Source organism: Pelmatolapia mariae, linkage group LG10_11 (assembly GCF_036321145.2).
Source record: "Pelmatolapia mariae isolate MD_Pm_ZW linkage group LG10_11, Pm_UMD_F_2, whole genome shotgun sequence".
NCBI lineage: Eukaryota > Metazoa > Chordata > Actinopteri > Cichliformes > Cichlidae > Pelmatolapia > Pelmatolapia mariae.
In genome coordinates, this window is record NC_086236.1 from 59570117 (window position 1) to 59623752 (window position 53636).

Consider the following 53636-nt stretch of genomic DNA (forward strand, 5'->3'; position numbering starts at 1 on the left):
AGCCATACCGTGCAGACGCATATGACCACAGTCACAAACAGACTTTCTTTCCAGTGTGTGAACTCACATCTGTTTCCTGACAACAATAATAGCTACAGATCAGGCGGGTAGAGGCCCAGCTTACAGGTGTCTACTGTTTGGCAGTCACGTGGAAACAACCTGATGATGACCGAGAAGTGTCACAAGTAAAGACTACAGCTTTTACAAGGTGAAAATGCCCTGACCACACACTTACTCGTGCATGCTACAACACTGCTGTGTTACTAGGTGTTTCAGCTTTGTCATTTAAGTTAATTAAAGGACGGTGATTTTCCACTATGGCTTGGCTTGCATGATTTAGCAGCAAAGTATAGGCCTATATTTGCCTTCACATCAGGTGTGATATGCCTCCTTCCCACACACATTAACACTGCACAAACATCCTGTGGTGTTTATGTGTGGCAGATTGATGCTATACTGACATCGTCTGAGGTTAGCAGTGGGGTAGACTCGCAATGCAAGCGTGAGGGCTGCTAACCATATTAAGGTTAGCCTCAAGCAGGGGGGTTGTGTGCATTTCCCCACTTAGTCATATAAACTGCCATTCACCTGCAAACCACACACATGCTTAAATCATAATATCTATGTATAAATTTTACGTACCGTGCTACAATCTCCATACAAATGAAAGCATAACTGATTTTGATTAAATCTTTGTAATAACTCAGTATTTTGGGGATGCAGCTAATAGCAACTTTCTGCAAAATGAATCTACATTTAGTATTTTAACTATAAAGTAAATTTAAATGAAAAAAAAGCACAAAATCCTTTCATTTATGATGCTGTGACCCACAATAGCTTCCAATTTAAAAAAAAAGATAATACAGTTTATAGTGTATAAATTAAAATGAATGAAAGTGGAAAATAATGATTTATTTCCTCTTCATTAAGGAAATATAATGTATAATTAAACAAGAACACATTGTTAAAGCACTATATATTTTATTAATTAACACTAGCATGCACTCTCTTTGCGATTGATAACTTTACCATCGCCTAAAATATAACAAAGAAAACTAAAAGTGGAAGAAAACGTTATTGAGGTTGTGCTGTTTTTGCAGCCTCATCGACCCACAAGCTATTACGAAGGTGAGCAGCGGCAGTCAGGGAGTGCAGAGATAAAAGTAGATAAATTCTGCATATTCACGAAACCGCACATACTTCCTATACAGTAACTGTACAGCCTCCTACACATCTATTTGGTTTCACACAAAGAAATGCGTGCAGTCTCACACAAACACACGCGCGCGCACACACACCTTTTACAGTGTTGATTTTTTTAAGAAAAGGAACTGCACAAACACAGCTAAGGAAACAGATATGAAATTTAATTATTATTTTATTACAAATGCTCAGAGAACAGCACAGCTGAGGCATGATCATGCAATCTTTGAATGATTAAATAAAGAATCAGTTTTTCATCTAAATGAAAATGACGAGATGATAAAAAATAAACTCAAAACAAATGAATCCTCGGGATAGCAGCACACTCAATAAATAATCTAATAAATAACACAAAGATTACATAAATGAAATACTTGAACATGCTGCCGCAGAAATCAGACGCACTTCTTTACCTTTTAAACTGCACGTGTCCATTAAAAGTCAATCACAAGTCTTTGTAAAACACTTTAGTGAGGGGGTAGCCCAGGAAGCCTCTCTCAGGAGTCTCTTGTTTCAGTTCCTTATCATCTTCATCACTAGTTTCCACCCCAAGCTGGCAATAACCCAGTTTCCTGAAGAAGGCTTCCCCCAACTTTGAGGGGTAGGGAACGTGTGCATACACTCTGTGTGCCCCTGTCTCCCTCTCTCTCTGCTCCAGGCTTTGGACAAGCAGCCGACCGAGGCCCTCCCTGCGGTACCAACAGCCTGTCACCAGCCTGCAGATCCTGCTGATGCCCGCTCGTGTCTCGCCCTCCCGGAAGATGCAGCCCAGGATATCTCCCTCACATTCTGCCAGCCAGACCTGCCCTGCTGCCTGCTCCCTCTCTGGAGTGATCTTTTCTGTTGTCGCCTCTTTGTCCTTGTCTTTGGATCCAGCTCGGCGCTTTGGCTGAACAGAAGTAATATTTAGCGACTAGTCTTAAATAAAAACTGCTCAAAAAAAGTGAATTTTCAGCAAGTCAACAGACTAACCTTTTTTGTAAATGGTGTCTTGCCACTGATCCGGCAGTAGGGATTCTGCAGGGTGTCATCCTGTGCCTCTCTGTAGCTGCTACCCACATAGTCCCAGTAGGGCCGGCTGCTGCCCAGGACCCCGGTTGACCGCGGCATGGTGATTTTGAGAAAGACAATTAACAGGAAGACAGGAATAGCAAGGGCCAGGATGAAAGAGTGGACAAGGCAACGCAGAATTGAGGAAAACACAGCCAGGATGAAAAGGCAGAGTGGGCGAGTGAGGATGTGGAGGATGAGACGATTTTCTGTGCCCTCGCAGCCCTCCTGCAAAGAAATTCATGCACTTTTTTTTAAAGAAAGGGCACAAACCTCAAAAGGATGTGACTTAATACCCAACACGATGAAGCCCAAAGCATGTCTAAATACAAACCTTGATAAGGGCTTTCACAATTTCGATGTCCTCCTCCTTCATCCTCCTCATCACCACCTGGTCAAGCTCCAGCCTCACCATATTTAGGTTTTTTGCTCAAACAGCTGGCCTGCTCCAATGCTGTTTTATGTTGCAAACTTCAGCATCCACACCGCCTGCACATGGAGCCTTGAAGAGGAGTGAATGGATAGGAGGATGTAATTCTGGGGGCTAGCATTAGTGAAAAGCTCGTGGATGATTTTGTTGGACAATGAAATACTGGTTAGTGTTTTTTTAAACACATAGTATGACAAACGTGACGTAGTTAAAATAGGTCAATACATTTCAAAACTATGAAATACTACGAAATGCACTAGACTTCGCTTCCACTGAGCCAGTAGTTGCATTGTAACAGCACACTCACGCTGGCTCCAAGCAACAAAGGCAGATGGAGATTATGGGGGATTTGCAGCCTGCAGCACCGTTTTTCAGTACTGTATAATTCACATACATCAAGCTTTCGTCTTTACATTTAACAGAGATCATCAAAGGTACACTCGAAAGCGAAAAGACCTGGTTCAAATCCTTATATGGTTATTACGAAGTGCTGCGGTCTCCTGACACATTTAACCCCCCGCTCCGCTTACCTTCTGCACAGAGTACCTCAGATCAAGCTGAAAGGTGGGAAACGCGCTCTGGGCGTTTCTGTTGGTTTTTAGCCCGTGTACGTTTGGCACGTTTCACTGAATGACCATCATATGTTTTCTTGCAGAAAGAAGGGAATTATGAATACAAGCTTACTCTATTTTATGCCCGTTATACGCTTTCAATGTGGCTGCCTACGCCATTTGCGTACGTAAAACTTACACTGCGCAACTGTTACGTGAATAGCGAACGCAACGTGACAGCGCTGCGTACGTCTGGTGGCCGGGCAGTGACGTCAACCAAGTTCCAGTCTGGATGGAGTTACAATGGCAAAGTCGCTGCTGTATGCCACTTTATTAGGTACACCTGTTTAACTGCTTCTTAATGCAAGTATTAAACCAGTCAATCCCATGGCACCAATTCAATGCATTTAGGTCTGTAGGCATGGCCAAAACTACAGCCAGGCTGGTTTAAGCATTTGGGAAAACTGCTGATCTACTGAGATTTTCTCTCACACGCACTTAGGGTTTACAGAGAATGGTTTGAAAAAGAGAAAGTATCCAGTGAGCGGCACTTGAATGAAAATGCCTTGTTGATGCCAGATATCAGAGAAGAATAATCAGACCTCTTGAAGCTGACAGGAAGGCAAAAGTCAAATAAACCACTCGTCATGACTAAGGCATGCAGCATGTCTGAATGAACAAGTCAAACCTCAAAGCAGATGGTATACAGCAGCAGAAGACCACACCAGGTGCCACTCCTGTCAGCGAAGAACAGGAAACCAAGGCTACAGTTCACACAGACTCACCAAAACCGGACAATAGATGATTGGAAAAAAGTTGTGTGGTCCGATGAGTCTTGATTTCTGCTAGAACATTCAGATGGTATGATCAGAGGTTGGCGTAAATAATATGATCTTGTGGAACCCTCCTGCCTTGTATGTACAGTTCAGTCTAGAGGTGGTGGTGTAATGGTGTGGGGTATATTTCATTGGTATACTTAGTTCTTTAGTAACAAATAAATGGTAAATGATCTGGTTCTTATTAACTCCGAGCACTCAAAGCATTTTACAGCTTTGAGTGCTCCATTTGTACCCATTCACACAGCGTGTTAGTATCTACCTGATTATTATTGTTGACCATGTCCATCTACTAAAGACCGATCTTTGTTGTGCGGGAAAATACAACAAAGCTCAAATTGTGTCAAACTGTTTTATTCATCAGTGTTATGGATGAGCCTCAGGGATCCAGTCCAATCCCAGTAAAGTCACTTTGCCCCCTCAGCTGAATTCTCCTGATACACTCCAACTATAAGTTACATTGATTCATACTGTTTTGTGATGAAAGACCAAACGTTATTACAGTGCAACCTCAGTTTAATTATTCAGTTCAAAGTAGTTTAGTGTAGCCTGGTGTGGATGAGCAGATGATTTAATGCAAGTCACACTTTGGGAAGTACCTCTCATGTCCCACTAACACCATAAGCAGGTCATTCATCACCTTGTGCTAGTTTTAAAGCATGACACTACTTGAAAATATGGATATTGTTTGTTCACAATCAACTGCCCATTTCTGCAGCTGGAGCATAGCATTTTTAAAAGCAAAAATTTGAAATAGCAAAGTGACTTGAGCCAAATGACCCTCATCAAAGTTGATTCCCCATCCAGTTTATGTGGTCTGCTGCTGACCCTGACAGTGAGTTCAGTGTACTCAAATGGCCTCCACAGTCACAAGATCTCAATCCAACAGAGCACCTTTGTGGTGGAACAGGAGGTTTACATCATGCATCTGACAAATCTGCAGATGCTATCTGTGATGCATTTTTGTGATGCAAATTCCCTGGAGAATGTTTCCAGCACCTTGTTGAATCTGTGCCACAAAGATTTAAGGCTGTGCTGAAGTCAAAAGAGGGTCTAACTCATTACGCGCAAGGTATAGCTAAGAAATGGTCGGGTGAGTGTATAATCAAAGGCTATTTGTGGTGCTGTGATGTGGGCTTTTAATATTACTTAAAAAAGTGTTGCTCTTATTAAATATATGCCTTTAGTGGTGGCATGCAGTCCATGAACTGAAATGAATTTGAAACCTGACCAGTCATCCCGCCTTGTGGCTTGTATGTACCTCAGAAATGCACGTGCTTAACTCTGGATGTATCCCTGAACTGAAACTAAAGAGCAGGTGAAATACGACTAAACAATATTAACACACTCTTTGTTCCACATTTTGTTTGTTGGGATGTGGACACCCTACCTACAAGTAGTAAAAAGAATTAAAAATCCAAATGATAAAAGGTATTAACAGATTTATTAATTATTAGTTACTATTAACATTGTGAAGAAAGTAGGCAATATACAACATTTATTCACAAAAAACATATTTACTTAATAAAACTGCCAACGACAGTATCATTTAAACTAATCTTTAGGAATATTCTGAGGTCCATGTACAGCCTATTTAAATGTATAACATTTGGCATGGCATTACAACACAGTACTCATCTAACTGCATGTCCTCGCTCACTTGCATGAGAACTCAACTGACTATAAAGTGCTAACAAACAGCCCACAAAAAGTGAGGCATTTACTCATACATACGCTTTATTTGTCTCTAACATGCACACCGTTCTCAGTTAGAGAACTGCACCTCTTTAGGTTTAGAGCTAGGTCCATTCAGTGCGTCCTCCTCTGAGCTGACTGCAGAGTTCACTTCCTTTGTAGACTTTTCCTTGGCCTCTGCTGTTACACCTTCATATTTCACCTCGCTACTTTGTGGGATCTCCCCGTCCCCTTCTCTCTCCATTCCCCCTTCTCTTAAGCTACTGGTGCTGACTTCAATTATTACAATTTCATCTCCACTTTCCAGCTGAAAGATACTTTCCATTCCTCCTCCACCCTCAGTAACTGTGCCACTTCCAGTACTGCAACCTCGGCCCTCCTCTCCAATCATTCCTCCTTCACCTTCTATCAGGGCTATCATCTGCATGCCTTCCTCAGTTTCCTGTTCCAGCTTGGTCTCACCCCCCAGCTCAAACACCACCTCCTGCCCATCAAGGGGTACTAAGCCTTGGGTAGATGTACACGAAAGCTGCAGGCTGTTGTCCTGCCCTTGGCTGAAGGTAGCACTGGTTGAACCACTATCCTGTGTGTCAGTGTGGAAATGAAGGACATACGACTCCCCCTGGCTGCCATCCCCTCCTGATTGTCTCCCATCCTGCTTTTCTCCACTCCATTCTTGCAGGAGTGACATCATCCCTCCCTTATCTACCCCTTTTTCCTCTTCACCTGGCACATCTGTCTTGAACTGCAGCACGAGTGACTTTCTCTCTCCACCCATTCCTTCATCGATTGCCTCCCCAGATGCATTCCCTTCAAACTGCAGCACGTATGACTCCCCGGCCTCCCCGATATTCATCCCCTCCTTTGCCTGTTCTTCATTATCAAAACACAACACAAACTCTTTCCCTGACAAAGTTTCCCCTGTCCTCATTTGCTCCACAGTGGAATGAGGTTTCCTTTCTGCAGGGACAGGAGCAGAATCTGATGCTGCAGCTACTGTGGTGGCTGGTGTAACCATGGTAACAGTCGGCGAGGGTCCTGAGGTATCCGCTATGGGGGCTACAGTGGCAGGGGATGACAGAGTCGGGGTAATGGTGTGAGATGTTGTGGGTAGAGAAGATGAGTTTGTGGTAGTGTTAGCAGCAGTAATAGTCTGGGTGCCACTGGTCACATTAGAGTTTGTTACTGCAGCAGCTCCGCCTGCAGTGTGACTGACTGGGGTTGGGGCCGATTTCAGAAGTGTAGCTTTTGGTTTGCGCCCCCGTCTGCCTCGTGCAGTCCGTGTGCTCTTCCCCAGTATCGGCTTCGTAAGTAGGGAGCTGGCTGAGAGGTTGTGCGTTGGTGTGGCAACTGGAGTGTGTGCATTGTTACTGTTGTTAGTAATTATGATTTGTTGTTGCTGTGATACAGATGGAAACTGGGGTATCTGAGTCTGGTTTTGGTTAAGCACAGGCTGGAATGCTTGGATAGTCTGAAGCACGGGGAGGGACTGAGGCTCTGGAGCTGGTGGAGGGTTGTTTGCTGTGGGGAGGAGAATCAGGCTGGACTGGCCGCCGTTGTTGGAGGGGCACTGCAAGAGGAGGAAGTTTTGAGGCTGGGACGGTTGCGGTGGTGGCGGAGGAGGTGGTGGCTGGACTGGCGTAGGCGATGACAGAGGAATGAGCTGCAGGCCGCTTGCTGTCTGTATCATGAAGTAGTTCTGGGAGGTGTTGGGGGGAATATTAAGTGCTGGTTGGGACACAATCAGACTGCCATTGTTTCCTGAGGCTTCCAGGGTGATGGGGTTCAGCAGGGTTGTGGTGGTGGTTACTCCTCCAACACTGGCTTTCACAGCCACGCCGTCTTTACCTCCACCACCTGGGCATGGCAGGGAAACGCCAGTGCCGTGGGTGCGGATATGCCTCTGCAAGTAGGAGTGCATGACAAACTCCTTCGAGCAGTACGGGCATTTGTAGTCCTTGCGTGAGGAGTGTGTGCGAAGGTGGAGTTGAAGGTTGGAGGAATGAGTAAAACTCTTACTGCAGTGGGTGCACTGAAAAGGTCTCTCGCCTGAATGCGTGCGTTCATGCTGCTCTCAGAGTAATGGTAACCAAAAAAAAAAGAAAAGAAAAAAAGAGAAGTTATGAAATCAGTTGATAAAACTGAACATTTTATAACATGACACTGCAGCTGCACTGACCTGTTTCAGATTTGACGTCTGGGAGAAGGATTTGGAGCAGATGGAGCACGTATGAGGCCGCAGACCAGAGTGCATCTGACTGTGTCTGCGCAGGCAGCTGGTATTTTTGAAGGACTTGCCGCACTCTTTACACACATATGGCCTCTCACCTGTGTGCTGCCGCAAGTGGTACTGGTAGTGGGAGCTCCACTTGAAGGTGAGTGGGCAGTGAGGGCACTGAAACGCCCGTACACCTGTATGCACCTAGGTAAGATATATGTTAAAAAAAAGGGGTGGGGGTGTTAATTTTTAGTGTCCTACCAAAAGAAGAATCTAGAACTGAGCTTGACGAAGAGTGGAAGTCATCACAGGGAACATCAAAATATGAGAACTGAAGCACTGAGTGACAGTGACTTTAGTCATGAGAGACCAATAACTTACACCATATTTAAAGTTTTTTTTTTCCTTTTGCTGTTTGCATTTGTCTGATGTAGACTGCATTTATCTCCAGAGGTAATTACATGAGAGCTAAAATACCTAATCAAGTGGAATGTAGAGTTTCACACAGACCACAATCAAGAAACCTCACATCAAGAAAATTATTTTGGTAATTAAAACCTTATTTGATTTATTTGAGTGGAACAGAAGAGTGAGCCTTACCCGCTGATGGATAGAGAGCAGTGATGATCTCTTGAAGCTCTTTCCACACTCCGTGCAGCGGTAGGGCCTTTCCCCAGTGTGATCCCTCATGTGGTATTTCAACCCTGATGAACCTTTGAAGGCTTTTCCACACTCTGAACAGCGGTATGGCCTTTCTGTGTGAACATGTGAGACACGAGTTTAAAAACAACAACAACAAAAAGTACAGCAGAATAAGGAGTTCTTTAAGAAAAAAAAAAGACTGAATATCAGCCCAGTTTTATGCCTCATCTACTTTCTTTCTAAATATCTTTACCTCCAGCAGGAGTGCTCTTGCTAGATCCCGTCTTTTTGTGGGCTTTGGTTGGTTTTGCTGGCTGCTCCTCTTGTTCCTCTCCAACGGCTATGATGTCGACATGAATCTCCCTCTGGTCCTCCTGCTGCTTGTCAGCCTGGCTCGGAGAAGAGGGAAGGGGGAGAGACAAGGAAAGCGACGGAGGGCACACGATTTCGGCCTCTGCCTCAGCCAGGAGACGCTGCTCGGGAGTGTGGGAGTGTTGGTGCGTGAGGAGCGAGGAGAGAAGAGGGAAAGAGCGGTCGCAGGCAGAGCAGCTGAACTGGGAACGGGACTGTGATGAAAGAGAGTGCATCTGGAGGGAAAAAAAAAAGAAGAAAAAAAAGAAAATGAAAACAGGAGGTAGTTCATTTGATAGTTTTTTTTTATTATTAGAAAGCACTGATCTAAATAAATATTAGTACATTATAGAAAATGCAGAACCCAGAGAGTAATGCACACAGTTCACTCAGAAACTGCCTTGAACACAAGCTATGAAGACTTTCATAATGTTGTGATGCCACAACTCTTTAGTCACCACTCTCAGCCTTACACCCCCCTTCCCCCAGCATATCCCACCTACACCAACAGTCCAACTTTTTTCCTTTTTGGCACTGCCAGCTCTGACTCTAAAACATCTCAGCCACAAGAAAAGCAATAAATTACACTAAATTTCCTGTTGCTTACTGCAAGACCGTGTAAGAGTCTTCGTGCACTCCTGGCAGCTGAAGTACGGAAGACCCAATGCGCTACTTTTATTTTTGGTGGCAATGTTCCCTCAGCAGGAAAAGAAAACATTCTTGGAGGAAATCGGAACTTATGGAAACTCGAAGACCAGTTTCAGACCAATAAACAAGGACTGGGAGTGGGGTGCATTTTTTTTCCTATATCACCTACAGTGCCACTTAAAATTAGTTGGATTATTTCTTAGCATTCCCAAACACAAATGAGTGAAAAATTAGCTAAAAATTAATGTACTATTGGAAATGGTAACACAACTGCAGGAAAACATTGTGTTTTATGTAACATAGTGACTTCAGCTGCATCACTGTACTGAGTTGGATTGTGGTTTTAAATGTGTGCGATTTGGACTTTTATGTTACCGACAGTTCATAGAGAGCTGGAGGGCTCTTTTGGAAAGGCCTGTTAGATTTCATGTAGAGCTACAGACACAACATGGGCATGATAAAACAATCCATAAAAGTCCCATTCTTGATACATGACACACTTATACTAACTTGTTAACAAAAGGACCTTTAAGATGGATAAATGTTAGTCTTGCTGTAGGTTTTGTAATCTGTACAAAAGTGTTAGTAGTAGAACAGTTGCAACAGTCATTCTCACCAGTGATACATGTCTATTGAGGCCTCCGCTGGTCTTAAAGGTCTTATTGCAGTAGCCACATGACAGCCCTGCCCATGTGGTTCTGGCCTCTGGCTGAACGGTCTCAGAGCTCTGAGTCACCTCAGTGAAGCTCTGTAACAGGTCAAACTGGGCCTGGGTGGTGCCGACATTCTGAGGACAAACCAAAGGAAGTAGTAATACATATCAAAAATATATGTCCTCAAACTGAACTCATTGGCTTTATAGAGACTTTTATTTGCTCCAATTCAAAGTATATTTTAATTAAGAGTACTTATACTTCTGCCCCACATTACATAAAAAACAGAAGCTACACTATCTAACAGGAAAAACCTTTTGAATTCACGCCAGTTTATTTTGCATACCACTGGCTTCATGTTAACAATGCTTGCTTGGGTGTTGATCATTTGTGGCTTTCACACACCAACATCACGTTCAGACGACACATAAGCTGCAGCAGCAGTTGACAGGATGAGCCAATCGCAAAGTTTGTCGCAAGTTATCAAAAACCTGTGTCAGTCTATGAGTTGACTGACAGCTGTTTCAAGTGCACAACCAACAATTCGTGGTTATCACAGTTTTTCCTGCCTAACGCCCTATTTCAAATCGGTTCTACCACTATTATAAATGTGTTTCTACTATTTGTAGGATCTAAATTGGGCTTAATTGTCCAACTACAACTACTTATTTTAAAGCATTTAAGGAAATGTGTGATGTTGGCGGTTTTTGAGATAAATATTTTTATGCAATGTGCATTTATCCGTTTGAACCCATCACTTACTGCATTGCTGCCATCTGCTCCCTCTGACAATCCAAGGAGCACCTCTGTCGTGTGTCCACTTTCAGCCACTGTGGTAGTTTCCACCACCTCCTCAAAGTCAGCAAGCAGGTGTCCAGCTCCCACCAGCCCATCCCCAACTTCCATCCCAGATCCGACCCCTGCCCCTCCACCAACCCCATCTTCCTCTGGAGCCATGTGAATGGCCTGGTGCTCCTCTAGGTCTGTCCGTGTGCCAAAAGTGTGGCTGCAGCTGCCACAGCTGTACAAGAGCACACTGGCTCCGGTGTCTGTACTCAGGTGAACCTCTGTCCCAATGGCTCTAGATGTGCACACGTTCTCCCCAGAAGAAGTGAGGGTGAGCTGGGGGAGAAGGCCTGGATTCTGGCCAGAGGAGGTGGTTGACAGGAACACTTCTTCCATCCCCACCCCGACTCCATCAGTTCCTTCCTGGCTCACAAATCCCACCATGTCTGTCAACATTGATGATGTCACTTCCTCTCCCCCCACCACCACCTCCACTACCTCATTTCTCTTCCTTGCATCCTCGCCCCTCTTTCCCTCTTTCCCACCTGCGTTTAGGTTGGAGTGCGAGTTCTTGTGCAGGGCCAGGTTTGACGAATGAGTAAAGCTTCGTCCACACTCACCGCAGATGTAGGGCCTCTCGCCTGTATGTATCCTCATGTGCTGCCTCAGGTTGGTGGACTGCGTGAAGGATTTGTTACACACTGTGCAGGTGTAAGGTTTGAGACCGAGATGGACATTCTTGTGTCTCCGCAGACTGCTTGAGTTCTTGAAGGCCTTCGGACAAGTGTCACACGGGTATGGGCATTCTCCTGTGTGTTGGCGCAGGTGATACTGGTAGTGAGAACTCCATTTAAAAGTAAGGGGGCAGTAGGGACACAAGAAGGTACGCACTCCAGTGTGGACACTCTGGTGGACCTGGGGAGAAACCGATATGGTCAAATATCTCATTTGTAAACATTAAAAAAACAACAACAACAACAAAAAAAAAACCTTTTTGGCGTCTCACCTGGAGAAGAGAAGAGCGTTTGAAAGCTTTGCCGCAGTCCTGACATTTATAAGGCTTCTCCCCTGAGTGTGACCTGCAAAATAAAGGTAACTATTCAGGAGGAAAACATGGTTAATCATATAACATCATTATTTGTGCATAACACAATCAAACCCATATCTAAGTAATTTCTTTTGCTATGCATCGTATAGTATAACATCTTGTTTTATGTCAGAAATTAGCTCTTTATTTTACATTGAAATTTGCCTTTTTGATACTTTCCATCAACCTGACTGTGGCCCGACTAAAGATGTGAAAAAGGCAGGCTGGGAGGTGCTGGTTAGATTGTATTTCTTCCTGCTGATATTCAGTCCTCTTCTCATTCATTCCCTAATCACTCATTGTTTCTGATTGATCTCCTGGTCAGTTCTAGTAAACTGGGTTTATTAAATATTGTTTTACATGACATACTATTCCTGTATTCCTGATCACAGGAATTACAATATTAATGGATCTGCATTTCAGCTGTAGAAGCCAATTGACTGCAGAAGGTCTTCTGTATTTAGAATGTACATCATCAAGTTAGATATGAGATGGCGAACATGAAAACACCATCAGGATTGAAACAAAGACGTAGCAGACAATTCTTGAAGCCCCTGTTGTCGAGTTAGTCCATTAGGGATTTTTGGACAGCGACATAATTTTGTAGTTTTGCCTCTGTACACCTCCACAGTGGATTTTAACTCGTTATAAATTAAACAGATAAAATATCTGGAGTTGATTACAAATGCTGAATTTGCACTTGGTAGCTTTTCACTGGATATCCTAATAGAATAGGTTCAAAGAGATGGCGATGGAAGTGAAGGAGGCCATCATTAGGCTGAAACGAATAAAATAAATCAGATGGATGAAATAAACTTTGGGAGTGGCCAAATCAACAATTTTGTTCATTCTTCAAAAGAAGGAATGCATTGGCCAACTCAGTAACGCCAAAAGGCCTGAAAGAAATCAAAAGCCAGCTAAAGTTCATGATGACAGAATTTCCATGGTTACAAAAACAACTTCACAACATCCAACCAAGGAGGTGTGTCATTGTCAAAGTCCACAATCATGGGATGCCTTTATGAACAGTGCGTTCACAACAGGGTGCAAACCCCTCATTACACTCAGGAGGTCACATTAGATTGAGGAAAAAAAAATCTAAATGAGCCTTCACCATTCTGGGGAAAAAAAAAACCCTAGATGAAACTGAGAAGAAGAGAAAAAGCTGTGATCTGAGGTTTACCACATTATTTCTAAAACTCCACCTTCGGCAAACATATTTAATGAGGACACATTGAGATGTGCAGGTGAGGGAGGTTAAATGACTAAATTTGTTAGTGCGGAACCGTATTAGCCTTAAAAGACAAAACTGTAACAGTATCATAACTTAATGATATAACGGCCAAATACAGATATAGGCTGATATTAGCCTTGTTGACTCATACCAACATATATGCATTTACATTTGCCTTTTGTGGTTTTTTTGGTGTGACTAAAGCAAGGAGATGCTTATCTTTTTATGAAACACAGTTCGTTTTTTTTGTTTGTTTGTTTTTTTTTTACCCCTCCTGGTACAAAGACTGGAATTATTAACAGAAGAAAACAAACTGGAAAACATCACTGGTATCTGCTAAAAGCTAAAATGTTCAATTCAATTTTATTTATGTAGCGCCAAATCACAACAACAGATGCTTTAAGGTGCTTTATATTGTAAGGTAAAGGCTCTACAAAAATATAGAGAAAACCCCAACAATCAGATGACTTCCTATGAGATAGCACTTGGTGACAGTGGGAAGGAAAAACTCCCCTTTAAGAGGAAGAAAGCTACAGCAAAACGTTATTTTAGACATCAGAACTGGTCAAGAACTTCCTAATCTGTGAATCCTCAATATTAACATAATTTTAGTGTGTGTACCGTTGGTGATAGAGCAGAGCAGAGGAGCCCTTGAAGGCCTTGGGACAGAGGTTGCAGCGGTAGGGCCTTTCATTGTTGTGGCTCCGCAGGTGGTGGGTCAGCCTGGATGACCACCTGAAGCTCTTGCCACAGTCCAGACACTGGAAGGGATGATCCGTCTGCTCTGGCTGCGGGACTGACCCGGACACTGACGATGACACCATGTCCAGAACCACTTCCTCTCCACCTTCTACTCCCCCTTTTTCTCCCTCCACCAGCTCCCCTCTCTCCCTGTCATCCTCGCCATCCTCTCCCGAACCAAGAAGAGACGGGAAAGGTGAGAGGGACGCGGTGGACTGAGCTGGTAAAAGCTCTGCTTGGACGACAAGGGCCACTGAGTTGGCCATTACCAGATCAACCTGGTGGCAGATGAGGGTTTTCCTTAGAGGCAGAGGGGTAAGTAGGATCAGTTTGTGTGCGGCATCATGGTTTTTCTTTCATCTTTTCTTCTGTGCCTTCATAAATTCCTTCCCTGCTGGCCACTGTAGCACCAGCTGTCATCCCAAGCAGCGAAATGAGGGCACGTCTGAGATAAAAGGAGATGGAAATAAATACAGTATTACAACATTGTAACTGTTGGTAGCAAAGCTCCCTTTAAATTTCCCTCCCTCCCTCCCATCTCTGGAGCTGGTCCTCCCTCCCCGCTGTCTTTCCTCCGGCCGTCAGTCCGTGTGCGCTGTATCTCTACACTGGCGCACGGTTTCTGTCCTTCCCCGCAGTGCGGTGCTTGTTAGCACCACAAACCAGCGGCTACAGCAAAGTTACACACCGAAGTACTCTATAACTGTCCCAATGTCTTCCGACGAGCTCTTGCAATCCAGCAGTTAAAGCAGACACACACATACAGATTCTTTGGCGAATTAACAAAAACAGTTAGTGGCCTGCTTTTAAAGCTAACCAAGCCTTCGGCTCAGTGCGGAACAGCTTCTTTTAACTGCTCGCCATGAATGTGCATGAATGCGGGCTGAGGCCGTACTCACCGCGGGTACTTAACTCATCTTAAAGCTATATTGTTGATCATATGAAAAGAAACTGGGCACTGCAGTGCTAATCCACACAACCTTAACAATAAACACAGCACAAACTAACAGCAGTTCTCCACCCAATGCCGCCTTTCAAGAACAGCGGCGGCGATTGGCTGATACGTACAATAGATGAGCTACTCCCATTGGCTGGGGGCTTGAACAGACAGGTTGACGTTCGCCCAGAAAACATTTAGAAAACCAAAATTTGGCGTAAGCTAATTATTAGTAAAGGATCCATACTCCAAGATGCTCCAAATTAATTTAAAAAGCTTTTTTTCACATTCGAGCTCAACACTTATCAGTTTTTGCCTCGACTCTTCTGCACAGACTGTTGGGTAATGTAGTTTCTGAGTGTGCATCCCCTCAAAAAACGTCCATCTGTCACAGTTCATATTACAGGTGTGGTAGTAGGCCACGCATATTTAAAGACACACAAAAACCAGTGTGCACATTCTGAAGTTTTTATTTCACCAAGGCACATATTTCACATTGAGGCCAATTAGTGTGTGTAAGAGGCATTTTGATGTTACAACAATAATTTAAACGTGATGGTATAATAATAGCGAATAAGAATAAAAACTGTATAAAAGTACAAAAGGACAGGAGACTTGCTCCACTGCAGCACAAAATAAATAGTTCCACCAAGTTACTTAAATAAATAGTCAATACTGTAACAAATACTAGAATAGGAATGAATAAAAATTATAGTGATAAAATTGGTCATCTACAGTATGTTGTAGAAAACGACATAATACACAAAAGCACTGTATACAACATTTACATTCTTGTACATTTATGTACACCTGTACAGAACATAGTGTCACAATACATAGTATTTTAAGGCTTTGGGTGTTTAACTAAAAACAAAAAAACAAAAACAAAAGAACCCCAAACTTTTCTACACCAAAGCACAGGTTCAAAATCAGCCATCCCACTCTTAGGAAGGGCCAATCCCGACAAGTTTGTGCAAAGAATCTAATCAGGATCATCAGTGCTTAGCAACAGGGCACATTCATATGACTTTACCACAATGTTAACTACGCCTCCTCGTGCAGAACACAAGGGAAGCAGGCACTGAAAACACAAATGTGACTGTGGTACGAAAGAAAGGATTCGCTTTTCTTCAAATACCATCCTAACATGGAAGAAATAAAGTAAAATGAATTTTATAAGGAATTGATAAATTAATGTGACATGTGGAATGTTTTACCATGGCTGGAGATGACATTATGAGCTTTTGAAACGTATACTTTAAGGGCCCTATAAATAAGCAATAGTGAAAGCCTAGGCTGCCCAAAATGCATGCTACATCTACTGGAAGAATTATCATCTGAAGAAAAATAAAAATGTAAAAGTAAATTAAGCTGATTTATACAAATGTCATTATCAGAGCTATCAGTTCAGGAAGTGCTACAGTGTTTGTTTTTTGTTTTTTGTTTTTTGTTTTTGTTTTTGTTTTTGTTTTTAGGATCAGTGAGACACAAGAGAAAGGGAAAGATTACAGAAATGTGGGCAAATGAGTTCACGTTAGTACAGAAATAAGATAAATAAATAAAAATTAAATAAATAACTAACATTCAATAAATAAATAAATACATAAATAACACGGTCATGAAAAAGGGCTTAAGGAGAAAGTTTGGAGTTTCTTGACATGATCATTGGAGTTAAACTGGAACTTGAGCTGGAATCGATGGTTGTAACTGGCTGCATTGTGGTGCATCCTCAATGGCTCTGATGGAAAGACACATTCCTCAACACACATGCTGACACACAGGTTGATATTTGGGCCTCTTTAGGGATGCTGTCAACTACAGTGCACACTGACATGGTCTTGTTTCCCTTTTGATGGGGATGGAAGTCCATGTATTCTCACTGGCTCTGCAGCCCCCTTTTACTTTCTGGATCATCATTGGACTGCGGTGACCTTGGGCTTAAGGCTGAGGAAGGCTCTGTACGCCCAGTCACAGAAGAGCTTGAAGTGTTGAAGAAGCTCATTGGTGGACTGCAGGACATCAAACTGATAGGGGAGGTGAGGGGGGAGGGAGGGGGTCGCCGGACTGAGCCTTGGTGCTTCAACTCTCAGCATCTGTGGAGGAGAAGACGGGCAAACATACGATTAGAAAGCTCGATCGCAGCGGTGGTGGCACGCGCTGAGAATCGAACAGACAAACTCAGCTCCTCACCTGACGGTGCAGCAGAGTGATGAGAGATTTCATCTCTCTGATCATCTCCACCAGCTTGGGCACTGCAGGGTGGTGGTGCTTCTTCGACACTCTGTTGAGCCACTCAAAGTGGTGCTCGTACAGCTTCAGGTCGGAATGAAGCTGTGAGAGCGTGGGCTTCAGCTGGAAACAACGCAAAAATACTTCAGAGACTTAGCATGGGAGTGTCGAAACAGGCCAGCTCCCCGCCCCCCCTCTCTCTCTTTCTTGCCACATGCACACACACAAATACATTATCAGAGCATTACCTCAAGATTGTTGAGGTCATGGGCTGATCTGTTGCTCATTTCTGGCAGAGACTTGAACCTGTGGGGCTCCACTTCTGAGTCAAATGCATGCTCCTTCTGAAAGAGAAAACAAGACACAGAGCAGCCCCTTAGCAATTTACATCAGTGCAATTTTACTCATCCTGAAACAAGTCACGGCAGCATGAGGAAAGTATTAGTCTAGCATCTTGATTGGGTGCCTGTTTTCTGCACTTAGAGACAGTAGCTCTCACTGAGGGGAGTGTGGTCGATCGGGTCAGTGTGAGTTCACCCACATTCAGCCTCCCCAAATGTCAACAATAAGAGCAAATGAGCTGAACCCACAGGATGTTTTCTGCTGGGAGTGTGGATAACAACATACGCAGTGACTAAGAAAGCTCCAAGTGGGACAGACAACACAGGCCTGTGGGGAAACTCCAGGGTCACAGCTATAAAAAGAAAGAATGACGCAGTGCTGCTGCCCAGCTCAAGTTGTGTTGTAAACTACGTCCAGACAGCAGGTGTAGTGCCCACTTTGACCAGCAGAGGGGGATAAACAACCTAATGCCAGGTTTATGGGATTCTACTTTGGAAGGGCAGCTGAGCTCATCAGTAGTGCAATTTAGTATTAAAGATGTAGGCCTATTTTAGTAATGAATAGGGACAAATAGAGATGAGTGAAGTGGTATGCGTCATTTCCAATCGGCAGAGGAACATAACAACATTAGAATAATGATTGCTGAGAAATGTTTTGTATAAACAAGTTGAGTGCGCTTATTGCTTCCTTAACCTGTTGTTCTGTGCTTCCCTTGCATTACTTGTTGTTTGCTTCCACTTGTTTGCGTTGATGTTTTTGGAGATAAATGTCCTGTATTGTCTCTCCATCAGCCCTTCATAAGAGCTCACTTATGTCTGTGGTCCAATGTTTTGTCTCCGCTGCCGTTTTCTCCCCTGCTGTCCCTTACTTGCCCCCTCCCTCGCCTCTCCCTGTGTCTCATACCAGGTGCACAGGCACATGCAACATGACGTGCACATGTGCATGCATGCACATACACACACACACCACCGGCTTGTCATCTAGTTGTTTCTCTGATCTCTTCATCTCTTGTGGTTTTTGCCCCATCTTTCTCAGCCTTTAATTCTGCCTCTTATCCCAGTTTCTCTCGCTCTCTTCATCCCAGACCATGACCTCACCCGACAGAACCTAGCATCCAACCTTTTTCTTCCTGAATGCAAATACTGGAATGTGATAAATCTTTTTGATTTTTATCAAGTCACTTTGCTGTGGCGACCGAAAGCAAAACACTAAACACCGCACCTACACTACCACGGCTATTTACAGAGCCCTCAATGCACACACACACGGCCACAAAAATGCATACAGACAAACGCATGCACACACGTATACACATTTGTATGTATGCAAGCGTGCACAGACTCATATACAGGCACACTGGAAAACCTGGGCCCATATAGAACTATGTTTATACACATACGCACATTTCTCCCTCTTTAAAGCATCAGTTTCATTGCTCTTTTGCAGGGACTTTCCATGGATTCCCATTCTATTTATCTTTCCTAACTTTGTCCTCTTTTTAGTGGAATTCCACACAAAAAGGGGGTGGGGGGAATTAAAAATAAATCCCCAGTGTTAGTGAACACTGTCTAACACTGTTTCGGATGCCCTTTGATAATCCTGGTGTGCTCACATCTGGATTTCAGATTGTGATGCTACTACACAATGGCTATAACATTATTTCAAAGCACAAACACAAACACACACTTTCTCAACACTGCTGGACAAGACTAGAGAGAGTATGTGGCTATTTCTAATTTTATCTCCTGAACAAAAGAGTTTAAAGATTTGCATAATGCAAAAATAGAATCAATATCAGTCATGTGTAACCAAAGATCCAGAGATATGATGCCGTTTTCTTTTCACCTGTTAAAACACAGTGTTGATACACAATCACCTGTCGGATCCAAATCTTGTCTAAGTTCTCAAATCTGATTTCCCTACTCACTCGACTGTCATCGCAATAGGATTTCGGGCCAGACTTGTCGCATTTAATTGGGGAGAGAAACTCAACACTTCACCAACCGCCGACCATAAACATGTTTCTGTGTAAACAGGCATGCGATACACGCTGCTGTCATTTCACAGACGGCGTGCTTGGCTGTTTTTGTAGCTGGATGGAGGTAGATTTAATTTCACTGCACCTCCACTGGCACCTTCTTTGCCACCAAGTCTTAATGCAACCGCCACCAGGGGAGGTGACCAGGCACACCGGCATGCTGCTGAGTCAGACCGCCTCTCTCGTGTGGATTAAAAGTGAGATCACTGAGTCAAATCCCCCCTCCCCGCCCCCGAGACGTTTGTTACCCCGATGTAAGCATGCAGATGGACTCGTGAAAGCAGCTTAAGGTGGACTAAAGCCCCGAGCAAACCTGGTATGCGTTTCCACAATAGTGCGTGATGCAAAGTCGGTGCAGTTTAATGTGTGAGGTTACCTAAACCGAAAGCTAACATTAGCACCCAAATCCAATTAGTAAAAGATCAGTCTGTGGTGTAATGACCAGCATCGTCTTCCAATTCAATTAGCACGGGGTGGTCAGGGCCTCGCAGCCTCTACTCCCCCTGTCAGAGGCTGATTGGTAAACTTAATGGTCTTGACGACAGCTTCATCACTTACCAGCAGTTCTGTGGTGAGTTTCATTAGATTTTTGGTCTGATTGGACAGTTTATCCAAGTCACTGGGCCGCCGCTGTGGCACCGGAGAGGCAGACGTGAACACGGGCAGCTGAGCCAATAGCAGCGAGAAGAGGAGAGATGAGGAGGAGTCGAGCAGCACTGCAGGGGTAGAACAAAACGGAAGCAATTAGTGGAGAGGCGCTGTCATCTCGCCATAATGATAATGGCCTCGGGGCACGGCTGTCAGCTTTAGGGGAAGATATTGCACCATGATATAAACAATAGCTCCAGACTTGGCAAGAAGAATCCTGAAGAGCTTCAGAGTCATGTTTTCACAGGCTGAATGCAAATCATTAAAACATTAAAAGCCAGGCTTTGACACAGAATAGCTCCATTACATCTTTACCATAAGCAAAGCAATGAATGCCGCTGATTGTCACACCTGCAACTCGATAGGTACGTGAGCCGGTGGTATAAATTATATAGACCAAGTCAAGCCAAGTCAACTCTCCTAACAGTAAGCTCATTCATTCTTGTCCTTTCAAGTTCAAGTACAAGGTAGACTAAGTATTAAAAGGGAACCACAGTGGTGTTGAGATGATGAATGCTTGATAATTACAGGTGAACCACAAGAATCGCAGCCAAAATAACACTGCAGAAGCATCTGAGCTCTCCGTCCCAGAGCAACTTTAACAGAATTAAGTTGCCCAAATCTTCAGTCGAGCAATAAAGAAGCAGTTGCTTAGATTTTCTGATCTCTAAATAATTTAACCTGTGCACAGTGGGGGGAAAGCAACTTTTTAACAACAACAACAACAGCAACAAAAAACTAACAAAAAAAAAAAAAAATCAGAACAAAGCTGATTAAAAATGAGACACATTAAACATTTATAAGATTTCTTTTTTTTTTAAAACCCACAGTCATATAATCACTTACATTTCATATTGGTTCGGATCCAAGAGATAGGCAAACCAGCAGAAAAACGGAGGCAAATAAATAAATAAATAGAAAATTAATAAATAAATTGAACTCCGGAAATTGTCACGTGCTCCGGTTTCTTCTTTCTCACTCTTCTGTCAGAGTGAGGAGGAAAGTTGTCAGGACACACTGAATGAGAGAGCGCAGAGTGATGAGTGAGAGCACTCAGACGGCAAAGTCAGAAAGTTAAAGGTAAAAAAAAAATGCGAATATCGTCAAACTTTCTGTTTTCAGTAAAGTTTGAGAGGAGCCCCTGGAGTCTTTATAGAGTGCTGAAGGCAGAGAAGCACTTTGGCAGTTTGGAGAGAGACAGAGAGAGAGGCTACAGAAATGCAGAGAGAGGGATGCGAGTGTGGTAAGTCCAATTTTTGCGCGCAGTGAAGTGTTTAGGCTTGTTTAAAACTTCCTTTATAAAGACGTCGGGCCTATGACACATCGGCAGTGACTCACTTCATTCATAAAAACACACACACGCAGACACACGCTCTCTCTCCCTCTCCCTCCTCTCGCTCTCTCTCTCGCCGTCTCTCTCCCTCTCCCTTTCCTCCTCCCCTCCCTTCTGCCCTGTCTCCCTTTGCGAAACTTTAAAAAAATGTTCCGTTGTTTTTTTTTTCTTTCCTCTATCACTTTCTCTCTATCCTATCCTATCCTGTCCTGTCCCTATCTCCGGCACTTCCTCCGTCGCATCTCGCTACCTGCCCCAATCAGTCGCATCTACCTCTTTCTATCTTTCCATCGCCAAATCTCTTCCCCCCTAACTCTCTATCACTGCAGATGTTTTAAAAAGCCCATTGTTTTCATGTGTATCAGTACATCTTATGTAACCATGTATCTTTTCGAACCTCTACACTCTAGTTTTACCTGTCCTATCTTTTTCTTGCGTGCTGGTGTGTTTTTGTGTTTTTTTTTCCTGTTATACTTCAGGGTGAAATGTCACAGAAATTGTGCTCCTGCTTGTGGTTTAGGCTACACATGTCACATTCCCAGTATTATGGCTAATACCTTTTAGCAAACACCTTTTTCTCCTGTATTTCTTTTCCTCCTTTTTTTTTTTTTTTTTACCCCTTGCTCCTTTTTTTCAGAGCCCCTCTTGAGACAGCAGCCTGTTATTTCCACTGCCCCCCCCCACCCCCCTCTCTTTTTTTCACTTCTTCTCTCCCTCTCCAGGGTGAAGGAAAGAGTGAGAGACTACGGATAGGAGCAGGAGAAGTGCTGTCCAGACCAGAAGGGGCCTCTCAAAGTGTTGCATAGAAACGGTGAGCGGACACACGCCACAGGAGTGTCGAGGCGGTGGTGGGTTATTTGTGTTTGTGTTTGGGTCAACAACGTATAGAGACACATGCACGTGGATGTGTCACAGAAAGGAGGATTCAGCTCTAATAAACCAAAACAGTCTTTTTCTGGCACCAAAACGCACATGCTGATGCATGCAGAAACATCACAGACTCACTACTCCAACTTGTTTGTGTCTCTCTTTCGTACAAACACACACACACACACACACATACAGAGCGGGGCAGCCTGGAAACACTCAGTCAGGTGCAGTAAAGCGTGGCCCACTGTTGCAAAAGGGCAAAAATGAGTTTCCAGTCATCACATTTGGGACAGCTAATGCATCATACTGTACACACACTGTAAAGTAAATCACAAGGGAATCTCACTCAGACATACACAAAGGGAGGAAAAAAGGGAGAGCGGGAGAGAAGGAAGGAGAGACGGGAGAGAGAGCGGGGAAAAGGAAGAAAGCGTTTTTGAGTCTGGGTGTGAGATTAGGAGACCCTCATTCACAGACATACACTCATGGTGTGGTTAGAAAATAATTAGTGGTGGGCTTTGTATGCGCACACTTGCACACTCATGCACATATACACACAGAGTTGCCAGTCCGGCGGTGGGCCTACACAGACAAACAAACACCCTCCAAATGATGAGGGCCCGGTGGCAACGAGTGGGTGGCAGAGTTGTTGTGGTGAAAAAGGGTCATGCTCTGTTTTCTCGGGTCAACAGTAGAAAAAAAAAGCAGGGAAAGGAGGAGAGCAGGGGGAAGGAGGAGAGGAAATAGATGAGTGCGGTTGGACGTAGGGAGATATTGACACACTCGCTCTTTTTAATTTCCCACATCAAAGGGACGTTTGAAGACACAGCTGGGGAGAGAAGAAAAGAAAGAGTGAAGTTAGTCACTCTCCCTCATTCCCTCTCCGGGCTGCCTCTTATGATGGGGGTCTCCTGGGTGGTTCTGAAGCACTGTTAGGCCATCCGCCAGCACTGATCACTCACACACTATGACACAGGGAGGGTGCCCTTTGAGTGCGTCTGTGTGCGTTTGTGCACGTGGGAGTGTGCACACGTGCATCGATGTCAGTGTGCAAAGTTTAAAAAAAAAAGAAGAAAAAGCTCTGTATCTTTGTTTAGACGTTTGCTTTTTGTGTGTGAGAGCGAGCACAGAGCGGCGCATGTTGGAAAAGGGGGAATCCAGGGTTTGTGTAAATGGGTGTGCATACAGTATATGTGTGTAATTATGGGTATGCGGTGGTACAAGTGCGGTGTCTGTATAACGTGCATGAGCGTTTGCGTGCGCGTCTGTGCGTGAGAGTGTGTTTGTGTGTGGCCTTCATATGCTACCCATTACATCACCAATCTGTGTAAACCACCACAGGAGGAGAAACAGAGTGAGACACTCAGACTACGACCTCAAAGACATCAGAGAGGAAGGGGAACCTGTGACAGAGCCTGCCAGCCTGCCTCGCTGCCAGACAAACTTTACTCACACAAGCTTCTCTCACTTCGCCCGTACTTTACACTGGGTTTGCTGTGCGCCATGGCATGTACTCGCACTTCTATGCTTTCTTCGAATCACTCGAATGCCTCACTCACGTCTCTCACATTTTGCTTCGTTGTTAATCCGCACAGCTGCTCAAATCATTAGTCATTTAAAAAGAAAAAAAAAACCCCTATCAAATTCAGGAGTGTGTGTATTTTTGTAACATCCTGCAATAAACTGACAGGGAAGCGCTTGAAGAATAGATCTTGTAATGTGGGATTTTTTGTTCAATGTTTACTTTAGTGTGCTTTGTGGTTGTACTTTGATTATGAGAACAAATACCAAATCAGCCCATTCTGTTAATGTTGGTTTTCCCATAAATGTTTATTGCCGTGGGTCAATATCCAGGTCCAGGTGGATGAAAAAGTAGTCTTTGTGGATTTTAGGGTTACGTCTCATGTTCTGCTTGCCTCAGTGTCATAAGTAAACAGTGAAGACGCTGGCCGTGACGCAACTCTGCTTCGATGGTAAAAGGGATTATGGGAGAAGAAGTAGTAATAAATTCACCATTTTTATGTTGCGCCCTCATTTCCTCTTGGGAATTCCAACGGGGCCTGAAAAAACAAACCCGGAGATTACGTTCAAAGGGGAAACCAAATGTCCGACCCATTACTGTTAATATTTACCCTCCTATAACAGTACGCTTTCAAGTTTCCCTGTGACCTCCTCAACCTCCTGTCTTCTTCCTCTTTCCTCCGTCATTCTGTCCTTCATTCATTTTCTTCAGCTCGCTCCCAATTGGGGGACTCCAGCGGGGTATCCTATCCTACCCACCACTATCACTGATCCAGCCCCTTTCTTTCCTCCGCTTACCCCTCTTACTGTACCTCAACCTATGTCAGAGAGCGAGTGAGTGTGCTAATAGTTCTGGGGGGGGGGGGGGGGGGGGGGGGAGAGAGAGAGAAGGAGAAATAGTGACACACAGAAAGGGGGCTGCAGTCATTGGGCTATAAAGTGACGTCTCTGACTTTCTTTGTCCATGTCAAAGATCAGCTTTAATGTGCTCTTGCGCTTTTTTAAAAAACAGCTATCAGACAGAAGGGGCTTCTTTCAAGTCCCCACATCACTGTGCCACTGGCAAGCTCTTATTTGAGAAAACTCCCTGCAGACGCGATTTACAAATTACGCGTGTCAATTGCTCTCTTCCTTTTCCATTCGAGCAGCCCACTCAAGACAGATATGGCTGTTGTGCATCTGCTGCTTTGCCTTTTTTATTCGCCCATTAAAGGAGCATATTAACCAGCATCATTATGGCAGGTTTCCTCCTCTGGCTTAGTTCACAGAGCCGTGCAAAAGGGCAGGATGCAGTGATGAAAGGGAGAGCATGAAGCAGACGTCTCTCCCTGGCAGAAAGTTGGGGAGCCAGAACGTTTAAATCAACTCTCTATTAAGCACACTTTTACAAGGGTCATTTTGTTTGGAAACCAAACTCTATGGTATGTGACAAAACACAGTGTATGTGTGTGTGTGCATGTATGTGTAACAGGCAGACTCAACCGAAACCCTCTCCCTCGCTGACTCTGTGTTGCTCACCTGCTCACGTTCACCACCTCCCCAGCTCACTCTCACTGCTTCCAAGCATTTATGCGTCTGCCAGTGAGGAAATCGCGGGCTGAAGGAACAGGTCACAGAAGGAGTATGAGAAGGAGAAGACGAGGGGCGGGAGGGGTGGTGGGGTGTACAGCAGGAAGTAAGCAACCCACGCACAAGGAACTTTTTACTGTGCAAACACTCTTTCCATCTACCCTGCTTGCTTCCTTCATCTCAGACTGGTGTTAATACACTGGAGAGCCCAGGCCTGTCTCAGAGCTCCCGCTTTCTCCTCCGGTTCTCCCTCCCGCTCCTCTCACTCTCATTCTCAGTCGCCTTAAACATTCTTTCCTCTCCTGTCATGATGTGTCCTGTCTGCGTCCCTCTCTCTCCTCATCTCTTCCTCCCCTCAAAGTGCTTCCCTCAACTCCCCCTCGCTTTCTCTTTCACTCACTCGCCACCTTCCCCTTCACCTCTGATCTCCCTGTTTTCTATGATAGTGCAGAGAAACATCCGTGAAACAGTGCTCGAGCAAATTTTTATTCACCAGGCCGACATATCACTCCACCACTGACTCCATGCAGAGGTTTGTTTGGTTTTTTTTTTCAAGTAAAGGAATAAAAAGAGGGGAGTGAAAGTGAAGCTCCTATTTTTGGTGCATTCCTTGGTGCTTGCAGAGCAGTTACCCCAGAGACCTTACTTGTGCATTCGCTGTCTCTTTGTCAGGCTTGCACCACTTCTGTGGTGAGTTACTACATCTATGTGAGATGTGTACTCAATCAAAGCTGACCACTACTTACCGGCGCGCCGTGCGTCTGCGTCAGTCACACATTCAGCCTGTCGTCGTGTTATTCTACGGAAGCTGAGAGCTGCTGACAAACACACAGGGGAAACTGGGAAGGGTGTAAGTGAATGTGTGGTGGGGGGGGGGGCAGCAGAGGTTGCTGAGACGATGGGGAAAGAGTGAGGGGCGCAAGCAGACAAAAGCAAGAAGACTTGCGTGACGTCACAGTTTACCCTAGAGAGCAACTTTGTCAACGTGACATGACCTTAGTCACATTGGGGGAGGCGGGAGGATGCCCTTTTGCAGACAGATGGACACCTACATACACATTGACACATATGCTTACGTCTGTTCACACCAGCATTTAAAACTATTTATAGGCCACTATCCCCTTTAACCTGACAAGGTCCGGCTGTTTCTCTGAATGCTGACGCATTTCAGGTCCCTTCATCACTTGCCATTCATTAAATTAACGCTCATTACACACTGACAATCGTAAATCAACCTCCCACAACAATGATAGCAGATAACACAACTTATAAGAGAGCACATGGGCAGCTCGTTCTCCTGAACACTTCCTGTGCGTCAGCCATAGAGAGTGTGTAAATTTCATCATAACTGAGAGCAAACACAGGAAGGGAAATTTCATATCCGCATGTTGTCACTGTTTATGTTTTGAAGCAGAGTACGTAAAGGGATTGGGAGCCGAGCACAACTGGTTTAGAGGCAGAGTATATTTGAAAATGTCTGGAAATCAAGAAAGACTTCTCTCCGCATTCAGTAGGCTGCGCTTTGACCGCACAGGGAGGGGAGGTGGACCTCAAGTTCACTGAAATGTCAACTTTGGTTTGAAGTGACTTTGACTAAAAGCAGTGCAAACATAGCACAGAAGATACACTGTTGTCCGTCTTAGATTCAAATTTCAGCGGTTGTTGTGTTGCTGTTTGTTTTTCTTCTCTTTTCTTTTTTTTTGTGTATTCTCCCGAGGAACAAAAACATTTACTGTAAATGTTTATTTAAAATGTGAACTGTCTATCCCTCATACTTCTTGGACATGCTATCTTATCTCTGGAATAGTGAGAGTAAGATATGGAAGTAATGTGTTTGCGTGCATTCTTCTTAACCACCGTTATCATTATCTCCAGCTGACAAGTTTGACGGCCATCTTTTCCTTGCACATCTGCACATCCCTGTCACAGCCCCCGGTGTCTCTCGAGTTTTATTTTCTTGACCTTTGTTCATCGTGGGAATGCAAAAAAAAGAAAAGAAAAAAAAAGCTCAGTTTAGGATGCAGTTTGAGAACCGCTTGTATCATTGAGGTCTATGACTAAGAGGAACGACATGAAAGTTATTCTAATCTCTCTATAATTGTTCAGAATGTTTATGTGCACTTTGACCCCCCTGCTGTTCCCAATTAGCCATAAACTGCTCTGTCGGGAGACATTTAAATGCCTTGCATGTCTCCTTTTTTTCAATAACATTTTCTGAGTCAAGGACTTAGAAATGAAAGCTATCCAGAATTTTCTATTTTTGGCACAGAGTTCACACACATTGACAGCAGCCCCCCTCCACCACCACTACCCGCCGCTTCATTCTTTTTATGTCACCTCCTCCTTTTTCTCCCCGGCTCCTCATCCTCTTTCTGTTCATCAATCACACTGTCCGTCCTCATCAAAAGCAAACCCCTGGATGTATGAATGATGTTAGCTTGCATCAGCGCCTGCCTTGCATTGCAGACACCCTTGTGGCTGGCTGGACCTCCAGCAGTGCCAGGAAGTATGCTAAGAATGCAAGGAATGGCCCAGTGAACGATAAGTAGGAAATTCCCTGCAGTAGACTGGACTAAATGCCCAAAAGCAACCGGGGCAAGGACATTCATCGGGGATAATAAATGACGATAAAGAGTGGGATTGGAGAAGACGGAAGAAGGAAATCTAGACTGACGTAGGTCTAGGCTATAACTCTAAAACAGTGAACAAAGGCAGTGGCTTTATTAGGAGGCCGACAGAGAGGATGAAGAAAAGGATGGGGCCATGACACACATAAAGAGACAAGAAAGGGACAGGAGGGGTTGGGATGACTGGATCAAGATAGGTGGGACACTAATAGGGAAAAGAGCAAATTAACAGAGGAAGAGGTGGATTTGAAAAAACAAAGTGATACCATGGAAAAGAATGACTGAATAAAGATAGCAACTACAAAGACATAAATCAATCTATCGTTCATCGAAAGGGTGCTGAACGAGATCGAGAGCTGGCTGTGGAGCAGGAAGAGGGCGTTCAGATAGAGGCATGTCACAGGAAAGATAAAGCTCTTTAATCAGCCCCTGATTGGGTGACTGTGACTGGGAAGAGGACACACACCTCACAGACAGATTTCTTGCTGGTGAACCCTTCGGTTTGACTGACACCGCCTCTGTATGACTCACTCACCTGACTTTTTCTTGCCATCTCCCACGCAGTGGCATGTGCAGAGGCTTTCAAACATGGTTTAAACAGCGAGCGCAACATTGCCAAACCCTGATCCAGATTAGCCTCCCGTCTGTAGTGACCTACTAAATGCGACTTTACATCAGCTTCTTCTAACAAGCCTACACCCCTTTTGTCTGGCTGCTGTTTTTCAGAACAGCCGGGTGGTAATTGTTTTGAGTTGCCAAATTGCGACAGGAGGGATTAGATTACCTACCACCGGGGTAGTACCCCCCTCCTTGTTTCCCCATTTTCCCCGGATTACATCAGAACAGAAGCACCTTCATTTGTGAGTAAGCACATACCTCACAGATGCACGGGAGGCCAAAAACATGTCAGATGTGTTAGAATACAAAGGAGATAATGGGATATATGAAACAGGGCAGGAAGTGTAAACAGTCCTTCCTGTGTATGGTTTTTTTATTCAACTCAATGGAAAGATAAGAGATGTAGAAGATGGTTGATGGGGATCTAGTTTCTGTTCATGCATGCTGGTGTGTGCCTGTATATGTGCTTCTGCATGTTTGCTTATTGTTCCTATCTGGCCTAAACCCAGTCTTTTCTGTATCCAGATCATAAATAACAACCTAGAAGGAAATGAAACATTAAAAAACTCCCAAGGGTGTCTTATCTTGTATGACATTGATTCATTCCTGTAATATCATGATCATAGCATAGACCTTGGCCAGATATAATAACAAAATTGAGACAGATAAACAATATTCTCAGCCACAATCTGGGCTTTCTCTTTCAAAAGCTATGTATTAATTCATCTTCAGTAAGAAGCATTCTTGCTTGACAAAGCAGGTCATTTAAATTGGCAGTCAGAAAATACTTTCCTAGACCAGGTCAACATTGTAAAGCTTAATGGAGACACAGTAAGTAAAGACCAAGATGAGATGAGATGAGAGCCAATACATGAGACTCCATTTGTACTTTATGGTGTGGTTGTGCAGGGTCAGGATTGGATCCAGTGAATGTGGACAGTTATGCTTTTCTCTCGTATGTTTAGTTCAAAACCTCATAAAATGACTCGGTGTGGTTCTCTGGCTTTTCGACCCATCTGAAACAGCTGACACAAGACTGATAAGTGGGTGTGTGAGTTTTGAGGTGAAGCAGTGAAAGGCTCAGGCAGACAAGGAGGAGTTTTTTTTTTTCTTTTCTCATTAACTCCATTAAAAAGAACCCCTGGGAAGTTTGGACGACTGACAGCTGAGGTGGAGCCTGCGGCAGCCAAGCAGGAGGGAGAGTGTTTTCATGTGTTTATGTGTGTGTTTTCCTTCACTCCTGGGACTTATATATACACATACATATATGTGGCTGCAGGTCTGTCTCTCAGGCCCTGAGCTGAGTGTGATGGGGGTTCACTCAGGGGTATAAGACCAGGCCTGGGGACGACCTGTGGAACACCCTCATTATCCTCCAGGCAGCGATGCTTTTGAGGTGTGGTCCCCCCGCCACCCTTCACCCCCAATGTGCCGAATCAGTGGAAGGCAGAAACCCAGAGAGTATCCCTGACACTAATATGGAAAAAAGCCTGTTTGGAGTGAATATAAGGGCAAATATTATTCTTCCTGAGCGTAACCACGGCGAGCACCTCTGACCTGGCAGTGAAAGTGCTGAAACAAAAAGCCCAAAGACTTTTTCTGCTCCATCAAAGCAGCGCTACATAAAATAAACATGGCCATCAGATTACCACGCTGAACACGGGGCCGCGTTAGCCCGCGCCGGCCGCCCTGCCGCCCAACCCCATGGCTCTATGGGAGTTAAGTGTGGGGTCCGCTCAGTCAACACCATGACGCAAAATGGAACAAGCCTCTGACAGAAGCCCCAGGCTGATGGAATAAGGCCCCTGCCCACAGGCCCCCTGGCCCGGGAGAAACATACTGAACAAGAACGAAAGCGAGAGAGAGAAGCAGGAAAACAGAAGGAAAGAAGAAAGGAAAAGGGAAGAGGTAGACGAGGCCATTTTGGTAAAGAGGAAAAGACCACCAGTTTCAAATTTGCACCTCTCTCCCAAATTGAACAGCACGTGCATGAAGGCAAAAAGCTGCTTGAGAGAACCAGCAGCAGCAGGCTAGGACAGACAGCCGCCAGTGGAGAGAAGGCCGCGGCAGAGCAGGACAGGGCAGGGTAAGATACAGTGGTTGGTGGTGGTGGTTGTAGCTGCCAGAGAGACTGTGAGGCTTACCTGGCTAGTCCTACTAACAGTGGACAGCCTCAGCTCGGTGGATCTGACCTCACAGGGGTTCCTTTATATCACGGCCTATGCCTGTGTGCATTTGTGTGTAGGTGCATGCATGTGTGCACCAAAAAAAAGAAAGAAGAAGAAGTTTATGTGTTTATGTGAGGAGTTCACGTTTGGGTGATGTAACTAGGAGAAAACAAATCTGTCCCTTGAGCTTTTCTCTTGGCCTTGTAATCACCCCACTGAGGCTCTGCTGTCTGGTTCATCATGAGTCTCCACCATCACCAACCTCAGCTTCAGCCTGTCGTCTGTCTGCGTCTCACAGATGTCCCTCCGAGCATCCCTGACCTTCTCCTCAGTTATCTCAAACCCCACACAGATTCTTACATCCCCAGTCTGTCTTTTTTGTTGTCTCTGACAGGGACATGCACATTATTCCACTTTCAGCTGACTTCACGCTACAACTACTTTTAGTTTGCACTTGAACCTCACAAGTCTCATTTCTTTGTCCTATATGAGTGATCCAATAGTCAGCATTTTCTGCCCTTTTTGCCTGACATATGACCTGAAAAACCTTCTTATACTGTAGGCTTTAGGATGACGCAAGGCTCAGGTAAAGTGCTACCAGATCGCAAATAGATACTGACGCTGTGCCAGGTTGTAGCTGTTAGCGTTAAGTGTGAGAGCCACAGGCTTTTTCACTCCTGTGTGTACAACAATGAGCACAATCACTGTGGTCCACTGGGCCTCACACCAGCAGCATTGCGTTACCACCCGTGCCTCCCTACTGTTCTCCTTTTCTTTTCATCCTTCCCTCCTTTTCTCCTCTGACTCAGCCGTTTTGTAGGAAACTCCGTCCCTTTGAAGAAGGGAAGAATCTTTCATTACTCGACAGCAGGGAGAGAGAAAGAGATGATAGGGACGGAATAACTGCCCCATTGTCTTCACCCCCTCCCTCCATCCACCAATGATAATTGTGTTGGGCTAATTACAGAGAGCTGCAACAACAGGTGTGGGGCTGTGCACCTGGGTAAAGAAGTGTACTTAGTCCTTGTGTGTGTGTCAGACAGAAAAAAAGAAAAAAAAAGAAAAGAGTTGTGTGTCTCTGTGTGACTACGCAATTCTGGGAGAAAGTGGGGCTGACATGTACAGTTTGTTAGTAATTGAGATCACAGAAAACCTTGTGTGTGTCACATCCTTACAAAACCTCACTTGTTAGTGATAGTACTCAGACACTGGTCACCGCATTGTATCACAGACTACTGTATTATCACACAATGAGCACGGACCTATACCAGTCTGTCTTCCATCTGTGTTTAATTATAAAGCTACAAACTACATCTGTATGGCATTACTGGAAAGTTTAAATTAGCACACAACGCAGTCTCACTCTCACTCATACGCCACATTGAATTTCAAATGAGAGTGATTACAATCACCTAATTGATGAATTTAACCACAGGGGGCCTCTCCTCATGATTCATAATCTATAACTGGTCTTCTCAGTGGCATGTTTTTCAGTGTCGGCACAGTAAGAAAGCGGGGGGACAGAACCAGAGGCAACAGTAATGATGTAAGCAGGGGTCTCTCACGGGACTGATGTGTTTTTGGAAATTTTTTGGCTTTTTACCGTAAAGGAACTCATCTGAGAAGCTGACCGGAAGAAAGGAAGCCATTTGGATGGACGCCAAAGGAGGAGCATGATAACTTTCTCTGAGACGTCACAGAGCTTCATTCTCAAAACAAAGAAAGTTGGGAACTGTTTTCTAAAGACGTTTGGCTGACCCCGCAGTTAAATTGACTGGATATTGCCAAACTGGAACAGACGCACTTTCAAGTTACTCACTCTCAATGATGATATCACCTGTCTGCTGTCTACTCACGAGAACTTCTTGCTGTTTTATGCTTAATGAGCTGGACTTTTTCTTCAGGGACCCAGGGGGATCACACCACATTAATGAAAAAGGAAACCCTACACACCAGTGTGTCACATTGACCAAAGGGGAATGAAAACTCACTCCTGCTTTTAAGTAACCAGCTTTCGCCTTTACAACAGCTTACCTTGGTAAAGGTAACCTTTGTGCGCGATGATCACAGTCTCATTTGCTCGCTGAGTCATGACCCCTGCGTAAAATGATGCCATTATTACAGGAAATGAGAATGTGCTTTGGATCAGTCGATAATGCAGTTGTACGGTCACCTCCTTAGTCAGGCAGTTCTACCTGCAGACTCATCGGTTAACCTACAAGTGGAGTGAGTCCTGCATCGCCACCTTGTGGAATTGTTTCTTTGGTGTAGAAGCAAAGGTGTGTGCCAAGCCCCAGGGGCCCCGCTGTGGGAAACAAGCTTGTCAAAGACCATGCGGAAACTGTAAGTCTTTTAGGCTAGAATTCAGCATTTTATTAAAAACAAGTAGTTTGAAAACATACACGGAAGCCAAGGAAAACAGCCATGTAAAGCACTATGTTACCTAACAGACATGGGGTTTTACTCCTTGTTTTCAAACAAATCCTATAAAGGCATGCCAGAGCTAGTACATTTATTTAGCTAAACAATATCTAAGTGAATAAATGAGATGATATGAAGGTGTGAGGAAAACCAACAACCAGCCAATAAAAATACAGAAAGCACGTCCGGTTTGCATTATTTTCTGGTGTCCAGTTTGATGTTTTTGGTGATATCCTTATTTTTACTTCTATGAGACATTAATACAGAGACATATATGGGCTTCCTCAGAGCCGAGTCCTCTGATTGGCTGGGAGCTCATCCTGGTCGAGTCCCCACAAGAAGGTGCGGAGACGTGTAACTTCTTTTTGTAGCTCAGGGCTTGGGATTGGCTGGGAGAGGTCAAGGCGTGGTGTCTCATTTGGCAGGATAAGAGGAGGATGGTCCAAAAAGCTCTCAAAGATGTCTGAAAAATGAGAAAAGGTTGAGAAACAGTTTACTTGACATATAATGCCACTATTCATTATAGTTATTAAATTTTCAATCATAACCCTTTTTGATTTATTACCTCCACTCAGTTCAGTGCCTGGCGGAGGGGCCCAGGATGCCGGTGGAGCTCTGCTGGGTCCCAGCTTGTAATGGGTGAGCAGGTGGTGCAGCTGAGAAGGACTTAACAAAGCATGTTCTTCCTGTAGACTGGCCCAGGATGACTTGGAGATAAGAAGTTAATGGAGGAGATGTTAGATGACATTCTAGGAGAGGGCTCAAAGGGCATGTTGCACATGCAGCTGTGTTACCTGGATGAGTCGAGTCTTGGGAATGCACAGGAAGTTGACTGTGACTGACAGTTTCTTCATAAACTCTGAGGCGATGTCTCCTAATCCTGCCCCCTGTAGCCAGTCCAGAACCAGGTCTAAGTTTGTTCGGATCTGTACTGCTCTGGACCATGAAAACAGTCCGTCTGAAAAGAGGGGGAGAGGATGTTGGAGAAAACAGAAAAAACATTTGAAAAAAGCTAATTTTGTTTGTTTTATCAGAAGGAGTAAAGCAGTGGGTCTTCCTTTTATCCAAAAGGTCACTTTTATCATCTCTAGCTTCAGTTTTTACAAAGTGATACCGTATTTATTGCTGAATTAACCACACAGGATTTCTTTGCCCCGTGCCTTCTCACCTCTCTCCAGCAAAGTATTGAGCAAGGAGGTATTGGTGAAGAAGAAGAGGTAGCCGAAGGTTTGCGAGGTGAGCGGTGGGGAAAGACATGCCTCCCGTGACAGCATCAGGGAACAGCGATACACTTCCACAAGTCCAGCAACCTTGGGCGGCAAGGTGGACACATCATCTACCTCTTCTTCTCCTCCTCTTTTCTCTTCTCCCTCTGTAGCCTGAGCTCCATCCTTCTCTTTCTCCTTCTCCTCGCTGGAAAATGGGTTGGTGTCCAGAAGGGCTGGAAGAAGGGAGTACAGCGTCTTTGTGGACAGAAAGAGAAAAAAAAGTAAGTTCATTTTTATATTAAAAATATTATAAAAATCCGGAAATGATGGATGTTGAATGGACAGTATAAACTGGAATGAATTAAGTGGAAGAAGAAGATGTTAAGATGATTTGTAGCAACACTTGAAGTGATGGCTATCACAATATTTTGTCCAGGTCCAAGTCTCTGACCTTGGTGACTTTTCCTTTAGCGCCATCATCAGGTTAAGCTTTTAATCTTGTGCTCATAAGCAAATGCACAATTATACAACACTAATGACACTTCTGTTAAACTCACTTTCACTTTGTGCTAAATCGTAGATTGGATCATGCTCGGACTCTTACTGAAGATGACTAACATGCTAAAAATTACACCATCAACATGCTTGCATTGGCTTTCTGGACATGTTATCCTCTAGTATTGCTATTTCCATGTCAGTATGTTCCAATTCAATACAGGTTTTCCACACAAAGCCAAAAAAGTATAAATTCACAAATGAGTACATCCTAAGTATGGTCTCAGAATGCAATGCACAAAGGAACTGGAGGAGCTGCATGCAGCTGGAGAAAATTAAAATCAATTGTGGGTGGTGGTGAGTTTGTTCCAGAAAGGAACAGTTTTTATGTCTTAAGAAAGTAATTTGTGCTGTCTCTCGGTGAGGTTAAATAGAAGTGGCTATCCGGAGTTACAGTTTAAAAGGGCATGCAACATTACACATAAAATGGTAACGTTGATTTGAAGCCAAAGCACATTGGAGTATGTGGACCACTGTATCTGGCTTTTTTTCCACTTTACCTTGGTAAGGTGATACACACACTGCTGGAAGGTGTGCATAATGACATCATCCAGCTGTGCCAGAGCTTCTGAGCAGGTGTCCATGTCAGCTGTCAAAACTGGATCCCCAGGGGCTTCAAAGAAACAATCATTATGATCAATTCCAGGCTCAGTGTCAGCTTTGATTTCTCTGTTTAGCTTTGCCAAATTCCTGTGCCAGCTTATACTTTTGATCTTCTAAAGGTTTTTTCCCCCCTTCTGTTGTTTTCCAGTTATTCTCACCTTCAAACTCCCACTCTTTCTCCATCACCTCTACTTTAACCTGGAAGAAGTTGAGGAGCTCCGTGGCATTTGACATCCAGAACATGAGAGGTCGAAGGTCAGATGACAGTTTCTGGACGTTTGGCGTGCTTATCTCTCCTTCTTGCTCTGTTGAACTGGACAACACATTTAAGTAATTCCAAAGTTATGTTTGCTATCAAGTATTGTGAACATTCCCCTGTCAGGTTTGTGTTTGTGCACTAAAAGCAAAACACTCCATACTGAAGCAAAAATAGACTGAGTTATTATTATCTAGCTATATTCGAGACAATGCTTCCATCATACCACAAAAATTTACCAAAGACATAACAGCACAGGCACAAATGTATCATGAATCACTCAGCTGGAGATCTCTAAACAGAGGAAACATTACGTAGAACATAAATATTCTTACTTTTGCGTGGGATGCTTATCCCCAAATTCCTTAATGTTATCCTGCAAAGATAGTTGGAAACAGAAGAGACGAGACTTAGTGTGGGGGTGGAGGAGGGGGAGTGGAGTCTAGCCCTGCAGCCTGGACAGTTACAGCAGATTTTCCAGCGGGAGGGAAGTGACATCAGCGCATCCTCACTCCTGCTCAGAAGCCAGTAGGCCACAATGAAGGGCATATGTCTATCTGCTGGTTTTTCTGTCTGACTTAATGTGGCATTCTCAATCTGCCTACCTGAGGTTTATCTGCCAGACTTGTTTAAGTGTGGTCACGAACATACTGTCATTAAATATAAAAAACTTAACAGGACATTTGTTCCATAGATGAGCCATTCTCTGACTTCCTCCAACATATTATTAATTCACACGTCACAGATATGATTATATATGTTGTATTTTTTTTTAATTACACAAGCAGCATGACTCTTTGGAAAGCAATGTCTCCCAGTTGGTCCATTAATTTTGTCCAAGTTATCTTAACAGCTGGTGAATTGATGGCCTTGAACTTTGGTCTAGAGACTCATGGTCCCCAGAGGATGAATCCTTCTGAATTTGCTGATCCTTTAAATGTTTTATTGACAGTAAGACGGAAAATGGAAAGACTGGAAAGATAAATTGAATTCAGGTGCGCAAAGTAGGTTTGAAATAGTAATAAGTAATTTATTTCAGTGGGCAACAAATATAAAAGAATACACCAACATGAATCAGCTCGCACCTTCTTTTCACTGGGAGGCTGAGATTGTTGTGTTTTAGTGACATATTTTGACACAATTCTCCTGACTTTTTATGTAGCACCATTTAAAGTTTTAATTTTGTCCAATACTTTGGTTTATGACCAGCAAATGCTAAATTGAGGATTGCAAAAACAAGATGTGAACAAGTAACAATACCAAACATGACATCAAGCTATTGTTTTTGTTTGTGTTACTTACCCACACAATTTCTTTTATTAGATTGGCTGACTTGAGTAATATCTGTGGTAGGAGAGCAGGGTCCAGGTGTTTGGAGGCATGATCTATCATGATTGACAGGAGATAAGCAGGAGCTAAAGGTCCGCCTCCAGAGTCTGGAGAGGAATTTCTGGAGATGATCTCCTATGAGAAAAGTAAAGGATCAACACATATATGTATAAATAAAAGCTATTTTATTTCGACTAGATAACTACAGTCAGACTATAAGAAGTCTGCTATTTTCCCTTCTTACCTGTAACAAGGAATCGGCGTGACGAGAATGGAATTTCAACACCGCCTCAGTGGAGCCCAGGTACTGCCTCAGAGCTTCCTGTCTGTCCACTAACCCTGAAGGGCAGCAGGTGGTGGAGGCATCAGTCTGCCATGGCAAGGTCAGTGCCAGCGGTGGAGGCGGAGTCACACGAGGGTCACGATACAAGAAAAGAAAGTGGTTCCCCAGACCAATCACATCGCCCGGCTTTAGGACCGTCTCCCTGTAAAGGGCCACTCCATTGTGTGTAACTGCACCTCCTCTGAAAGGTCGCATCAGGGCTGGGATAAAATTCATAAAATATTATTGAGTTTAATTCTATCCACCAGTTTATGGCAGTCATGTCAAGGTAAATTATTCCCTGTGAACTAGCATTTGACAAAAATGGAGAGGAAGAATCCTCTTTTAACAGGAATAACATTGAGAACAATGATTATTGTTTTTTTTGTACAAGAGAGTGCAGCAAGACTCTAACGATGATCTGTGCCGGTGTACCTTGTCCAGTGGGTGTCTCTGGAACAGCGGAGTCTCTCCGGACTAGTAAGTGTCTGGCCAAAAGGTCAGGAGCAGACAGGAACGTGTCCACCTTCAGCGGCCTCTTCCCTTTCCTCTCTCTCTCTCTATCCTTCTCTCTCTCCCTTATTGTGGGTTTCCTTCCAAACACATGCATATGTCCCGACATGATGTACAAAACAAAATCCTACACAAAACACACAGTGGATCAGTGAGTCAGGGAGGTCTGTTATCTTTTAAGTGTTATGGTTTATATCAATCTCCTATCAGATGTTAAGCCAAACAGAAGGCAGTCGATAAGGAATGAAGTGTGTCACAGTTTGTTACAATGGAGACCTGTGTGAGGTCATTGTGTGAGATGAAGTGATGTACACAGGGGGGTTTTGTGCATTGGATGGATACATTTTCTGGCATTGTGCTGCTCAGAGGCTGTTTTGTGCTGGGTGGTGAATGGGAGAAGCGTGTAGAGGGATGGAAACCCTGATGGTATGTGGCGATTACAGACATGCAGGTATGATGTAATGCACAGGGTGTGTGCACGCGTGTGCACAGCTCCACTACAGCCGTGCCTGCTCTTTTGCTAATGCGCACATGAGAGCGCATGTCAACGAGTACGTTGCTGTTTATGTGTGTTTATGTGTTTACATAATGTACGTGTGCGTGGGTGTTGTTTGTGAGAATTTGTATGGGCGATACCATCTGTCAGCATGTCTTGCCTTGCTCTGATCGTAACCCTGTAGCAACAGGAAGTAAGGCCGGTCTGTAGGTGGAAGGATCAGACTTTGTGACATCACTTCCAGGTCACAGCTGGAATAATCCTTCTCATCCTCTGCCGGCTGGTTTGTCCATCCAACCTTCCCTTCAGCTTTTGACGCCCTGATCTGCAGAAATGGTTTATGACGTTTAGAAGACCGAACGTGTGGTCAGTTCAGCTTCTACTTACTGCAGCCTTCTCTTTACCTCTCCTGGCTGTGGGTTGATCATGCTCACAATGTTCTTCCTGTCATGCACCCCTCCGCTGTTGTTAGGCCGGTTTCCAGAACCGCGGGGGTCGTTGCTGACGTGATTGCCTTGGCGACGTCGCAGACTGAGGTTCATGTCGCTGATGCTCCTCCTCAGCTCTGTGTTCCTTCCACGGTGACCCCGTTCGCCCTCCTCTGCTCCGCCACCTGATGACATCCTGCTCCGCCGCCAGCGCACACCTGTTGCCCAGACAACCCAAGTATCAATCAGCTTTGCCCTGTGCTGTGCATAAATGGCCAAATTTTTCTTTTCTTGCTACTGTACCTATCTGCTGCATCTCATACATACCTTGGTAGTTCTCTCCCTCCCTCTCACGCTCCTTCTCCCTCTCTAACTCTTCTCTCTCATAGTCTTCCTTCCTTTGGATTTCAAAGCGCCGCTCAAATCCATCCTTAGGCCGCCACATGTCCACTAACAACAAAGGACATTCCCACGGGGCAACGTTTCTCCGGCACTCTGTCTCCCATTTGATAGCTCCATCTGGCTGCTGGATGGGCTTTCCAATGACATCACACAATAGGAAGTCTTCAGGGCTGTGTTTCTGGAGAACTAGAAAGTAATGGAGGAAAGGGGGAATGAGGGGGAGGGTAATTATTTTTCCATAACACTGCTATTTATGTTTATATAAAGTCATTCCCAATTGGTAAAAAATTTTTAAGCAAACAATTCTCAGTCATGGATCGCAGCAGAGGTCCAAATGAGCCAAAATTTCCCTTTCATACCTGCGTCATCTGTCTCCTCCCGCTCTCTTTCAGTGTAGCGAGTGATGACCTGGGCAATGAGTTGCCTGGCTGTAGAGTGTATGTTGGCCAGCAGGGAGCGATAATTGGCTCCACTGGAGAGTGCATCTCCATAGATTTTGATCAGGCCTGGGGCAGAAGAAGAAGCAGGGGGCAAGTAGTGGTGGGAGGAGGGGGCTGCCGAATGAGCCCAAACTTCTCTCTCCTTCTCTCCCACTGCACGGTCCCGGTCACTGTTGGAACGCCCCCGTAAGAAGAGATGGGAAAGGCGCTTAGCACGGGACTGGGGTGCAGCAGGCCGCGGCCTGAGGAAGGCCGGGGAAGGAGATGGGGATGGGGTAGGGGAAGCCAGCGAGGGGGTGGAGTTAGAAAGGGAAGAGGAAGGAGCAGAGGGGGCCTCGTGGAGAGAGGCTGCGTCAGAGCTGGTAGTCGACCTGGAAACAACAGAGGAGGGAAGACAGATGGAGGAGAGAGGAAGCAGAAAGGAAGGGACAAGTCAGCTGTGAGTTATGACTGACAAACAACAAGGACTAAAATAAATGGAAGACATGAATACAAATGACAGTGGAAGTGAGATAAGATAAGATCAATACAAAACTAATTCTACATGCAGGACACAAGTTAGAACAAAACTAAAGATTAATTTAAAAGAAGCGAATTAAAGAAGTTTAGACTGACTTGACAGAGAGCGCGCTGGGCCAACGACCACCAAGCTTTGCAAAATGTTTCCTGGGGGAGTTGATCCACAAACCCACTGGGAAATGGAGTTTTCTGAATCGAGGACTGCCAGATCCCTCCATCTGACAGAGAAGAATTCAGATATTAAAGGGCAATTCTCTCTAAAATCAACTTAATAACCCATCGTTTTATAAGATATATAAACATTAGGTTTCCCTTAATAATATTTCTCTACACCATACCAAAGGCTGTGTGTCACCAGTGCCAGGATATAAACAGTATAACAATGGAATGATGTCAACCTTCAAAAATATCAACAGGATACCTACAGCAGGTTGTCAACATGGTAAAAACAAATGAAAAGACATTAGCCCTCCCTACAGCCCCTGAAAATCACAGTGTGTTTTTCCTATCCTCAAACAGGAAGTGTATTTTGTAGGACTCAGGTCCAGCTGTCGCAGTGACAGGGAAAAACCCACTCCAAAGGTCACTGCCTGTCCAATTCTCTGTAACACTTCTATTTAACCTACCATCACAATTTAGGATAACATGTTTTCTTTTACCTACGATTAGAATTTTGAGATAAAGGCTAGTACTGTGTTGAAAATGAGTTCCTTTTTAAAGTTGTTCCCTCAGACAGGCCATTTCTCAACATGCGTCCACACCTAAAATCTGTTATTGGTATTCTAGGCAAAAAGGCCTTCTCTCCTAGTAAACCGCGTTGGGATATTTTCACAGAATTCTAAATACTACAAGAAAGAAATTACTCAAATTATTTGGTTTTGAACAAACTTACCCACAGTTACTTCAAATCCTTTTTATAGTGTGTTTTGATTATCCTTTGCCACCAAAATGCCAATGCGCAGCTCAAAGTACCCTAAAAAATGTGCGCTCGTCCTTCTCCTCAGGATGAAAATCCATTTTCTAAAGGCCTCGGCTCCTTAAAAATGTACAAAGGCATCTTTAATTCTAATAATTCTTTTTTCTTCTGTTAAAGAAAATGCCCCTTTTCATTAGTTTTTTACTCTAAGTGGCTGCTACCACCCTCTCTCTGGCTCTCGGGCGCTCTGGGTCTATAGATAGAGAAACCAACCCATTGTTCTAAGTGACAGAATTTCCTTCCTTTGCTTTGGACAACACCTATATCCTGACTGAGTGAGAAAGAGAGGCAGAGATTGGTAGAAGTGAGAGAACGGTAAATTTACACACACAAACACAGACATGGGTGTTTGGCACCCTGTTGGGAATATAATATACTGTATTGTACTCTGCACAAAACAATCTCGATATCTATCTTTTTGCCCATCTGAGTTAAATGAAAATGTCACAGAATAAAGCTAAATTATATGAAAAAGCCTTAATGGCTTTTAAAGATTATTTTTGATTTAAACCAGGTACTGTGATGTGATTTATGATGCGAAAGACTATCACAGTGCTCAACAAAATGTAAGGAAGTTTGAAGTTTTGCTGAAAAGAGGATGAAGGAAATGCACACAGTGAGACAGGAAGCTAGAGCGAGACACCTGTGATCTTTGACCTGGTCTTCAACAGGAAGATGTTGATGGAAAGAGAAAGGACACTGTCACAGTCATCATAAAGGGCTAATAAAGTTTGTCCCATTACAAAGACTCCTCCACCATTTCCAAGTTCTTGCAATGACTAAAAGAGAAAATAATATATTACTTATGATTAAATGTTAAATTTCCTGTTATTGTCACTACCAATGAAGTGATATGAAAATTTTGTATTGTTTGTGAAACTGAATGTATCACCTATACTCACCGGTCACTTCATTAGGCACACCTGTCCAACTGCTTGTTAGTGCATGTGGTGCTGATGTTCAAACTGAGCATCAGAATGAAAAAGAAAAGGTGAAAAGGGGGTTCAGTGATTTTGAATATTTCAGAAGGTGTTGATTTGCTGGGATTTTCCCACACAACCATCTCTAGGGTTTACAGAAAATGGTCCAAAAAAAGAGAAAATATCCAGTGAGCAGTAGCTCTCTGGGTGAAAATCCTTTGCTGCCTTCTTGTCAGAGGTCGAAAGAAAATGGCCAGACTGCTTTGAGCTGATAGGAAGGCACTAGTAACTCAAATAACCCCCTGTCTCAACCAAGATATGCAGAAAAGCATCTCTGAAAGCACAACATGTCAACCTTGAAGCAGAAGAGCCACAGCAACAAAGCACCACAACACGTGCCACTCCTGTCAGATAAGAACAGGAAACTGAGGCTACAGTTTACAACAAAATTAGAACACAAAAGATTGGAAAAATGTTGTTTGGTCTGATAAGTCTCAATTTCTTCTCCGACATTCATGGTAAAATCAGAATTTGGTGTAAACAACATGAAAGAACGCCTTGTATCAATGATTCATGCTGCTGCTGTTGCAATATGGATGTTTTCTTGGCACACTTTTTAGTACCAACTGGTCATCATTTAAACGCCGTGACCACGTCTAACCTGTTAAGACATCAGTCTGCCCATCTTCTGATGGGTGCTTCAAGCAGGATAACACATCTTGGTCAAATCATCATAAAGGTCAAATCATCTCAAACTGGCTTCTTTAACATGGCAATGAGTTCAAGTGTACTCAGATGCCCTCCACAGTCACCAGATCTCAAATAGAGCACTTTTGTGATGTGGTGGAACAGGAGATTCACATCACCTACGTGCAGCCGACAAATCTGCAGGATCTGTGTGATGCTGTCATCACGATATGGACCAGACTCTCTGAGGACTTTTTTCCAGCACCTTGTTGAATCAAAGGGGGCCCAATCCTAGCAACATATAAGTAGTGAAGTATTTAGTGGGTATATATGCAAGATATCTAAGAGCAACCAAGACGTTAAGAGAAGAAGACGTCACCAAAAAAAATAAAAATAAAATAATAATACTGGGTTAAGCTACGCTTTGAAAAATTTGCTCTTAATAGGTTACATATTTTCTTCTGTTTATCATGTCACAGTGTCGGAAACTCTGGGAGGGGGCAGCAAAATATGGGTACAAATTAAGAGCAGAAACACAGGAATGTATCTGATTTTTTTAAGGATATCTGGGGTCTGGCATTGATTTAATCTGAGGTCTAAGTGACTTAGAACCAAACAGCCTTAAAGGCAAGAAGGTGAGGTCATCTTTTGATCCAAAATCTGGAAATATTATGTCGCAGAATGAAAACCACCGCTTTCCCTCAAGCGGCAACAAATCCGGAGGTCACACGGGGGGAAGCAAATAAATAAATATATAATAAACTTCTTCTTTGACCCTTGACACTTCTTATTTCGCTGTAGGTTAACTTTTTACCTCTGAAAAAAACCCCCAAATACATACATACAGTTATTATACAATATGTGACTGTTAAAGATTAAACGCTGTCGTAAATAAACAGGACGGATTTGATTACGGCGATATCCCAGCGTGCCTTGCGCGTCGGAGAGGAAGGACATTTTTTTCTAGAGAGGACACGTTGAAGAAGCGTCCCAAGGTTAGATATTCATAACTTCGTAGTATGCTGTTCTAATCCTAACTTTTTGAACCTTTAAAGGTGTCTTTCCAGCGTTTCTTTGTCGTTTAAAACGGTTTAAGTGCTGCGTGTTAATTACGGCCGTATAAAGACAGATTAACTCGTTAGCTTTGAGCTAACGGCTAGCGATAACCTATTGCCTGAGTTATTTTGTCTGGTTATGTTGACTGGGCTCATTTGTATACCGACCTGTGTGCTTATGACAATAGATTTATATCCTCAAAACATGTAATTTGTGTGTATCTGAATTAGTAGCAATAAGACTGTAAACGTCTAGTAGCTCGGTTAACTAGCGTTGTTCCCTCTGTGATAGCTAACACTAGTTAAATGTCTCGTTTGTCTTACACCTTTTTATTCCTGTTTCCCCTGCAGGCTAACCTAGGCCGTGCCCTGTTTCAACATCGTTTAAACCTCCCACTGACTGAAGGATAGAAAAATGGCCGAAGCCGTGTCAGATAAGATCAAGAACTACAAGACGGCTCCGTTTGACGCCCGATTCCCAAACACCAACCAGACCCGAAACTGCTTCCAAAACTACCTGGGTGAGGACTGCTGTGCTGTGATCACACATTAACCTGACCAGAACTCTGTCTTAACACAACAGGACATGCACTTCAGATGCGCGTACGGGGCTATTTTTAGTACTGTACCTTACTGTGCAAAAACACTTTTTATTTCTTTACTTTGTGCTATGGAAATGGAAAATGTGAGCAGTTCATTGGAACATGTAAACAAACACGGAAATACAGAATTTAAGGTAAAAAAAAAAAATGGTACACTTTTTTTTCCCGTGTGTCCCTTGTTGACAGTCGGTCCAGATGCATCTGTCAGGTCTTTGCTTGATGTTTCCTTTCTTAAGGACATGATACTGGTCATTTGCTGTATAAAATAGTAGAAAATTTAAAAGGTCTGGTTCTTATATGTAACTTAAAAAATGGGAATTAGTGACTGGTGCTAGTAACAAAGTGCCAAAAATGCAATCTGAAATTGGTTCTGAGTTGTTGTTATGTGTGGACGCAACACTGGTTCCTCCCTTGACCTTTTTAATGCTTTTATAGGTCAGTGTTAGTTGGCTAAACAAAGAAACAAAAAAACCCCAACAACATTCCTCTGGAAATGTTCACGTACAAGGACTGGACTAATAATGAGCGAAAAGCAGCCAATGTCAAAAGAAACTTTGAAAGGTCTTCAGAAAGCCTGCAGAACTGTTACTCAAGACAACTTAAAAATGACAAAGTCTGACTCCTTGGAAGCAAAATATAAATAAATGGAGGGGGAGAGACTGATGACTGGAATTGGTACTCTTAATTCATGCATAATTTTCAAACTTCCCTATATGAGCCTCACAAAGTATACATTATAAAGCCCAATGTTACACTAGTATCACTATGCCATCACTGTGTAACGCAATCCATCCAAGTATAATGATATGTTATACTTGGATTGCTATGTTTTTTTTCACTGATATGTAAAAACCAATTTCTTAATCCTGAAAGGATTTTTGACTTGATACTTGACTTGGTGACAAGACCGCCAACCATTCTTTAAAAGCCAAGGAAGAAGTAAAGTTCACTCGCTCTCAGATGGGGACTTTAAACCTTTTTGTAAATAAACCATAACAAAACTTTACTTAATATTAACACTCTAACCTGATTGTTTTCTATCTGTTATCTTTCTGTGTTTGTCCTCTTTTTTTCAGATAAATGTGTTGGGATGTAAGCTTTGATGTAGGCTAAATTAGATAAAAAAAATAGATAAAAATCAGTGCAATAACAGCAGCTGCTGCACTGGACAGACAATGGGTATTGTTATTCAGGAAGTTGAAACATATCAAACAAATCCTGAAGAGAAGCCATTGAGAAGGACAAAAAAGACGTATTCCCCTCCTCCAAGCATTCGGTGTTCATATTAAGTACTTTAGCAAATGTAAACACCAGTTCATTTTAAAATGATGTTTTATATAAACAGAAAAGCTTTAACCTGTTTTCACAATGAGCTCTTAGTTGTGCTTCATGCTGGTACTATTTGTCTTCAAGAAGACTTTTATCATTTAAGTAAACCTTGTACCCTTTTTGTTCTTGCAGACTTCCACAGGTGCAACAAAGCTCTGTCAGCCAAAGGCCAGGAAGTTTCTCCATGTGAGTGGTACCAGAAGGTTTACAAGAGCCTCTGCCCTATGAGCTGGGTAAGTTTAAGAAGAAACTGCAGATGTCTCTGACTGCCACAGTTTGTTTCCCTGTACTTCCAGTTTTTTTTCTTCTTCTGAATGACTGTTCTGGAGTAAACAGTAAGGAGTTTGGGGCTCTTTAAGCACATTAGGCTTTTGTGTTTCATCACATTTACCGTTGTGACACAAAGTTCTCGCTGCTGCATGTGTTGCAGTCAAAGCTGGAAACCTTGTTTGCAGTTGATGTTTTGAAACAGTTTCCACATCACATGTAACTTGTGTGAGACTGTTGTGTCTCATCACCATTTCCAAGGCTAAGAATGTACTGCTGCTGGTAGGCGTAAGTTACACTTAAGCCTCATGTTTTCTTTAATGTCTCCTGCAGGTTTCTAAATGGGATGAGCAGATAGAAAACGGAAGTTTCCCTGGAAAGATCTGAACTAACCCGTCATGACAGGTGGCTGCAGGACTATTACTTGCAACCTCTTTCATCTGCCTACAAATGTCTTTACAACTGTTACCCTTTCATTATTAGCACTGGTCTTACAAACTAAAAACACGCACAAGCACCGTTTTAAAGCTTAAACATGTGTTTCCTGCCTCTGTTATAAACTGGTCTTTAGTGTGGTTGATTTAATAAATACCAGTGCAGCTTTATTTCAGGAAGTTGTTCAGTATTCTGCTGTCTTGGATTGACTTGTGAGTCACCAGAGAGCAAATAAATCAATTTCATAAATCAATTGTGAGTTCTTTCTTTTTTTGCCATCTGTAATTCAAAATGATCATGTTATTATCTAAAAATTTCATATTCTTTTATTATTTTCTCAGCTTTTAAAATGAGTAAGCTGAATAAATTGAGTGTGCTCCTACAACTACCTTTAGTGTGTAATTATATCTAAAATGTGAACACAGAAGTCAATAACTAATGAACAAAAATGCTCTAAAGCATTATCTGACAAAAATTTCTGTTCACATTGGCCTTGTTACATATCTGCCTGCTTTCGTCTTAAAGTTCACTTGAATATCAGTAACAGGTTTTCAGTTCTGTTATTTAGTATCAGCAAGGACTTCATGAATAACTAATTTTATTTTATCCTCTCAGATATATTCGTTACCCCTCAGCTGCAAAATGCTGATGCGGTCTTGTCACCCAGGGCAGCATGAACACCTAAGTTTGAATGTGATAACTTGAGAAAGCTGGGATGTAGGATTTTCACATTGATACCATAGGTGCATCTACTACAGATCTCTGAGGAGTTTAAATCTCAGTAACCTCGACCTGGTAGACTGAATGGTAGCACCCACTGTTATTTATCAACCTTTCTTTTTGTTTCCACGGAGTGGCAGTAGCGCTGAGGTCAGAGGCTGATTTTGTTGTAATCTCCGTTTTTACCACAAGGGTGCACTATTGTCACTCGCTGTATAAAATACTTAAAATAATTGGACCCTACATTATTTTTTTTAGTCAAATTTGAACAGTTTTTATACCAAACCACAGTAAAAACACCTCAAGTGTCATTCTCTGGCATGGAATTTGATTACTTTCCCTAATGTGATCCAAATTATATGAAAATATTATACTACTGTATAGGTGCTAAATGTAATCAGAATGCTTCAGGTCCATTGGCATGAGTCAGATCAAGGAAGATGGTGACTTTAGGGAATCCCAAAATTGTACTACCTGTGTATATAGATAGATAGATAGAGATATACAGAAGATATATAGGACAATGGTTCAAGGGGTAACTTGGCACCGTCTTCAGTTGTGTTCCCACTAAATTTGTCCAGGTTCCCTTGAAGACATCAACCTATCGTTTTCTTAAGGATTGTGGGAAAATCTCCAAACAGTGTAAGAATAAAGCGGCACAGGTGTGGTCATATACACTGCAAATAATGCGTGGAACAGAGGTCAGAGGGTTACTTGACACAAGGATCACAAGATCTGTGACAGGACTGTGATTCAGTGGATTGCTCTGTTGCCTCATAACAAGAAGGTTCCTGCTTTAAATCTGAGCCGCAATTTCAGTGAGTGTCGGAAACTCATTGAAATCCCACATGAAAGGTTTCATACCACTGCTTTGAACACAAACTTTGAAGTTTGCACGAGTTTTTAAAATTTTATTTATTTTTAAATCCACGTCTGTTTGTGTTTGGCAAAACGGAACATGATATCCTGTAATAATAGATATTTTACTCCAAAATAAGTGTTTTTAGATATCAAATACACTCTTCCTGCTCTCTGAAACATTAAGTGGTATTCCACCTATTCGGGAAACATTCATAGTTCATTGACTCATGTTTTATTCCCCGTTGAAGACCTGTGTGCCAAAATGTGTTTTTATTAACCTTGCTGTGCAAATAAAGGCATTTTAGTTTTATTTCAAAAAGGGAGTGCGTGGGACTTAAAAAATATATCCCTTCCAAAGTGCACCTCACATAGAAGTGAGTTGAATGGAGGACATGGTCCTTTTCTTATAGTTGGCCCAGATCAAAACTGACCAGAGGATACAATAAAGGCATGTAAGAGTAATTGGCCAGTGATGTAGAAAGAGACTGTATGGGTGTATTGGTGCATAGCTGGTGCTACACCCAAATTTATGTCATAAACTGAACTGTGTGGCATGTGGAAGTTACACCAGGAATGGATTTCATCAGAGGTGGGTGTGCACCAACTGAACTCCCTCTGAGAAGGAAGTGCGAGAAGTTTTAATGAACGGGTGACTGAAACCCCAATAAATTAATCAAGAAGGTTACAATGAGAACTTTATCAATCCTGAAGTAAGCTTGTAGAAAATATACGCTTAATCATCTAAAGTTAAACATGATATCTGCTCAAAATTAGTTTCCATTTATTGCTTGTTTGATTCAAAGACTGTTCACTACATGCAAAGTTTCTAAAGCTGGAGACCCAGACGGTATGCATCAAACTATGCATCACATTTTCTTTCAGTTTATTGTGGATCTGATAAATGCCTACTCGAATTCTGTCTAAGATTGACTTCACTTCATTGTCTTCATTGTCCCCCCCCCCCCCCCCCCCCCCCCCATATACTCTCATGTTCATTGAGTTGACTGAACAAAATGTATGAAACATAAACTTTGTTATTATTTATAAGTTTGTAACAGTCTCTGCTCTATAAATATCAGCTAAATGAATAAGTAGGAGTGTTTATAATCGTCATTAAAAATGCTCTTTTGGATCAATAGCAAACCTGAAACATGAGGTGGCAGTGTTGCACTCATTTAAGTCACTAACTCTAGTTAGTGTCGCATCCCTCCACAGTCTGTCAGATCTTTACAGTAAACGAATTGACCTCCTAACCCACATGACCCGCAATCTTCACATTAATAACCTATGTTCACCCACAGCTAAAAAGCTTAAAAGCATTGATGCCCAAAGGGAGATATATGAAATATTATCTTTAGTATGGAGCCATGCTACTGGAATAAATGCAGAATGTGGTTTGACAATTTTCTGTAATAAGCAAGGCCTTTCCTGGGTGGCAGCATACGTGGTTCCTTAACTAGTTAAGGATTCAAATGGTTTACTTATCAGGATATAAATATAATCATCTGGCTGTTCTTAGGTCTTAAAATCAGGAAAATACTACCTCAGAAAAACACATGAAATAGCAGCAAATGGTTTCTGTATGAGTTTATCAGAGTTTTAGATCACTGTGCGGAAATGTTGCCCCACTCTTCTTTATAGTGTTGCTTCAGTTTACTGAAGTCTGCAGGCATTAGTTCTCTTACGATATTGCTACAGTATTTCAGTCAGGTTGAGGTCTGGCTTTTGACATTGATTCTCTTCTTTTTCAGCCATTATCTTGTAGATTTGTTGCTGTGGTTGAGTTCACTGGGTTCATTGTCCTTTTGCACGACCTCAGTTTTGGTGAAGCTTTAGTTGTCAGACAGATGGCCTCACATTTGACTCTTTAATACTTTGGTATATTTAGGAATTCATGGACAACTCAATGACCACAAGCTGCCCCTCTAAATCAATACCATGTCACCACCATGATTGATAATAATTAATAATCATGCATAATAGTTCTTTTTAATGTAGCTATTTTGAAGTATTTTGTTCCTAAGCATTTGCACCATTAAACCACCTAAGTAGGATAATAACTTTCACATGAGTAAAGAGTCTAAATCTTGCCAGCTACTATATACAAAATGATGTTCTTCCATAACACACCACTTTTCGTGCATTATGCTTGTTCAGAACACATTGCTTTACCTTAAAAAAATACCCCTAGCAATGTTTTCTGACATTGTTTTCCCCCGTTAAATGTATTTCCTGGCACTATGGATTAGAGGATGTGTTAGATAAGTATTCAAGAATTTTACCAAATTCAAGGTACACACACACAAGGTCCACCTGTTCAAAAAGGCACATCTAAAGGCCAGTCTTATGTTCCAAGGCGAACATCTAAATAATTCAGAGAAGGCTGGGGGGAAAGTGTTGTGGTCAGATGAAACATAAAATGAGCTTTTTGGCACTAAGTCAACTCAGTGTGTTTGGAGGAAAAGAAATGATATGACCCAAAGAACACCACCCCAACAGTCAAACACGGAGGTGGAAACATTATGCTTTGGGGCTGTTTCTCTGCCAAGGGTACAGGAGGACTTCACCATATTGAGGGGCCAACGGACATGTGGAGGAAAAGCTCCTTCACTCAGCCAGAATACTGAAGATAGGTCATGGATGGGTCATCCAGCATGACAATGGTCAAAAAGATACCGTCAAGACAACCAAGGAGTGACTACAGAAGAAGAAGCACATTGAGGTCACGGGAGTGGCGTTTCCGTATCCCTATCCTGAGGAACACTGTGGAGGGAGCTGAAGCTTCGAGTTCCTAAGAAGCAGCCAAGAGACCTACATGATCAAACGAGTTTCTATAAAGACAAGTGGCCCAAAGTCCCTCCTGAAATGTGGGTAAACCTGGTGACCAACTACAAGAAATGTCTCAGCAACAATTATTTATTTATGGTTGATATTCTGGTTGATATTTCTTTGGAAGTGAGGAAAATTGCAAATTCAGCAGGGGAAGTAATAATGTATTTAAGAAATTCTTAGACAAAATGCAGAAGCTGCATGGAAAAAACTACACCCATCTCTTAGTAACTTGTAGAAACACCTTTAGCAGCAGATGGTTTCTGTATGACTTTATTAGACTGTTGGGTCACTGTGGGGGAAATGTTGCCCTACTCTTCTTTACAGTGTTGCTTCAGTTCATTCACATTTGCAGGCATTTGTTCATGCATAGCTTTCTTAACGTCCTGCTACAGTATTTCAGACAGTTTGAGGTCTGGACTTTGACTGGGCCACTGCAACATCTGGATTCTTTACTTTTTCAGCCCCTCTTGCTTAGATTTGCTGCTGTGCTTGGGATCATTGTCCTGTTGCATGACCCAGTTTAAGTAAAGCTTTGGTTGTCAGACAGATGGCCTCACATTTGACTCTATAATATTTTGATATACAGGGGAATTCATGGTTTACTCAGCGACCCTCCAAATCAGTAACCTGCCTCCATCATGACTGACAGGTGGAATGAGGTGTTTGTGTTGTTATGCCGTGTTTGGCGCTGTGCATGGTGGTCAAACATCTCCACTTTGTTCTTGTCTGTCCAAAGCATATTGTTCCAGACATCTTGTGGTTCGTTCAGATGAAACTTTGCAAACCTAAGTTGTGCTACCATGTTCTTTTTAGAGACAAGAGGCTTACTCCAGGATGTAGTTTTTCAGTTTTTCTGACTGCACTGTCATAAACTTTAACATCTAAAATGCTAAGTTTTAATTCAATTAAATTTTATTTATATAGCACCAAATCACAGCAACTGTTGCCTCAAAGTGCTTTAGATCAGTTAGCCAAATGCATTTGATTAGCAGCACCTGGTCGCTACTTGTTTTTAGCATTGTTTTCATGGATTCAGCAAGGTGCTAGAAACATTCATCAGATTTTGGTCCGTATTGATGTGATAGCATCACATTCAGCTGCTGAATGTGAAGGTTTGCTCACTTAAAAAATGGTTCAAATACTTATTTTACTCAGTCCTGGATTTTATTGAATTTAATTGAATTAATTAATTTGGAAGTGAGCAAACTTACAAATTCAGGATCAAATAAACATTTTGCCCCCTGCTTACGACACTATATACAGTAACTCTGATACCAAATTTTGCAAGAAGTGTTGTAAGCTACCTTTATTGTTTTCAACATGCTGCTACAGAAAATGGAAAAAATGAAAGTGTTTCATAACTTCTACTTTTCAAATGAACTGCATTACAAACCAAGACTGTCAGAACAAAACTGAAATTAATTTTCTGATAGAAGACAAATTCAAAAACACAAGTTAATACTTTTAAACCGTTGGCAATATCAACGAAGCACAGACACAATTTTGGTGGAATTGACTTCCTTCTATAGACAAACAGCGAGTTCTGATGGCATAAATCATTAAGTGTTAGCGCGAAGGGTTGATTTAAGATGGATTAGACAAATTTCCAGGAAATTATTGTAAGTTAGCATTATGAACGGAAACTCTTCTCAAATCTGTGATAGCGAGTCAGGCTGAGCGAGACTTTCATTATTTCCTTCTTCACTGTCACTCATCTGGTTGCTCAGATGTTTTATAATTTGCTCGCTCAGACTAAATTACTAGAGAAGATGCTGCAGCTTTTCCTTACTAATTGAACCAGCAGAAGAAGAGACGCTGGCAGGTGTGGTTTTAGAAGCACAAACAGTATTTTTACAAGCCCTTAAGGCACTGAAAGGCTTGAACCTGAATATCTGAACGTTGCCATTTTAACTTCCTGTTTTAGCGTTTACTTACTTCGAGATCAATAGTTGTGATTCCTCAGTAGGCTAAAAGGGAAGAAGCCACCCACGTGAAAAAAAACCTTGACATTTAGTCACTGTCACAACTGAAGTGACGCCACAAGTCAAAGTCGAGAAAACTATATCACAGCTGTTGGAGGACAGGAGGAGGACGGGATCTCCAAAACACTGATTTAAATGATGTGTCTGATGCCCATTAAACTTATTGGCTTTAAGGTATTTTTCAAATGAAAAAAAATGTTAAAACATAACTCATGTTTAAGTCCTTTTTTGGTTCTGGCCTGTGTGAATAATAGTGTATCTTCTCATGCAATCCAGGATTTCCTCAATTCTTATACAGTGTGTAATGGCGGCTTCATAAGAGCCACAGGCATGAGTTCATAATCTTAAAATAAACTGACTGTCAGAAAGCTTTGGAGACATTGTTTAAAACTTACTTCATTGTTTGTTTGTTTTGGTAATTATCAGAAACCACTGCAGGTGGCTACCTCATCA

General features: G+C 42.9%; 5 protein-coding genes and 1 long non-coding RNA gene across 7 annotated transcripts; 2 read left to right on the forward strand and 4 right to left on the reverse strand.

The window, feature by feature from the left end:
- Window positions 1–992: 992 nt before the first annotated feature.
- Window positions 993–3431, reverse strand: nat14 (N-acetyltransferase 14 (GCN5-related, putative)). Its single transcript, XM_063486590.1, has 4 exons — window positions 3214–3431; window positions 2588–2755; window positions 2176–2481; window positions 993–2092 (listed from the first exon to the last, which is right to left on the reverse strand). Exons 2-4 carry the CDS (start codon window positions 2666–2668, stop codon window positions 1649–1651), a joined length of 831 nt encoding a protein of 276 aa, XP_063342660.1. The 5' UTR covers window positions 2669–2755; window positions 3214–3431; the 3' UTR covers window positions 993–1648.
- A 2109-nt stretch (window positions 3432–5540) lies between these two features.
- On the reverse strand, window positions 5541–15149 carry znf628 (zinc finger protein 628). 2 transcript variants are annotated; one of them, XM_063487216.1, is made up of 9 exons: window positions 15025–15149; window positions 14006–14570; window positions 12070–12142; window positions 11040–11978; window positions 10241–10411; window positions 8879–9212; window positions 8584–8738; window positions 7945–8187; window positions 5541–7833 (listed from the first exon to the last, which is right to left on the reverse strand). In XM_063487216.1, exons 2-9 carry the CDS (start codon window positions 14389–14391, stop codon window positions 5836–5838), a joined length of 4299 nt encoding a protein of 1432 aa, XP_063343286.1. In that variant the 5' UTR covers window positions 14392–14570; window positions 15025–15149; the 3' UTR covers window positions 5541–5835. The 2 variants fall into 2 exon arrangements, with proteins under 2 accessions (XP_063343286.1, XP_063343287.1); XM_063487217.1 differs by lacking the exon at window positions 10241–10411.
- A 1535-nt stretch (window positions 15150–16684) lies between these two features.
- On the reverse strand, window positions 16685–21194 carry il11a (interleukin 11a). The gene is made up of 5 exons (XM_063487752.1): window positions 21166–21194; window positions 20230–20387; window positions 17540–17635; window positions 17253–17414; window positions 16685–17155 (listed from the first exon to the last, which is right to left on the reverse strand). Exons 1-5 carry the CDS (start codon window positions 21170–21172, stop codon window positions 16976–16978), a joined length of 603 nt encoding a protein of 200 aa, XP_063343822.1. The 5' UTR covers window positions 21173–21194; the 3' UTR covers window positions 16685–16975.
- Window positions 21195–21353: 159 nt separating this feature from the next.
- LOC134635254 (uncharacterized) lies at window positions 21354–24150 on the forward strand. The gene is made up of 3 exons (XR_010094946.1): window positions 21354–21562; window positions 22375–22463; window positions 23864–24150. It is a non-coding gene; the product is annotated as an uncharacterized LOC134635254 (long non-coding RNA).
- A 9229-nt stretch (window positions 24151–33379) lies between these two features.
- Window positions 33380–41679, reverse strand: rasip1 (Ras interacting protein 1). Its single transcript, XM_063488000.1, has 16 exons — window positions 41410–41679; window positions 40614–40735; window positions 39918–40369; window positions 39484–39744; window positions 39133–39374; window positions 38889–39053; window positions 38155–38359; window positions 37642–37940; window positions 37371–37532; window positions 36404–36444; window positions 35971–36125; window positions 35710–35822; window positions 34615–34909; window positions 34241–34404; window positions 34012–34153; window positions 33380–33909 (listed from the first exon to the last, which is right to left on the reverse strand). Exons 2-16 carry the CDS (start codon window positions 40733–40735, stop codon window positions 33731–33733), a joined length of 2997 nt encoding a protein of 998 aa, XP_063344070.1. The 5' UTR covers window positions 41410–41679; the 3' UTR covers window positions 33380–33730.
- Window positions 41680–44012: 2333 nt separating this feature from the next.
- Window positions 44013–47041, forward strand: LOC134636223 (cytochrome c oxidase subunit 6B1). The gene is made up of 4 exons (XM_063486108.1): window positions 44013–44095; window positions 44507–44676; window positions 46219–46319; window positions 46687–47041. Exons 2-4 carry the CDS (start codon window positions 44571–44573, stop codon window positions 46738–46740), a joined length of 261 nt encoding a protein of 86 aa, XP_063342178.1. The 5' UTR covers window positions 44013–44095; window positions 44507–44570; the 3' UTR covers window positions 46741–47041.
- Window positions 47042–53636: the final 6595 nt, after the last annotated feature.

Coding starts and splice junctions, on each gene's coding strand:
- nat14 (XM_063486590.1), bottom strand. CDS start 2,668: ATGGTGAGGCTGGAGCTTGACCAGGTGGTGATGAGGAGGATGAAGGAG. Junction 2,482..2,587: donor TTGTGAAAGCCCTTATCAAG/GTTTGTATTTAG, acceptor ATTTCTTTGCAG/GAGGGCTGCGAGGGCACAGA. Junction 2,093..2,175: donor AGACACCATTTACAAAAAAG/GTTAGTCTGTTG, acceptor ACTTCTGTTCAG/CCAAAGCGCCGAGCTGGATC.
- znf628 (XM_063487216.1), bottom strand. CDS start 14,391: ATGGCCAACTCAGTGGCCCTTGTCGTCCAAGCAGAGCTTTTACCAGCT. Junction 12,143..14,005: donor GCTCTGCTCTATCACCAACG/GTACACACACTA, acceptor TTTATTTTGCAG/GTCACACTCAGGGGAGAAGC. Junction 10,412..11,039: donor GAGCAGATGGCAGCAATGCA/GTAAGTGATGGG, acceptor GTTTGTCCTCAG/AATGTCGGCACCACCCAGGC.
- il11a (XM_063487752.1), bottom strand. Junction 17,415..17,539: donor ATGACCTCAACAATCTTGAG/GTAATGCTCTGA, acceptor CGTTGTTTCCAG/CTGAAGCCCACGCTCTCACA. Junction 17,156..17,252: donor TCACTCTGCTGCACCGTCAG/GTGAGGAGCTGA, acceptor TCTCCTCCACAG/ATGCTGAGAGTTGAAGCACC.
- rasip1 (XM_063488000.1), bottom strand. CDS start 40,735: ATGGAGGGATCTGGCAGTCCTCGATTCAGAAAACTCCATTTCCCAGTG. Junction 35,823..35,970: donor GAAAGAGTGGGAGTTTGAAG/GTGAGAATAACT, acceptor GTTTCTTTGAAG/CCCCTGGGGATCCAGTTTTG. Junction 34,910..35,709: donor GTGTGTATCACCTTACCAAG/GTAAAGTGGAAA, acceptor CTGTCCACAAAG/ACGCTGTACTCCCTTCTTCC.
- LOC134636223 (XM_063486108.1), top strand. CDS start 44,571: ATGGCCGAAGCCGTGTCAGATAAGATCAAGAACTACAAGACGGCTCCG. Junction 44,677..46,218: donor CTGCTTCCAAAACTACCTGG/GTGAGGACTGCT, acceptor TTGTTCTTGCAG/ACTTCCACAGGTGCAACAAA. Junction 46,320..46,686: donor GCCTCTGCCCTATGAGCTGG/GTAAGTTTAAGA, acceptor TGTCTCCTGCAG/GTTTCTAAATGGGATGAGCA.